At 43.9% G+C, this 72,089-nt stretch overlaps 1 protein-coding gene across 1 annotated transcript; it reads right to left on the bottom strand.

Moving 5' to 3' along the window:
- Nucleotides 1–24,986: 24,986 nt before the first annotated feature.
- Nucleotides 24,987–37,203, bottom strand: LOC144672829 (uncharacterized). Its single transcript, XM_078534808.1, has 6 exons — nt 37,114–37,203; nt 34,602–34,724; nt 33,014–33,136; nt 32,459–32,593; nt 27,415–27,537; nt 24,987–25,101 (listed from the first exon to the last, which is right to left on the bottom strand). Exons 2-6 carry the CDS (start codon nt 34,720–34,722, stop codon nt 25,076–25,078), a joined length of 528 nt encoding a protein of 175 aa, XP_078390934.1. The 5' UTR covers nt 34,723–34,724; nt 37,114–37,203; the 3' UTR covers nt 24,987–25,075.
- Between the last annotated feature and the right edge of the window lie 34,886 nt (nt 37,204–72,089).

A 72,089-nucleotide genomic window follows, 5' to 3' on the forward strand; every position in this document is an offset into this window, starting at 1 on the left:
TAAATTGGAGGGTAGTTAATGTAATCCCACTAGTTAAAAAGGGAGGTACAGGGAAAAAGAGAATTATAGATCAGTCAGCCTGACGTCGGTAGTGGGGAAAATTCTAGTGTCCAGTTTAAAAGATTTAACAGCTGAACAGCTGGAAAACAGTGGCAGAATCGGACAGAGTCAGCATGCTTTTAAGAAAGGGAAATCATGCTTGGCAAATCTACTGGAATTTTTCGAGGAAGTAACGAGTAGAGTTGATGAAGGGGGAACCAGTGGATCTGGGTTACTTCAACTTTCAGAAGGCCTTGGACAAAGCCCCACATAAGAAATTAACGAGGAAACACTAAAGCGCATGGGATTGGGGGTAGTGTATTGAGATGGATAGAAAACTATTTGGAAGACAGGAAACAAGGAATGGAATAAATGGGTATTTTACACGAATGGCAAGCTGTGACTAGTGGGGTACCGCAGGGATCGGTGCTGGGACCCCAGCAATTCAAAACATATATTGATGATTGAGATGAGGGAACTAAATGTAACAACATCAAATTTGCAAATGACACAACGCTGGGTGGGAGGATGAGCTGTGAGAAAGATGCAGAGCTGCTTCAGTGAGATTTGAACAAGCTGAGTGGGCAAATGTGAGGCAGATGGAGGATAAGGTGGATAAATGTGAGGTTATCCACTTGGGTAACAAAAACTTCATGGAAGATTATTATCTGAATGGCTATAAATTGAGAGAGGAAAATGTGCAACGAGACCTGAGTGTCCTCGTACACCAGGCCCAAACGATAAGCATGCAGGTGCAGCAGGCAGTAAAGAAGGCAAATGGTGTGTTGGTCTTCATAGTGGGACGATTCGAGTATAGGAGCAGGGATGCCTTGCTGAAAATATGCAGGGCCTTGGTGAGACCACACCTGGAATATTATGCGCAGTTTTGGCCTCCTTATCTGAGGAAAGGTATTCTTCCTGTAGAGGGAGTGCAGCAAAGGTTTTCCAGACTGATTCCTGGGATGGCGGATTGATATATGAGGAGTGATTTTGTCGGTGAGGATTATTTTCGCTGGAGTTCAGAAAGTTGAGAGGGGATCTCATTGAAAACTGCAAAATTCTAACAGGATTCTAACTGGACAGGGTTGGTACAGGAATGATGTTCCGATGGTGGGGCAGTCGAGAACAAGCCGTCATATTCTAAGGGTACGGGATAGACCATTTAGGACTGAGATGACGAGAAAGTTCTCACACGTAGAGTGGTGAGCCTGTGGAATCCGCCACCACGGAAAGTATTTGAGGTGCAAACTATGTATGTTTTCAATAAGGAGTTAAATATAACATTTAGGGCGCAAGGGATCAAACTATATGGGGAGAAAGCGGAGCAGGCTATTGAATTGGATGGTTATTTATGATTTTGATGAATTGCGTAGGAGACTCGAATGGCAGAATGGCCCACTCCTGCTTTTGTTACCCATGTTTCCATGATTTTATCTTTCTATTTAAAGCCAATAAGGTGGTCGACAAACGAGATTAAAGAAATACATGTCTTTCGAGATACAAATAAGCAAGTTGTCGCAATGTTTTCACCACATATAGCTTTGTGATTTACCCCAACTGCGAGATACTTTCACTGCACGCTGATCTGTTAAATATCGCTGCTTCAAAAGCTAAGTGGTTTGAGAGGGTCTCCGTTACTTGTAATAATGAAAAGCAAATGAAAATCATTCGCAAACGCTTTCAGTTAAGTCAAGGTAAATGTTGCGGTATACGAAGTCCCTCTGCATTGACTATCACAGGTTGTGTTATCTATAATTTCAAAATCGGATTGAATTTGGTTATGATATTTATCGCAGAGCGCATCCAGTTCAAATACATTCCCTAATTAATGAATAAGGTACCATCACTTGAGAACACGGTGTAAAAGATGGATCAGCAGTAAGAAATCAGGTGATGTTAGGGTTAAACAAACACCCCAGGCTCTCCAAAACGTAAATCAGCACTTTTAAGTTATCAGAAACGTCGTTTGAGAAACAGGTAAATTGCTTTGCATCGGCTCTTACCAGGAACACCAATAGCCGCGAGAATAGGATAGTAAATGGCTTCTATCTGGCGAAGGATCCGTTCCCCCATCTTTATGAGAAAATGTGCTTCCTGCTGAGATGGAGAAACAAGATGGAATGGAACGTGTGAGCTGAAACATAGAAATCCCCGTCTCCTTTAAATACATTTCAGAAAACAAATTAACGGAATACAATTACCGTAGGGTCCAAAGGAGATTCCACAGTAATTAAAAAAGTAACATCAGAGTCAAACTGGCAGCAGACCATTGGTGGCAAGGAATAAAGAAAAGCCGCTACCTTCTGCAGCAATGAGTTCTTGCAGATAAACTTCCAAACCTATCTAGAAATAAAAGGGCCATGTACACAAGTGAAAACCACCACCTGTAGTCTCCCCTCCAAACCACTCATCGTCCTGATTTGAAATGTATCGCCCTTCCTTCACTCTGCGTCAAATCTCTGAAACTAGCACCCACCAGCAAACAGCACTGTGACTGTACATGCACCGCACAGCCTGCAGTAGTTCAAAAACAGCTCAAACCACATTCTCAAGGCCAATTAGGGATGGGCAATAAATGATGCCCTAGCTCGGTACACCCACATCCATGAATGGAATTAGACACAGAAATGTATCTTTAGTCTGGGAGTATAAAAATAAACTTACTTAGAATAACGAGAACTTCGTGAATAGGTTTATAAATGGCCAGTAACTGATGAAGAAAAGGAAATCCTATTCAGTGTGAGAAGAGCCATTTCCTGTTGAACCACGTACACTGAGTCTGTTGGAAACATGAGGTGATCCGATCAGAGCAACTCTCATTTATACAGCAGATACATGTTCATTAGCGCATTCATGCTCCCTGAAGAAATAAATTAGTTTCAGTCAGTGAACAAACAGGTTATGTCAGTCTCTTTCCTCCCAGGTTAACATTATGAAATGTGAATGCTTGAATGTGAAAAGTCAAATATTGGAACGATGTCTGCGGCATAACAATGGAAGGGGCTGTATGTTAGCGAATAACAAGCAAATACTAAATGTGTTGATCAGGTCGGGAAATGATTGACCAACAAAGCAATATTGGGAAAGAAACCGCTAATTCTATAGATAAAAAACAAATCTAGGACACTCAATGCGCCTGAACCTCCGGTAGAAATAGTGGGGAAAGTATAGTTGTTCACCAATGGTTTGTGTTTCGGCACCTATTCTAAGTCCCAACAGGGCATATGTGTGATGCTTGTCTGTGAAATAGAAGTTTTCAGAGGGAAGACATAACCTGCCCTGGTTGTCCCGTGGATTTCTCTGGCACTGACCCTTCCGTCGTTGACTTGGCCTGCATTCTATGGCGTAGCACAGAAATTTGATCATTCCATCTGGAAAGTAAAATTGCAACCATATGACCTGAGGTTTGGTGTTGGTGGTTACGTGAATTCCAACAAAAACTGCGAGGAGAAGGTTATTGCTTCCTCAGCAGAAACACTTCAAAATAAAATGTTCAAAAAAATTAGCCAGACACCTTCAGGAACGATCACCTGTCTCTTCCATTGTTCCTACTCTCAACCACTCCCATGGGCTGGATGGACAATAATATTTTTGAATAAGATAACTAGAGGACAACATTGGGGGAATAGTCCACGGGGAACATTTAAAATTTGGCCTTCATATACTTTCTTCAGCCATTCATTTGGAAATGGAGACCCTCATTGTAATGAACCGGAATCGACGGCTGCTCGGTGTGTTATTTTGGATTGCAAATCATGTAAATACCAGCAGCACAAGAACGAAGGACAGGTTTAGGTCATTCGGCCTCTTGACCCTCCTCTGCAATTGAATAAGATCACGGTTTATCTGATCGGGGCCCCAAATCCACTTTACCATTCCCACCCCGCCCCCCACACCCCCTCCAAATACCGTCCCACACGGGCAACCACCATCCCTCCCCCCCGCCACACTACCTACTACATCACACATACACAATCCACAGAGACATATCCTCATTCCCCAAATCTCCCTTTTGGAAAAAACTATACAACCCAGTCTTAAATATATGGGAGCCCTGAAAAAATGGTCAATTTCATTCACTCTTTTGACGAAAGAATACTGATAAACTTAACGCAACATGGCCCGTCAGTGGACGTCTTTCCTGTCACGAACAGCATCAAGCCCGGCTGAGCAATGGTTCTAGTTCTGCTTGCCGTATTCTTCTCGCCATTCTCCAGTATGCGCTCGAAGATCTTGGCACAAGATTACCCATTCATTTCAGAGTAGACGGCAAGCTTTTCAACGAGTCAAAGCAAAACTCTTGCACAGAGTCTACTAAATATTTACTGAGGGAAGTCTTATTTTCTGACCAATGCACCCTCATGGGTCATACTCCGGAGAAATTCAGCTGCTTCCTAACAGCTCTGCCTAGAATCAAAATGCTTTGGACTGACAATATCTCTGAAGATAGAGAAATCGGGTATAAGCCCGCTGCTGGCCACCTGCTCTAAGATATAACTGCCAATATGAATAACACAGGTTACTTTTCTGTACGGAAGGTTTACTAACTTGGATGTAATTTCTCCAAGACCGCTAACTAGATGAAAAAATCAGCCATTGCCTGACAAAATCAAGCTCGGCGTTTGGCACGAACAGACTTGAAGAAAAATGCTTTTGAATCAGAGGAAAGATGGAAGCCGACCAGTCACTCATTCTTACTTCAATTCTTTATCAATTCTGGGCTGTCATAACACACTGTCCTCATAGAATGCGAATGATATTGTTCCAACTTCACTATCTGAGATCATTTTACAACGGTGAGTGACAGGACAAAGTTCCGAGCACCAATGTTATTGCAAAGGGCAGCGCACCCGGCATCGAGAGCATGTTCACATGAGCGATGCTTTAGGCAAGGATTTTTTCACATGGGTGGGGAGGTTAAACTAGTGTTGTTCGCATGTGGGTTAGACAAGTGGTGCTTCACATGCTGGAGTGATTAGACAAGTCTTTGTTAAATTGGTGGATTGACAATGACTGTTCACATGAGGCAGTTGTGGGCAGGGGGCTGTTCAAATGGGTGGTTATGTACAGGGCTGCTCACATGTATGCGGGGGAGGATTAGACAATGGCTGTTCACATGTGGAGTGATTGATTAAAGGGATGTTCAGGTGGGTGAGTTTTAGATAAGGGGATGTGCATACAGGGAAATAGGGGCACGGCTGGTCACTGGGTGGTGGTGGTTTAGTCAAGGGATATTCAGATGGTGGGTCTTACACGGGGCTGTTTAGAGGGGCTTGACAAATGGCTATACGCATGGGCTATGAGACAAATGGAAGCGTTAGGCTGAGCGCGGGACAAGGGCTATTCGCATTGGGGGAAGTGTTAGGCCAGGGACTCTTAATATGTTACTGGTTAACAAAGGGCAACACAGATATTGACAAGGGACCAGAGACATGGCGGTGAATTTTAGACAAGGAGATATCGACATGTTGCAGAGAGCAGAGTAAACAGTTAATGTTTATGTTAATGAAGCAACGTGTTTCATGACGATGTAAACATGGCACAAATATAAATAATGCTTGGAAATCTCAACACCTGTCAACATCTGTGGAGAGGAAGACAGAGTTAAAGTTTGGGGTCCGTAAGACCCTCATTCAGCTGTCAAGGGAAATAGAAATGTGATGAAAAATATACTGTTTAAGAGGGGTGGAACAGGAGAAGCTCGATTAAAGGTCAGCGATAGGTGGAGGGAAAGGAGAGATTGCAGAAAATTTCAAAAAGGAAGGGTCAAATGATCGTGGTGATACTGGCTAAAGGAGGTGCTAATGGCCCCATTAGGGTAGAAAGCAGGATATGATAATAGGTGGACCAGGGTAAGCAGTCTAGGAATAACATCTGAGCAAGTGATAGGTGTCGTTGATGGGGGTGCCATCGAGTGAGGGGAGGGTGGTGGGAAGAAAAATATCGTAAACATGAAAAAAGCTGGGGATAAAACAACAAATAAAAATTGAAACAAATTTACTGACAACAATTATAAAAATAACGGGAATGAAATCAGTAATAAAATAGTGAAATGAATATTGAAGGAAGGGAATCAAAAAAGGGTGAGTTTGGAGGAGGCAGTTAAAGGTCTGAAGTTGTTGAACTCAATGCTAATTCCGGAAGGCTGTAAAGGGTGGATTCAGAATATGCGGTGTTGTTCCCCAGTGTGTGTTGAGCTTCACTGGAACAATGCTGCAGGCCAAGGGCAGACATGTGGGCATGAGAGCAGTATGTTGTGTTAAAATGGCAAGCGACAGGGATGCCTGGGCCATGCTTGCCGAGGGACTGAAGCTGTTCCACGAAGCAGTCACCCAGTCTGCGTTCGGTATGTCCAAAGCAGAATTGGCCACATTGGGAACAGCGAATGCAGTGGACCAAATTTAGGGACGTGCAAGTGAAGGGCTGCTTCACCTGAAATGAGTACTTTGGTCCTTGGACGTTGCGGATGGGGGAAGAATAGGGGCAGTTTTTGCACCTCCTTCTATTGCATGCGAAGCTGCCTTCGAATGTAATGGTATTTTGGGGGTGATAGAGGTGTGCACCAGGGTGTCCTGGAGGGAACAGTACCTATGGTTTGCCGACAAGTCGTGTGAAGGAAAGATGTCTCTTCTGGTGGCATCATGCTGGGCATGGCGGAAATGGCGGGCGATGATCCTTTGAATGTGGAGGCTGGCGGGGTGAAAAATGAGCACAAGGGGGGCCTCTTCCGTGGCTCTGGGGGGGAGAGGAATATGTGTGGGGGGATGCATGGGAGATGGGTCACACACATTTGAGTTTACTGTCAACCACTGTTGGTGGTAAACCCCGGTTAAGGAAGAAGGAAGACATATCTGAATTCTGTGTTTGGAAAGTGGCATCTTCGGTAAAGATGTGATGCAGGTGAAGGAAATGAGAGAATGTGATGGAACCCTTATCTGAAGAAGGGAGTGAATGATATGCCATTGCAACGGGGAAGCGGAGTGCGGTACGACGTTCACCACGCGATGTCAGTGATATAGTGTCACACGAGGGGAGAGGAGTGATATTTTGGCACAAGAGCAAAGTTGAGCGATATACCCGTACAACAGCGGAGAGGAGTGATTATTCAGCACAACTGCAAAGGTGAGCGATATACCCGTACAACAGCGGAGAGGAGTGAATTTCCGGTACGCCAATGTTGAGTAGTGATAATACTGTACACCTGGCGATAGGAGTGATATCCCAGGTAGAAAAGGGGAATGGAGCAGTGTACCTTTTCACTAAGGGAGCGCAGTGTTATAACTCTACACCGGGGAAAGGAGCAATATGCCTGTACACCAGTGGTAAGGAGCGATTTACATGTACGCCAGGGGAGAGGATTGATATAACGGTACACAAGGGGAGCGGAGTGATGAGCTACGTACACCAAGGGAGGTGAGTGATATAGTAGTGCATAAGCGGAGAGGAGAGATAGGACGGCTCTCAAGGGTGTTAGGAGTTCTGTAACAAGTACAGCAGGGATGAGGAGGTGTATATTGTTTCACCAATGGAGAGGAGTGAAATAACGGTACACCAGTGGAGAAGAGCGATTTGCCAGCGCAGCTGGAGAGGGAGTTGTATACCTGAGAATCAGGAAAGAGGAGCAATGTGCCAGTACTCAGGTGGAGAGGAATGACAAACTGGCACACCAGGGGAAAGGAGAGAAATAAATTTACAGCAGCGGAATGGAATGAGATTCGCGGTACACCAGAGGTGAGGAGTGAAATGACGGAACTCCAGGGGGGAGGAGAGGTTTACCAGTATATCAGTGCAGTGAAATGATATACCAGTGCTCCAGTGGAGATGAGTGATATGGCGGTGAAACCGGGGAGGGAGTTATATACCTTCACAGCAGCATTGAGGAGTGCTATAGCGTCACAACAATGGTGAGGGGTGATATGCCAGGTACACCGAGGGGAGGTGTTATATACGTATGCACCAGGGGAGAAGGGTGTTATACGAGTAAAACCAAGGGAGAGTAGTGATATGACAGGTACGCCAGAAGTGAGGGGTGATATACCTGTGCACCAGGAGAGAGGAGAGATATGGCAGTTACGCCAGATGTGAGGAATGATATAACTGCTCACTAGGGCAGAGGGGTGATATGCCAAGGGCACCAGAGGTGAGAGGTGATATAACTGCTCACCAGTGGAGAAGAGTGATATGCCAGGTGCACCAGGGAAGAGGAGTAATGCACCTGTACACCAGGGTAGAGGAGCGATATACCAGCACTCCAGTGGAGTGGAATGCATAATCGGTACATCAGGAGAGAGGAGTGGTTCAAGTGTGAAAAACATATGTTGAATCAGGATTGTTGTTCTGCTGAGAATTTTTGGGAAGCTTATTTCCAAATCAAAACACAGAAGCACAGAGTTATTCCCCTCAATCAGTGTTACTCATCAGATTAGAATATCAAATGTTTGGCTCAAGGTGTGCTGGGAGAAGAATGGGGATTTCCTTCATGTCTCCAGAGCACCAACATTCAGGGGAGAGGCATCGATTCGGTTGAATGGGCTCCATTTTAAACTGACTCTGGCCCATTTAACAAGGCCAATCGTGTATGTCGGTCTATGAAAAGGGCTGTAAGTAAATAGAAGGAGGGGACCTGGTTCTGGGTGAAGAGAAATTTCGGAATTCAAAGAGAAAGGCTGAGACAATTCAATGGTGTGAGATGCAGGAAAAGTGAAGCAGAGTGTGAATGGAAGGGACAAGGTGATCAAGGTTGAGAATTGCATATTACAGTATGCACAATATTTCGGAAAAACCTAATAGCAAAGGAAAAGGAATAGCTCTGACAGTAAATGATGACGTAACGTCCTGAGGGAGAAACTATCTGGCCCTAGAGGAACTTAAATTAGAACTAGGATTGTTGGAAATTTGGAACAGCGGCAGCCAGGAAATGCCGGCGGGGATATTTTGTAGGGCAATGCTTAGTCCTTTGGAATGAACATTAAACAATACATTGTTGGAGATTGTTACAAAGGCAATTACAGAATATTGTGAATTAAATCTTCTTATAGAATGGGACAAACACATTGACAAGAACTGTCCAGGAGTTGCATTTGTCGAAAGTTTGCGCGACAACTTCCTAGACCAAGGTGTTCTGCAAAGAACAAAATGTGCGGGTGGAGGTGTGGCGGGTGGTGGGTGGGGTTTTTTTTGGGTGTTGTGGGGTTGGAAGGGTGTTCAGGTGACAGAGATTTAGAAATCAAAAGGGAAATGCAGAGGTACCGTGATAGCATCATGATGCTGGTAATTCCATCTTAGATCTAGTACCGGGTAATTTAGTGTGGCGAATTCTTAGAATTCCATTCGTAACAGCACTCTGGGTGTACGTATAACTCAGAGTCTGCAGCGGTTGAAGACGACAACTCAGTACCACCTACTCAAGGGTAATTAGGACTGTGCAATGAATGCCGTTCTCACCAGGTGAACGGAGATTTCGAAATTCAAAGGGAAAGGCCGAAGCAGCGTCCGAGGCAACGGCCGGGGATGCACTTAAAGTGAAGCCGACTGGGACTGGAAGGGAGAAGGTGATCGAGTTTGGGAAATTAATATTGCAGGCTGCATAATGTTTCGGAAAGATAGAAAAAAACAGAGGAGGCGGAGAAGCTCTGAAATTAAGTTATGACGTAAGGTCATTAGGCAAAGAAACACCTGGCCTCAGAAGAAAAATTGTACTTTAAAAAAAATCAAGTGACTATGAGCTTGAAAGGCTGTTTTTACATGATTTGCTGCTTCGTTGTCTTCTCATTGCATGTTTCGATACATTGTTGAAAGCAGAGGCCTCACACAGAACTAATAGACGAACTCACCTTTTGCATTCAGTGTGTGTACCTGCTGATGAACATGGAATAATCCTCGCAGCTCATTACATGTCAGAGTGGAACAATGCAGCTATCTAGAAGACATGTTAGATAAAATCAAATAAAACAGTGAGAGAGAGAGAGAGATAAATAGAGAGAGACGGAGAGAGAGAGAGATAATGTAAGAGGGAGAGAGAATGAGAATGAGAGAGAGGATATAGAGATGCTATGGTGCTGAAAGGAGCAAGAAAGAGATAGAAACCGGGACTTCAGTGATACAGCTGGACTTAAAGGAGAGAGAGTGAGCGTGACAGACCAGGGAGAAAAATCGCGGTAGGGCAATCCAGGCTGTGGTTTCAGAGACCTACTTCAGAAACAAATGTCTTCCTGTGATATCACTGGGATTCAGGAATTTGGAATATTCCCTATATATCAAAATTAAAGTATTATCTGGTGCTCCTTATGGTTTAAGTGATTTTTAAAGTATGGTTTGTTGCTAGCATTAAGGTGTATGAAATATTCGTAAGGTTTTTGAGTATTAGTAATTTAAATGACTATTGAGAAGGTTTGTTAGTAGTTCTAAGCTGTATTAGTATAGGTAAATGTTTACCATCAATATTAATGTTTCAGGACTGTCGCATGGTTATTGACATTTTCATAAATGAAAGGCACGGCTTTTGCAACCTTTAGAGTGCACATGCTGTGCTGTGTGGTAACTACAGGGCACTTCCCCTTCCCTGGATAACCATTAGTGAAGGAAGTGCCGTTAGCCGCAGCAGCTTTCGCTCCGAGCTTCAGAACTTCAGCAGCAGCTGGGGTCAATTTGGTGCATCCGTGAGATTGAATGCTTCGTGGCCGATAACTTATAGATAAGGCAACAACATAATTTGAGGGTATTCGGAAAGGGAGATGCTGGCTGACCACCAGACTGAGCAGTAAAAACAGGCAGGCAGTTTAGGGATTTCCATGTGTGCACACGATGTTTCAAATAGCATTCAGATCTGATTACTGATGAGAGAGGTGTTTCATTTGAGAATTGTAGACAGGGCCAGTTCATCGCATTGTGCATGGCTCAGCTGTCGAGAATATCACAAGGATGTAACGAAGGGCAATGGTGATAGGTTATTCAATAGTAATGGGGATAGATAGGCCTTTCTGACGCTGCAGAGTGAATCCAGGACGATGCGTTGCCCCTCTGGTGCCAGGGTCAATGATATGACAGGGTAGCTACCGAACAACCGGAGAGGGTGGGAGTAGTGGTGGTAGGTAAATGGCCGTGCGGTGGACAAACAACAGCCTTGTGACACGTTGACACATTTGCTTAAGCACAAAGAGGGATGCGTTCCTGCCATCAGAATTTAATTTTCCAAGGGGGAATTTAGCAAACAGTACCTCGAATAGTATATTCCCAGGCACCACGTGCAAGTGAGGGTAGACACAGAAGGATAAAGCAGATGTGTGTGGGGCTGGAAATATGGTGCATGATTGAGGATGTTACATTATTGGGACATTGGGATATGCAGTGGAGGGTTTGGTGCTTTAGAAGCTGGACTGGTTACACCTAACAGAGCCAGGACTGAGTTCTCCTTGAGGAGTTTTACTAGTGCTATTGGGGAGGGTTCATGCTTAATTGGCAGGTGTGCAGGAATTAAGAGATGTTATCAGAAAGGAACACCAAGGTGCAGAAAATATTGGCAGAGGCAGATGTCAGTAGAAGATGGAACAGAAAGTTACCTGGTGGGGTCAGAGGAAGGGGAAAGTAATAAAATCTAAACTTGAGTTACTGTGCATGTATGTGTATTCTGGAATGTGGCAAGTGCGACTGGTGAGATACAGATGCAGATTACAATGTAATTTTGTAATGTTGTGGCTATAACAGAAACCTGGCTCAAAGAAGGGCAGGGTTATGGTTCTAATATTCCGCGATAAACAGTGTTCAGAACAGATAGGAGAGAAGTAAGAAATAGGCAGGTTGGAGGTATTGATTAAGGAGAGCATTGCGGTGCTGGAGAAGGAGGATGTCACGGACATAAACTATATGGTGAGAACTGTGGAACGGAATAGGTGTACTTTCATTTTTCGGAACAGTCTATATGCATCAGCTAATGGGAATAATATATTGGAACAAATTAGCGAGTAAAATACAGAGAGGTGGAAATGGAAGAGCATCTAAAATTGTTGACTTTAATTTTACAAATATGGACTGGGATAATGGTAGTATAAAGAGAGGTAAGGGGCACCACGTGCATGATGGATAATGTTCTGTGGTAGAGTGGCTCCAGCCAAACAATAAAGGAGACATTTTTCGACCTGTTTTTTAGGAATCAGATGGGCCAAGAGAATGAACTACAAATGGGACAACATTTTAGGCGACAGTGATCATTAAATCATAAGTTTTAGGCTGCGTATTTAAAAGGACAGAGCACAACCAGGAGTAAGATTAATTGACTGGGGGAAGACGTCTTCAACGGGCTCAGAGCTGGTCTGAGCTGTACAAACTGCAGTCAACGGTTTGAAGGGAAATCGATGGCTAAACAATGGGCTGCCTTGGAACCTTAGAAATGTTACAGCACAGAAGGAGGACATCCGGCTCATCTTGTCCATGCCAGCCCGAGGACACCCATGTGACATTTCTAATCACACCTCCCTGCAGCCAGCCGATAGCCCTGCAGGTTATAGCACTAAAGGTGCAGATCCATGCACCTTTTAAAAGAGTTTAGAGTTTCTGCCTCTGTCGCCAACTTGGGCAGCGAATTCCAGACACGCACCACCCTCTGCATAAAAATGTTCTTCCTCAAGTTCCCCCTACACATTCAACAACTTACCTTGCATCTATGTCACCTGTTTCTAAAGTTCTCCACCAAGGGAGACGATTTTATTCTGTCCACTCTATCTATTACCCTCATAATTTTGTACACCTTAATCTAGTCACCTCCAAGCCTTCTTTGTTGCAAGAAAAATAACCCCAATTTAGCCAACCTCTCTTCAAAGAAGAGATAGCTAAGGCACAGTCTATCTGCCTCGAATTATGAAGGTAGGGCAAAAAGAATCCTAATCATCCAGGTTTGCAAAATAGACTTAAATTATGCTAGAGAAGAAAAGTGTACTTAGGAGCTATGAACTAAGAAATGCCACTCAGAAAAAGGGTGAAAGTGGAAGTCTCAGAGGGCAACTATTTGATGGAAAAGAGGCAATGTGAAAAGAGACAATCGGCCAGCAAAACAGAATGGCCAAATTCCTCTTTAGGATTTTAAATAGTAAAATATTTTCGAGGGGATGAGTGGGGCCGATGAGGGACAAAAAGTAATTTACACAGGCAGTGGGCAGAGGGCATTTTGAATGTATTGAATGAACATTTGCAACTGCCTTTATCAATGAACAGCCTTCTAGCCAGGCAGTGCTGAAACAGGAAGTCATTCAGACACGAGAAGGGATTTCAATTGGTAAGGACCATGTATTCGTTAGGTTGCCTGCAAATATATACAATAGTAAACCAGGACCGGATGTGATGTATTCAAGGATAGTGAGGGAAGTTAGAGCATACATTGCGAGTGCAGCAGGCATATTTGTTTTCTGTTTTCAGACTCCTGGAGGGGTGAGAGGACTAGAAAATGGGAAACCTGCTCAAGAATGGATGTACAGGAAAACACCGCAATTGCTAGCTTAGCTTCGATATTGAGGAAATTTCTGCAAACAATGATTCTGGACAAAAGCAATAACTTCATGGACAAATGTGAGTTAATGAAAGAAACCCAGCCTGTCTTTCCTAAGTGACAATCGTGTTTAAACAACTTGCCTGGATGCTATGAAGAGGCACCACCAGAGGGGGTTGATATGTGTAACGATGTTGATGTGGTGCACGAGCCTTCTAAGGAGCAAGTTATGGAATGCAGCGCAACTGGCTTCTGAGCAATGTTATTGCTCATGGAACAAAAGAGCCGCATGGGTAAAAAAAAAACGCCAAGTGACAGAAAGCAGAGCCTGCTCATAATGCACTATATTTGGGTGGAAGAAAGATTGTAGTAGAGGTCGTCAGCGGTCAGTGTCGCAACGCCTCTTTTTGCCGCTATATATATTCGTGACCTAGGCCTTGGTGCACTGAGCAAGATCTCAGAATTATGAATGAAACGACAATAGGAAGCATTGTGATGTTTGAGGAGGTTCATGAAGATATTGGGAAGAGCATAGGCAAGGTGCTGGACTGGGAGGACTGGTAGCAGATCAAGTTCAATGTGAAGACATGTGAAGTTATTTATGTTGGCAAGGACAGCATGGATAAGCAGTATAAAGTGTACTCACATAGGGGGCGTGCAGGAGCAGAGTGGTCTGTGTGTATAGTTAAATAAGTCCATTGAATGTGGCAGGACAGATTGAGGGAGCTGCTAATAATGCATGAAGTGTAGTGGGCTTTGTTAATAGTAGCATGGGTTACAAGAGCAAGGAGAATTTGATCAATTTGTATCGATCACTTTTCCGGCGTTAGCAGGAGTATTACGTCCAGTGCTGGCTTTGCACTTTATGAAAGATATGAAGGCATTGGAGAGAGTGCAACAATTATTCACGAAAATGTTTCCAGGGATGAGGAACTCCTGTGAAGAAGATAGGTTGGAGAATTTGGGACAGTTTGCGTTGGCGTTGTGAAGGTTGGGAGGAGATTTGATAGAGGTATTCCAACTCATGAGAGGTTGGACAGAATACTTGAGCAGAAGCTGCTCCAACTTGCCCCATGGCTGAGACCGAGTAGACGCGGATTTAAAGTAACTGGAAAAATGTTCTAAAACAGATGTGCAAAAAAATATATCATGCAGGCAGCGGTTAGGGGGTTGAACGAATTACCTGAGAGTCGGCTGAATGAGTTTCAATTAAAGCATTCAAAATGGAATTGGACTGCTCTCTGAAAACGAAGGGTGCTCAGGGTTACAGGAAGAGGCAGGAGACACCTTCCCATGCAAACGCAGAAAGTGCAACACCTGCCCCTTTACTTCCCCTCTCCTCACCGTCCACGTGCGCAAACAGTCCTTTCTAGTCAAGCAGCATTTCACTTGCACTTCCCCCAATTTAGTCTACTTCATTTGATGCTCCCAATGCGGTTTCGTCTACATTGAAGAGTCCTAACGCAGATTGAGTGACCGCTTTGCAGAACATATTCGGACTGTCCACAAGAATGACCCAGACCTCCCTCTCGCTTGCCATTTCAACAATCCACCCCGATCTCATGCCCACATGTCTGCTCTTGGCTTGCTGCATTGTTCCAGTGAAGTTCAACGCAAACTGGAGGAAAAGCACCTCATCTTCCGACTAGGCACTTTACAGCCTTCCGGACTGAATATTGAATTCAACAATTTTAGATCACGAACTCTCTCCGCCAAACCCAACCACTTTCCGATCCCGATTTTTTTCCAAATATTTATATAGATTTTTCCTTTCCCAACTATTTCCATTATTTTGAAATTTATTTCCACCCATCTCTGCCTTTTAGCGTAATTCGATTTCCCCCCCCGCCTACCCCCCCAACCCCTCTATTTCCTATAGTTTGTTGTTTAAATATAGTCTATTTGCTGCAGTGTACGGTTTAAATAAAATTTCTTTCCTATAGTTTGCTGTTTAAATGCACTCTATTTGCTGCAGTGTACTGTTTAAATAGACTCTATTTACCATATTTTGTGCTGCTTAAATAGACTCTATTTGCTGCAGTGTGCTGTTTGAAAGCTCTCTATTTGCTGAAGTGTACTGTTTAAATAGACTCCATTTGTTACAGTGTGCTGTTTGAATAGACTCTATATTCTATAGCGCTCTTGTTAAATAAATGTTATTCGCTATAGTCTGCTGTTTAATTAGACTCTGTAATAGTGTGCTGTTTATGTAGACTATAGACTATTTGCTCCAGTGTGCTGTTTAAATAGTTCTTTTTGCAAGAGTGCTATTTTAATAGAGCCTATTTGTTACAGTGTACTGTTTAAGTAGAATCTATTTGCTATATTCTGATGCTTAAATATACCTTATTTGCTCTAGTGAGCTGTTGAAGTAGACTCTATTTGCTAAAGTTTGTTGTTTAAATGGACACTAATTGATTACATTTGCTACAGTCCATTCTTTGAAATGACTCAATTTGTAATAGAGGCCTGTTTAAAGAGTCTCAATTTGCGATCGCCGTTTGAATAGACTATGTCTGATACAATATTCTGTGTAAATTTACTCTATTGATTGTACTGGTTTGAACAGACTCTACGTGCTGTAGTGCGCTGTTTGAATAAATTATTTGCCATCGTCTGTCGTTTAACTAGCGTATAATTGCAGTAGTGTCTTTCTTAAGTAGACCCTATTTGTCATGTTTCCTGTTTAACTTGATGTTGCTATAATGCACTGTTTATATTGAACTTCTATGCCAGAGTGTCCTGTTGAATGTTTTGTTTCCTCTATTATGGTGGTTAAATACTTGATTTGTTACGGTCAGTGTTTAACTAAACTTTCTTTGCAAATGGGATGTTCTGTTTATTTAGATTTGTTTCTCGCTGTAGTATTCTGCGTACATAGACATTGGTTGCTGCTGTATTCTGAATAATTAATCTCCATTGCAGCGCTCTGATGAACAACTTCACAAATGTCAAATGTTAATCTATAAAAGTATTTATTATACAACGTGAGGTCTGCCAGTATTGTGGAGCGAGAAACAGACGAGAAGCTTCTGGCCTTCCTTATTGGAGGAAATAGGCATGCCATGGTAAAAGGGCGGGAGGGAGGAGAAATAATCCCCAATTTTTCCATGTGTTTGTCACAACCTCAAAGGAACATTTATTTTCATTGACTTATTTTAAGTGGGCGATGATGGCATGGCCAGCACTTGTTTCCCAGCCCTAAGTGTCCTTGAACAGAGTGACATGCTAGGCCATTTAAAAGGGCAGTTAAGAATAAACCACTTTGATGTGTGCCTGGAGTCACATTTAGCCCAGGCCAGGTAAGGATTCCAGGTTCAATCCTGCGAAGACCATGAATGAATCAAATGGGCTTTTCTGACATTTTATTGACGTTCTCCATGATTGAAACTAGCTTTGAATTACAGATTATTAACAGAATTCAAATTCGACCAGGTGCCAATTTAACGCATATCCCCCGAACAACAGCCGGGCTCTCTGGATTTCTAGCCCAGTAACAACACCACTAGTCCACGATCTCCCTCATGTGCATGTGAGCATTCGTATTCTGAGCAGGAGTAGGCTACTCGGCCCTTCACAACCCCTCCGCCGTTCAATAAAATCAGGGATAATCCAATTTTAACCGCAGCCACATATTCCCTTCTACCACCACCATCGCCCTCACCCCCACCTCACCCCGATAAGCTCTCGCCTACTTGTTAGTCAAGAATCTATTTAGATTGGCCGTAAAATAGATGTTCAAAAACTCTGCCTCCGCAGCCATTACAGGAGGAGTGGTTCAATGACTTACGGCCACCTGAGGGGCAGAATTGCTCCTCATCTCTGTCCCAAATGTGTAGCAACATATATTTATAATGTAACCCTTTGCTCCAGATTCACCAAGCCGAGGAAACGTCCTCTCCACATCCATTCCTTCAAGACCCTTCAGCTTTGCACATGTTCCAATCAAATCACTTCTTACTCTTCTCAGCTCCAGCGAATGCAAACCTATTATTTCCAAGTTTTCCTCATAGGGAAACTCAGCCATTACACGTATTAGTTCGTTAAATTTTCTCTGAACTGCTCCAATGTATTGCATCCTCCTTTAATAAGGAGACAATTTCTGTACACAATGCCTTCAATATCTCAACAATGGCCTGTACAACTGAAGAATATGATGTCTAATTTTGTGTTCAATTCCCCTTGAAATAAAAGCGAACATACTGTCAGCTTTCCGAATTGTTTGCTCTAGCTGCATACTAATCTTTTGCTAATCGCTTAATAGGACCCCGAGACCGCTCTGCATTTAAGAACCTCTCTACATGTCACCTCTGGTAATCTACCTTTCCTGTAACTGCACCAGAAAGAGATTGTTAATGAAAGAGGTGGATGGAGAGGTAATGAGTGTATGGGTGAATTTCTTCCAAAATTCTGAATATTCTGCAACGGTTGTAACAGTTTAGAACGTTAGACATGTAACCACACGAATAAAATAATGGAGGGAGAGAGAAACAGGGAACTGCAGACCTGTTAGTGTGCCATCAGCAGTAGGGGAATGTTAGCATCTATTAAAAAGGATGTGTTAATTCAACACTTCGAAAAAATTGATCGGAATTGGCAGAGTCACCGTGGATTTTTGAAAGGGAAATTATGATTGGCAAAACTATGGAGACTTCAGAGACTGCAGCTAACAGAAGCGATAAAGTGGGACCAGTGGAAGTGATCTATTGCGGTTCTCAGAAGGTACGATGACTTTCTGAAATTGCATAGAGCCTTGCTGAGGCTGTACCTGCAAAATGGTGCAGTTTTGGCTTCCCTAACTAAGGAAGAATATAATTGACAACTAAGGGTGTAAGGAAGGTTCTCCAGACGATATCCGGTGATGGCGGGAATGCACTTTGAATAGTGCCTATGGAGAATGGGCCTGTACTCTATGGAGTTTAGAAGAACTAGAGGGATACCATTGAATCATATCGGGTTTCACAGGGTAGATGCTGTATGCCCTACGTTTTTGCAAAAAAAGCCACATTCAACTTTCTTTGCCAATTAATTCCTGAGCCTGTCTGCTGACCGTTAGTGATTCATGTACAAGGGAATCAGAACTGCAGCACTCTGCAGAAGCAGGATCTATCCATTCCATTACAATCTAGCGATCTTACATATAGCTCCGAAATAGACCATCTCACATTCTCTCTCTCTCATTACACTGCTTCTTCCTTATTTATTTACAATTCACAGAACCATTCTAAATCCCTTTGCAGACACTTTCTTTCCTCCTTAAACTTTGCTTTTCTGCTTATATTCGACTCGTAAGCAAAGGCTGGCTACAATCCAGTCTTTCCCTTCCCCCAAGTCATTCATATGGATCACAAATACCTTCGCCATCCTCTGAATGATCATTTTTGTCCTGGTCCTCCGTTTCCCCATTTGATAGCTTATCTACGATCCATGCTAACATATCACCATCAAGGCCATTGACCAGAAAATGAACTGGACTAGCCATATAATTCCTTTAGCTGCAAGAGCAAGTCGGTGCTAGGAATCGTGCGACGAATGACTCACCTCCGGACTTCCCAAACCTGTCCACCATCTACAAGGCATAATCAGGAGTGCGATGCGATACTCGGAATTGCCTGGATGAGAGTAAATCCCACAACTCCCAAGAAGCTTGACACTGTCCAGGACAAAGCAGCCCCGCTTGACTGGCACCCTATCCACAGCCGTTCACTCCCTTCACCACTGACGCTCAGTAGCAGCAGTGTGCACCATCTGCAAGATGAACTACAGGAATTCATAAAGTCTCCTTCGACAGCAACTTCCAAAGCCTGGCCAAAACCGTTTGGAAGGGCAAGGGCAACAGATAGATGGGATCACCTCCACCTGGAAGATCGCTTACAGGCCCCCAACTATCCTGTAATGGAAATATATCGCTTTCCCTTCACTGACGCTGTTAAAATTCCTGGAATTGTCTTCCGAGGCTGTAGCGATTCCAGAAGGGAGCTCACCAGCAGCTTATGCATGGAATCTCGAGTTGAGAAATAAAAGCTGGCCCAACTAGTGAAGCCCACATCCCGTGAATAAATAAAAAAGAAACAAGAGCTCTTGCTTACACTTTCCCTGCACATTACTGGTAATGAACAGAAGTTTTATCCTTTGAATAATCCCACTTTAACACTCAAGGTCTATGACAATTGCCTGATTCAAAAGGCCATTTCCTAACGCTGACACGTTCACCGTCGGCAAAGAATTAACGTGTGTCCTGTTATACAAAAAGACATCCTGACGAAGCTTTTCCTCATTTACTCATCAGGACAGGAGCAAAGATATGGAATTTCAAAGGGAACTACCGTTTCTGATGCATCAGAAAGGGAGCTAGTTGGTTGGCAAATAGACTCAGATTGGTCGACGATTTGCCACGGGGGATTCACGAGGGAAGTCTTGTCCTCCCAGGCCTTTGCTCAATTCCCGATAAAAATGTCACAATTACTGAGCATTTTCCTTTTGACTGCAGGTTACAGGCCACAGCACGTAAATATATGTAGATCGTTACAAGCAAATCTGAACCACATTGGGAGCACAACTGATTATTTTAAATTTGGTGCTAGTCTGATTCTTAGCAGTTCTGGCAGTGTCCAGCAACTGCTCTCCAATTGCAATATCACATCCATCGTCGGACATGCAAGTGCTGGCTGGTTGATTTTGGCCAGTAATTTCCTGACCTGTAAGTGATACCTGGCATATTGTACCGAATTTTATGTAGCACGTTACTCTTGTCCCTGGCAGGCAGAACCACTTCTTGGCATGAGGGCAGCGCAGTTAGCAAACAATGCGACTCGCAGTGCAACTGCATAACAGCATCGTGAAACAGCCAGATTCACTTGTGGATCTTTTTTGTTTTAGAAACCTTTTGCTTCCATTTTAAACTCAGATACCATTCCTGTGACAGTTCATAGAATCAAAGAATCACAGAATCACGCAGTGCAGAGGAGACCCTTCGGCCCATCGAGCCTGCACCGACACGTGAGAAACGCCTGAGCGGACCAGCTAACCCCATTTTCCAGCACTTGGCCCATAACTTTGACGGTTATGACGTGCCAAGTGCTCATCCAGGTACTTTTTAAAGGATGTGAGACAACCCGCCTCCACCACCCTCCCAGGCAGAGCATTCCAGACCTTCATCACCATCTGAGTAAAAAAGATTTTCCTCACATTTCCAGTAATCTTCCTGCCACTCACCTTGAACATGTGTCCCCTCGTGACAGAACTCTCAACAAAGGGAAACAGCTGCTCCCTATCCAGCCTGTCCAAGCCCCTCATAATCTTGTACACCTCGATTAGGTCGCCCCTCAGTCTTCTCTGCTCCAACGAAATCAACCCAAGTCTATCAACCTCTCTTCATAATTCAAATCTTTCATCCTAGGAACATCCTGGTAAGTCTCCTCTGCACCCCTTCCGGTGCAATTAAATCCTTCCTATAATGTGGCGAATAGAACTGAAAACGGTATTCCAGTTGTGGCCTCACCAATGTTCTATGCTACTCCAACATTTGCTACCTACTTATTGTAATCTATGCCTCGATTGATGAAGGCAATTGTCACATAGGCCATTTTCACCACCCTACTGATATGTCCCTCCGCCTTCAGAGATCTATGGACACACACGCGAAGGTCTCGTTCTTGCTCAGAACTTCCTAGTCTCATGCCGTTCATTGAATATTTCCTTTTCAAATTAGTACTTCCAAAGTGTGTCACCTCACGTTGTTCAGGGTTAAATTCCATCTGCCACTTATCTGCCCATTTGACCATCAAGTCTATATATTCTTGGAGGGCAATAAACTCATCCTCACTGTCAACCAACCAGCCAATCTTCGTGTCGTCCGCAAAATTTTTAATCATATCCCCCCCTGAAACCGCTCCGCATCCCCCCCCCCCCCCCCCCCCCCCCCGCCCCCAGAACATCGTCATCTATGACGTTTATATGGAACCTCTCTCTTAATCTGTCTTTATTACAGGCAACGTAGTCACACAGCTGACCCTCCTACACAGGGACTGTGGTCCATCCAGGTGGTCACCGCAGACATCCTGGCACTCAGATTCCTTGTCCTGATCAACCATATATTAGTGCCTCATTTTAGAAACGTGTTTTACGCGAACACCTTTGCATATGGCCTGTACTCAATCATGTGCACAGCTGTGAACTTTGCTCAGCCTGGTTAACTATGTCCTTCACCTTCGATCGCGTCTTGGTCATCTACTGTCAGCGGTACTAAGGAAGGTACTGTACCCGGAAATCCGCAGCTCTGGTAGTGGGGGCGATATACCTCCTTACATATTTGAGAAGCATCCCGTTTTACTTCACGAATAGACATTACTACGATCTCAGAGACCTGCAGAGCGAAGGCCGGGATAATCGCCAAAATTACTCATCTCAGGCTAGGAGTGCCTTCTACAGCGTGAACCCTGTTTTCACTCCGTTGGCTCCCTGTGGTGCTGCTCAACCTGCTGACCGTCAGACACGTTTGGGCAGCCAATCGGGGCCGCCGGGGATACCGGGCAGAGGGCCCGAGTTTGGGGGATCCGGAGATGCAGAATCGGAGGCGAGCCCTGGTTCTTCTCATTGCTGCCTCGGCTAGTTTCATCATGCTGTGGATTCCGGCCACCGCGCTCTTCCTTTTCTCCTGGATCGCCGGAACGTACAGCTTCCCGGACTTCAATGACCCTGTGGCTGTCGTCCATGAAACCGCAGACATGTTCAGTACTCTGAACAGCTGTACGAGCACGTTTATGTACGCTCTAACCCAATCAAATTTCGGGGCACAGCTGGAGAAAGCAGTGCAACATAGCAAAACTCTAATTACTCAACCTCCTGCATTAAGTCGGTTACTAAATTCAACCAAGAACGAGTTTGAAAGATTCTCAACAATTTATTTAAGAGGATGCAACCAATTGATAAAAGCAACCCTTGTTTGAAGGCTTTATAAAAAAGATCATAGGCTGTCTCAGTAATGTACATTTACATACTGGATTCCTGAAAAATATGTTTTCCAATCCCAATCACAGAAAACAATAAAGTTTTATTCTCATTAATATCGGTTCAAAGTGGAAGTAAATTTTTAGACCGACATAGGTACCTGTGGGATACACATCGGGGTCTACCAACTAATAAAGAATTTAATGAACAAAAACAAAAGCAGAATTACCTGGAAAAACTCAGCAGGTCTGGCAGCATCGGTGGAGAAGAAAAGGGTTGACATTTCGAGTCCACGTGACCCTTCAACAGAACTGGATGCGGGGTGTGAGGAGCTGTAGTCGAGGTAGCTGTGGGAATCGGTAGGCTTGTAATGGATATTGGTGGACAGTCTATCATCAGAAATCGAGACAGAGAGGTCAAGGAAGGGAAGAGAAGTGTCAGAGATGGACCATGTGAAAATGATGGAGGGGTGGAAATTGGAAGCAAAATTAATAAATTTTTCCAGGTCCTGACGAGAGCATGAAGCAGCACCGAAGTAATCATCGATGTACCGGAGAAAGAGTTGTTGGAGGGGGCCGGAGTAGGACTGGAACAAGCAATGTTCCATATACGCCATAACGAGACAGGCATAGCTGGGGCCCATGCGGGTACCCATAGAAACACCTTTCATTTGGAGGAAGTGAGAAGTGTTAAAGTAGTGAGAACTTAATGAAGTAAGAACCGAAAGAGCTGGACGAACTCAACTGATAGTGCACCAACTCTGGGGAGGCAGAATCATGTTTCTGTATTTGGTTTAGATATGACTCTGCTTCTGCAATGTTTCTTTTTTCATAACAGCGGATTTAACAGACTCTGAATGTGAATAGCTGAAAGAGAGCCAGTTCATTCAACTCACTGGGCATTGCCACGTGTTTTCGCTGGACCAATACTGACATTGCCGATCTGTGATCTTTGGGTACCAGACGCTAATGCACCAGCCTCAGTAAAAGTGTCCTCGGTGCAACGGATGAGAGAGTTTCTCATAGTTGCAAGCTTCACACTAACAGAACAATGACTATTCTGATATGGGGAGAAAGCTTAGTAACTAGGCTGTAATTGTTCGCCAAAGCTCGGATACTCTTTGAATTGCATTATCATGACAGCTCCTGTTAACTTACTTTGTCCCCTCCGCACTGGGAGAATTATTTAAACATAAAAGCAAAAAAGCGAAAAGCAGAAAATGTTGGAAAAACACAGCAGGTCTCGTAACATCAGTAGAGATAGAAATAAAGTTAGCTTTTCGTGTCTATATGACTTCTTCAGAGGATTATGTAAATAATGTATTATCATCAAACACGCATAATATATGTTACAATGATCTATAAATTGATGTCTGCTTGGCGAATCTATTGCTCTAATTATAAAAGACACTGACCGAGTATATATGTATTTTATATATATATATATATATATATATACACACAATATATTCTGTTGAGTGGTTCTAAAGAAAGACATGATGTTTCAGGTTTTCAAGTTGCAGTCATCAGGATGGCTCACCAGATAAACAAACGGTGAAGTGAACAACACTTTATACCACATGAGAAGAGAGTGACGATGGGTGCGTAACTGGACTGTGATTGGTAGAGTTAACAGTTGGTACAATTAGCTTTTCTGTGCTGCACTCTCCATGCTAACGTCTCTACAATGAAAGATTCCACTTCGCAACCAATCAGCACTCTTCTTTCAGGTCTGAGGATAGATTGGGTAGGCTGGGGTTGGTATCCTTGGAACAGCAGAGATAGGAATAGGGGGAATACAGGACTGTGTGGGGCATTGATAGAGCAGGTAGGAAGGGCCGAATTACAATTGCAGAGGGACAGCAATGCAGCAGTGAGGAGAGGGGAAGGATGATTGGTTCTGGAGGGGTGGAGTAAACTGTGTCTCAGTTCAAGAGGGAGCAGGGAAACGGGATTCCCGCAGGCACATGCCAGGGGAGTGATCACAGACTAAAACACTTAGTGAAGAGTACTAAGGACGGAAAGAACAAAGTGACCTGATATAGCGGGGGCAGTATCATGTTTTTGGACACTTGAGTGATGCGTACCGAAGTACTTACAATCACAGAGAGCTAGTGGATAAGCATGAACTTTACTGTAGGACCGAATGAAATGCACTGCAATAATTGTAAAAATAGAAAGCTGACAAACCAGGAAAGGATTATACTGCGTGTGGTCAAAACTCATGCCAATGTGAATGTGAGGATTTTTTTTTTGTTGTTCTGCCTATCCTCAGTTCTCAAGGGGGCCGCATTGTCTTGGCACCATCTCACTAAAGACACTTTCAAGGGGAATTTACTGGTCTAAGAGCAGTGACCGGATCCCACGCTTTTATTCCACTCCCCAAGTGATTGACTCGAATTATACACAATTCTCCTCATCCCTCTTTCACTGCCTCGTGACTTTTATGCCCAGGACTTTCCCTGTGTGTCGACTCCAAAGCTGTTTTAATCATGGACCAGGAACGACAGGTGCAATTTTAAGTACAGTTTTTAATGAGTGCTTTTCAGCGTAAGGATGATAGTGCACTTGATCTGTGAGGGTGTGATTTTAAGTCAGCAACTGTAAAACATCAGGGATTGAGCTGAGCAGAAATGCCTGTGGAGCAAAACAAGGCACATAATTAAAACAAAAAAAACCTGCTGGATAACAGCATTATCATTCTATAAACATGCACACCCTCTCTCCATGGTCAATAGATTAGACCAGTAGTGCAATGCCCAAATCGGATTGAATATTCCACATGTGGAGTATTCAGTGCTCAGTATTACCGAATCACAACGTTCATCTCTCCACGTTCCAGAACTCTTTGCTCGAAGAGTAAAATGAAATTACCACAGTCTGTTGCAGATATGACGGATCCCATTCTGCCCGATGTGTCGGTTTTGGCTTTCAGGACGAGCTGCTAAATTATTCGCAGCCCTTACACGTCCATCCCACCAACCACACCCCTCCAATCCTCCCTCAACACCCCTCTCTCTCTCTCCACCCCCCTCCCCCACTCCCCACTCCCCGATTAAGAAAAATAAAAATTCTGGTCATTAGAAATTCTCACTCAGAAGAAATTGCAGCTTAAAAAAAACATCTCCTCATCTCAACACTGGCTGTTTGATCAATGAGCTCAAATGTATAAGAGCATAATAATTAAAATAATAATAATTGCAATAATAATACTAACAATAATAATAATAGATTCAGGAGCTGGGCGCATAGCCCCTGAAGTCTGCTCTGCCATTCATGCCTGACATTATATTAATCTCAATTCCACTTACCTGCCTGTTCACCATTACCCTTAAAACCCCTGATTGTTTCAAATTCTGTCTATTCAAGCCATTAATGTCCTTGAGTAAAGGGGCAAGGACGCATTACTGCAGCTGGAAAGACCCACAGTGACCCTGGGGTATTGTGTGCCGTTTTAGTCTCCTTACCTATAAAACACATATTTACCATAGTGGGACTGCAGCGAAGGTTCATTGGAATGATTCCTTGAAAAACAGGATTGTCGTACGAGAGCAGTCTGGGCCGACTAGGCCTGTACTCACTGGAATTTAGAAGACTGAGAAGGATTCGCATTGAAACATAAACAGTTCTGACAAGGCTGGACAGACTGGACGAACAGATGATGAATCCTCTGGCTGTGGGTGATTTAGCTCAAGGGGTCAACGTCTCAGGATATGGCGTAGGCCATTTAGGACTGAGGTGAGAAGAATCCTCTTCACTCCTTTGTTGGTGAACGTGTGGAATTCTCAACCACAAAAGGCTATGGAGACTCACTGACAATATTTATGGGGGAGATAGATAGATCTCTCATCTCTAAAGACGTCAAGGGTTATGGTGAGACAGCGGCAATGCGATGTTGAGGTAGTTTGTCATGCATGATCACATTGAATGTTGGAGCTGGCTTGATGGGCGGAATGACCGTCTCCTGCTCTTATTCTCTATGTTTCTAAGCTGCAGTGACGGTCTCTCAGCTCTCTGGACTGAATAATGGAAACTAATCAGCACCATCTGAGAGGAGAAGGTGCTCCTGTGCGTAATCAGTTATAGACGCCCTCTGATTCCCAATCGACGCTCCAATTGTTCTAGATGCCCCCACGAAGGGAACATTCACTCACTATCCACCCGCTTAACTCCCATCAAGATTACGGAACGATTTCAAAACGTTTCCTCGTATTCTTCCAGAGCCCAATGAGTATCGAGGTAATATGATCATTCGAAGAATAAAAAATATTGAACCTCTTAAGGAGGGGTTCCAAATCATTTATATTATTCCTCACATAATGTGATAAAAATTGCCTGCAATATGCTCATTTGCAGTCCGCGCCGTTGCCCCAATATATCCCTAAGCTTATAATCCAACTGTTTTCAATAAAGGTGAACATTCATTTTCCATCCGGTAGCTGTTTCACCTGCATACGAATGCTTTGTGGCTCATGTACGAGGACATCCGGATCTCTCCGTACCGCAGCATTGTATAATCGCTCTCCATTGAAACCCTATTGTTTTTAGAGCGAGTTATTAACCACCCTTCGGGCAATGGAACTGGCCTGTTTTTATTTACACTCTCCGGTGAAAGCAATGACGCCACCACGTGACGTAAGCACTGATCCCTCGAAGAACCCCTCTAAATCTCATCAACCTGTTCCCTTAATACGTCCCAGCTTTTTCTACCTGTCCATTGATTTTTAGTTACTTATGTACATGCGTTCATATTAGGCTCCTCAATAACCACCCTCCCCCCCACCCCCACCACAACACCCCCCCCTCCCCCCCGCCCACCCCCGCTTCTCTCCCTGTGTAAAAATACAGATATACAAAATTTTTTGAAACTGAGTAAGGGTAGATGATTTTCCTGTATCTCACAATGAGCCCCGAATCATTTGAAGAATGTTAATGTAAACGGATGCTTACGGACACCGTGTTCCCGCATCATTAAAAGATGTTGCAAGACGGCGCTGAGACTGGCGGCATCAAGCTTATCCAGAAGAGAGTCGATGATTTGACGAGGATTCTCTGCCCTGCCAGCTGCTGTCGCTGGAAACATACAGCAATGTTTGTGGCTTAAACACTGGTTTTACATTTCTGCACCAACAGAATAAGCTGACATTCACAAGGTGGCTTTCATCCTAGCGAAATGAAACTAAAGAGGCGACACGGGTGTCTGATCAGTTATGCCTCAGCTAAATAAACACCTGGGTCGAGTACGCCCCTGAAGTCTTCCTGCCATGTATTTGCCTGAAACTTGGAGCAAGTCAGGGTAGGCTAAGGGCAACATTGCCTGGGCTGCAAGAAAGGTATAAAAAGGGGAGGTGGGGGTCTGGGGTGTGGTGGGGTGTGGGTGTGGTGGTGTTTTGGGAGGCAGGGGATCAAGCAAATTGTATCGTATCCCCTGAATTTTGAACATTCATAAATAACCTATTCGACATTTCCACGATGTTAACTTGAGTTGAAATGGAGGATTGACAACAATAAATGAATAAATAAATAGATCTGCTCGTTGGACACTTTAGCATGGTGAGGGTTTTTGGGGATGTTCGTTGGGTGGGTGGGTACAAAAGGTAAATAAAAAAACAGGGCCTGAATTTCTCTGATTGAAATAAAAGGAAATGTCATTTAAATGTTAAGAGTTCGATAAAGGGAAGGTTGTTGATGTTGTCTATAAGGTTTTTCAAAATTAATTTAATACAGTGCCACACAACAGACCTGTGAGCGAAATTCCAGGCCATGGAATAAAAAGGAAAGTAGGCAATTAAATATGGAATTGGCTGATTGAATGGAAACAGAGAGGAGCGATAGATGGCTGTTTTCCAGATTGGTGGAAGGTTTGGAGTTCCTCAGAGATCAGTTCTGGGGCCCTTGCTCTGCCTGGTATATATTAATGGCCCAGAATCTGGTGGGCAGGGCATGATTTCAAATTTACACATGATATGGAGATTGAACTTGTTGTCAACTGTGATGGGGACAATCTTGAACTTGAAATGGACATAAACGTGCTCGAGGATTGTGCATAGAAGAGACAGATAAAGTTCATTGCAGAGAGAGTGAGATGATCCGTTTCATCAGGAATGTTATGGTGAGACGGTATGAAATGAAGGGAGAGCTTCTAAAGGAGATGCATGAAAATAGGAATCTCAGTGTATTCGTACATAGGTTTTTTGAAGGTGGCAGGGTGTGTTGAAAGCACAGTTCGTAAATCATATACTATCTTAGGCTTTATTAATAGGGGCATTGTGTACAAGAGTAAGGCGATCATGTTGAACTTGGATAATACAATAATTAGGCCTCATATGGATTGCAGGTCCAGTTTCGGGCACTGTACTTGCGGAAGGATGTGAAGACAATATATCGAGTACGGAGGAGATTCACAAGAAGTATCCCCGGGATGTAGAAATGTAGCTATGAAGATTGAAGAAAAAATTCCATTGAAGAAAAGAAAGAGAGGAGTGGAGACTTGGTTGAGGCACTGTACTTGCGGAAGGATGTGAAGACAATATATCGAGTACGGAGGAGATTCACAAGAAGTATCCCCGGGATGTAGAAATGTAGCTATGAAGATTGAAGAAAAATTGCCATTGAAGAAAAGAAAGAGAGGAGTGGAGACTTGGTTGAGGTATTCAAGATCTTGAGGAGTATGAACAGGGTAAATGGTGAGGAAATGTTCCCACCTAAGTGAGCATCAAGAACTAGATGGCACATATTCAAAATGATTAGCAAAACGTGCAGAAAGGACGGGAGGGAAATTGTTTTTTTTTCGGCCAGCTTGCATTTGGCATCCGGAACAAACTTCCTGGAATTTGCTAGATACAATTCCGATCGAGGTTTTCAAAAGGGAATTGGATTCTTACCTGAAAACAGAGAATATAGAAGGTTACACGGATAATGCAAGGGATAGGGGATTATGCGGAATGCTCTTTCAGATAGCCAGAGAGAAATCGATTTGCCGAATAGCCTCCTCCTGCACTGTAAAGGTACTGTAATGTTGTGAAGAGAGATCTTCCAAAAATGGGAATTTGCGCTTGAACAATTATTACAATTGAGGTGTAGATTCGCAGCTTTGTCAACCATATGTCCAGAGGGTTAGGGGGACAAGGGGTGAGAGTTATGAACCACGGAAAAGATAAAGCGCAGAAGGATCCTATTCAGCGCACGGTGTCTGCACCGGCCATGGAAAGAGAAAAATAAATCAACCAGTAGCTCATTTTAAACCCCAGTTTCCCGCACCTGTTCCGTAGCAATTCAGGTTACAGCGTTTCAGGTACCATTTAATTGAGTTGAAGGTTTCAGGTTCAACCACCAGTTTAGGCAGTGAATCCCAGGCACCCAGTATCCTCTGGGTGAAATGTATTTTCTTTGTGTCACCCTAATCCCACAGACCCCGCCACACCGCACGCCACGTTTAATGACCTGGCAACATTCCTGTAAATCCGTTCTGCACTGTCTCAGAACTCTGTTGTCCTTCCTATAATGTGGTGACCGGAATTCTACACAAAATTCCAGCTGCGGCCTAACCAGCTTTTTGGACAATTCCAACATTGCATCTCTGCTTTTGTATTCAACACCTCATCCAATAAAGGGAACATTCCATCTGCGTTCTTTACCACCTTATCCACGTGCCCTGCAACATTGGAGGACCTGTGGATAGGCACTCCCACGTCTTCACTTCCTCAGCCACTATCAATAAGTTCCTGTTTATTGAGTATCCCCTTGCTTGGGTTGCCCTCACCAAATGCATTAGCTCACCCTTTTTCTGGATTAATTTCTATTTGGCAACTTTCTGCCTACTCATTCAAACCATTGATAGCTTCCTGGAGGCAGCACTTTTCCAAATTACTACTAAATGCAGGGCCAATTATTGGTTCCTCTGCAAATTTCCCGATCGCACATTTAAGCGCAAATCATTGATATATCCAACAAACAGCAAGAGCCCCAGCACTGAGCGCATTGAAATCCACTGGGAACCGCGTTCCATTTGCAAAAACAGCCATCGGCCATTGCAATTTGTCGCCTGTCAATGAGCCAACTTTGGATCGAGATTGCCACCTTCCCCCGTATCCAATGGGATCACACTTGTTTGACCAGTCTGTCATGCGGGGCCTTGTCAAGTGCCTTGGGAATATCCTTGTTTATAACATCCGGTGAACTGCTCTCATCAATCCGACTTGTTACTTCGTGAAAAATGTCTATTAATTTGGTATGGCACTATCATCAATTGAGAAAACCATTCTGACTATCCGTAATCAATCTCTTCCTTTCAAAGTGACAATATATCCTGCATCTCACAATTGATACCAATTATTTGCCCACCAGTGAAGACATACTAATTGGTTTATAATTTTATGGCCGCTCCCACACAAACTATTTCAAAATTTGGTACAGCCCTTGCAGTCTCCCAATCCTCTTCTACCTTGCTTGTATCTAGTGAGGATTGGAAAGTAGTCTTAAGGGCATTCGTTATTTCCTCCCTGGTTTCCTTAAACAGCCTGGCATATAATCCATTTGGCCCTGGTAATTTATCGAACTTCAGTGAAGCCAGTCCTTCAGTGCGCCCTCTCTAACTATGCTTATTGCATGTAAGCTTTCACATGTCTTCACCTTAAGTAGAATGTCTGCATCATCCCTCTCCTTAGTGAAGACAGAGAAAAAGTACACATTTGGGACCCTGCCCACATCTTCAGCATCAACCCACAAGTTTCCATGGAGGCCTCGGTTAGGCCGGACCGTTTCCTCAGTTATTCTCTTGTTCCTAATCTACTGATAAAGAATAATGGAGTTTTCTTTGATTTTACTTGCCAAATTTTATTGTTACCACCTCGTTGCTTTCCTACTATCCTTTTTTAACCTCGCACCTGTATGTCCTATACTTCTATAGGCTGTCTACAGTTTTACTCTGCTTGTACCTGTCACAGGGCCTTTTTTATCTGCTTTATCTTAAACCACAATCGTCTAGATAAATTTAGGTCATTGAATGAGGACAGAGATTTGAACGGATGAATGGGCTACTCGTGTTCGTATTTCTTTACGTGAGATACACAGAGATGGTAGTGCCAACAGCGGAGGCTTATTAGAGAATGGGATGAAGCGGAACACAGAGAACACCGGATGGCAAACCCTCCATTTCTGCTCCTTGGTTTCTGGCCTCTTGAGCACCATCATTATTAACTGCTCCAACATTAGTTACCAACTGCTTATATTCTAAACATCTGTATCCCTTTCCCAAGCCTTCGTGTCTCTTCAATTGTCTCTGTTACTTAAAATCACCCCGTTGGACCGAAGCCTCATTAGCCTGTGCTCACACCTCCTTATGTGAAGTGGTGTTAAATAACTGTTTGATATCATTGCTGTCAATCGCTGCGATGAGTTTGTGTTCTAAATGGTGCGCCATAACTAATGGTTATCATTATCATACACATTTTTCATGGCTGACCAATGGTTAACAGCATGAGGCAAAACCTCAAACAGAAGTTAAACACTATGCATATTGGGAATCTGATTCGCCTCCTTTGCCAGCAGACGCAGGCCCCAAGGCATGATGAATATTATCATAGATTCACAGAGGTTTAAGGGACAGTAAAAGGCCCTTCGGCCCATCGGGCCTGCGCCATTCAATCACCCAACTATTCTAATCCAATTTTGCCCCACTAGGCCCATGGCCTTGATGTGGCATCGAATGTGCACATGTCAATCTCAACATGTTTGTGATTGTACAGTGTTCTGTCGGCATCCATGAACTTTGATTGTATAATAATAACCTATGTCCTTCCATGAGATTTGTGTGTATAATAATAAACTGTGGACTTCCATGAACTTTGATTGTATAATAATAACCTATGTGCTTCCATGAGCTTTGTGTGTATAACAATAAATTGTGGACTTCCATGAACTTTGATTGTATAATAATAAACTGTTGGCACGCGTGGGCTTTGACAGATCTTAGACGATAGGAACTGTGACTCACCTCGAGCAATGGAGATGTAGCTTGATATAATCTGCTCAAAAGCGATCAGATCTCCTTCCTCTGCCTGGTCGAGGAGACGGACGAGATTTTGTCGACGAGTCTTTGCATTGTCCCGGTCACCACTGGAGATAATTCCTGTAAGTGAAATGAAGAGCAGTCACAGAATCCACCGCCAAACGTTCGCACTGTGGAGTTAGAATCTGAAAACTGCTTGAGATCGGAGACCGAGGACTGGGCATTTCATTGACTGGGGAGTGTGCCACGGAGGTGATGTGCAAGGTACATCACGACATGTCTGCCAATAGCGAAGTGATGATCATCAAAAATGTACAATGACCTGGATATGGAGGATTGCCAGGAGCCAGGAGTGCTTGAATGCCTGGAGGATTGAAATGACAGAGCGATTTGCTAATAGCATATATGAAAATGTTAAAGTTCTGTATCCCTATCCAGTGAAGGACTGTGGATCCCAGGTTAATGGTGGAATGTGGACTTCATACGAGCAGGAAACTTTATCACTCAACTGAACAGTTACAATCTATCTGCAGAACTCACGTTGAACGTCCTTTCTGAAGACTAAGAACTGATTAAAGAAGAAGGCGAGCAGATTGTCATCACAGCGGTCGAGGAGATCACTGATCCTCTGCCGTGAATTCTTCAGACCTCCAGAGACCTTAACTAGAAATAAGAGAGAAGCATTTGTCAGAGTGCATGAGGTCATTCACTCCGGCAGACAATACCGAATAGAAACGGGGCAGGAGGGAAGTAAATTTGGAAGAAATGAATGATGTAAGGTAGTGAATGCTGGGAAGAGGGATGAAATTGAAGGGGGGAAGGAAGAAGGAAAGTTCTTGGAAGTACATAGAATATAGAGCGCCGTAATTGCTCACCTAGCCAAGTTAACGAGGGGTGGTGTTTAGACTTCACCCAAGTCTCATCCCATTCTCGCTTCTCATCTCAGCCTCGCATCCCATATTTCCAATCACCTTTATACAAGTGCTCTCCCAGTGTCACTTTAAACTGCCTGCCGGAAACATTTCCTGTGCTCATGCGTTACACAGTACACCCACTTACTCAATGAAGAAATGAGTCCTTCTCTAAGCATCAGTCAATAATGATTATGGATAGGGAGATAATTCCTTTCCACGGCAATTGAGTGCATTCAATCCAATTCAACCCTGTCCTAACCATTCATAAACTTAAAGGATTCATCCTCTTAAAAGTCAACGCAACATACTCTCTAACTTTATTACAATAGTCACCACATGCTCAATACTACAGAATTTTGCAAAGGTTACTATACAGAAAGAGGCCACTTGGGTCACCGTGTCTGCACCAGCTGGAAAACGAGCCGTCTCGCCTCATCCAGCATTTGTTCTGCAGCCAACAACACTTCATGTGCGTATCCACACCCTTTTTAAGTGACATGAGCGGTTCTGCCTCGACTACACTTTCTGGCAATGAGTTGCGGAACCCTGCATCCCACTGTCTGAAACAAAAAAATCTCAACTCCCTTTCTATTTTTTAACACAGATCAACTAAAATCTATGCCACCTAATCACTGCTCTCTCTGGTAAAGGAAATTTCTCCTTCATATCTTATTGAGCCAGGCCCCTAATAATTCTGTACATCTCAACCAATTCACCCCTTGGCTCCGCTGTTTGATGGAGAACAATCACAGCCGATCCATTCTTTCTGCACAGCTGCAGTTTTCCAGTCCGATCCCCAAAAGCCTCCACCGTATCCTCTCCAATACAATCAGATCTTTGTTGTAATACGGTAACCAGCGCTGCACTCAGGAATCATGTATGCCTGATTAATGATTTGCACAGATGCAGTATATGCGCCATGCTTGTCTGTTCTATACCTCAGTTAAGAAATAAAAGGATTCCATAAGCCCTCTTAAACACTTTGTAAACCTGCCATGCTATTCAGGAACACGTGAGGAATCACTGCAAGGATTTAGGAAGAAAGGAAGGATTGAAGAATGGGTGGAGGCATAAAATGTATAAAGGAAGAGACGACAATTAAAGCCTCCAAAATTGGAATCAAAATTAAGCAAATGTTTCAGCTCTATTATTCTTAGCCAAGCAACAAATAAATTCAAGGAAACCATAACTTAGAGCGATAGTGTCGGCCTTACAGGTGATGAAGTCTCTGAAGGTTAACATGTGCCTCAAGACGAATTGAAGATTCGGATTGTCGAACGTATTCAAAATGTCCTCAATCTTCCCGCGAGGGTTTTCATCACTCATGGACGCCATTGCTGAAAAGACAGATCAACATTTCTCGGTCCCTGATTGGTCAAACCAGACATCAGATGCGACCTAAACAGTGATAACACAAGTGGTGCCATGAAACAATGGATCTCCCCGCAGCTGGGAGTCAGAATGATCAATGTCTGCGGGAGAATCATTTGTTATCCCAAAAAACCTGCAATTACGTAGCTCCCGTCAGGATTACAGTTCGCCCTAAATGTTTTCACAGCCTGATAATTATATTTTAGAAAATGCCGCACTCTCTGTTGAAAAGTAGATATTGTGGCGCCCAATCAGTACACAGAAAATATCTTCATATTTCAGTAATGTTCACTTAAGCGGAAAGCATTCGGTCCAGGACAGTAGGGGTATTCAAACCCAATGCCATTGTTAAAACACCGACCATCAAGATCTTGGGAGGCAACATTGATCAGAAACTGAACTGGACCAGACATATAAATGATTAGGTTACAAGAGCAGGCCAAGGCTGGTAATCCCGCTGGAAACCTACCGCCTGATTCTCCAATCCCAGCCCAACACCGACAAGGCAAAAGTCAGGTGTGTGATGGAATATTCTCCACTTCTCCAGAAGAGCACTGCTACAACAACAATCAAGAAGCCACCATCCAGGACAAAGCAGCCTGTTTGAATGTCACCCTACCCACAAACATTAATTCCCCCACCACTGACGCACAGCAGTAGCAGTTTGTACGATCCATAACATGCACTGCAGGAACTCACCAAGGCTCCTTAAATAGTACCTTCAACATCCACGACCACGACCATCTAGAAGGAGAAGGGCAGCAGATATATGGCAACACCACCACCTGGAAGTTCCCCTCCAAGATACAGGCCATCCTGACTTGTAATTATATCATCATTCCTTCACTGTCACTGAGTCAAAATCCTGGAACTCCCACCCTCACAGTTCTGTGGGTGCACCTACACTACAGGGACTGCTGTGATTCAAGAAGGCAGCTCAACACCACATTCTCAAGGGATAATTAGGGTTTTCAGCAAACGCTCGTCTAATCAGCGCCCACATCCTTTGAATGAGTGATTAATAAGAACAACAACACCCTGTGTTTCGCCGAATGCATCTGAGGAATGTTTTACACCTTCATGCTGATGGGTGAGCAATGAGGTGAGTTAGTGAGTGATAGACGGAGTGGGAGGCCAGGGGAGTGAAGGAATGAGGGAGAAATGAATTGAATTCAGGTCTGATGGAAACAGTGAAACTGAATCTCAATAAAATAAGCTCCAGTTCCCTGATTCAAAGCTGTTGCAAATCACTAAGTCAATTGACCTTATAGAATTCAAAGTCCAGTGCATAATCGTTTTTTCAGTGATAACGACAATATATGTTTTTTCTTCGTGCTCTGTAATATTGGTTAAGGTTTTTCATTATATTACAACTGTGTAAATAAAATGTCGACAAAAGTCTCGACTCTAAGGAGGAATATCGAGCGATGAAGTCACACTCGAGGAACTTGAGCCCAATACTCCTTGCCTGCACTTTTTGTTTAGCAGCACTAACAGAGAGCTACACTGTCAGAGGGTGAGCAACCAGGGAGCGCTGTACTATCGGAGTGTCAGTGCTGAGTGAGTTCTGCACGGTTGGATGTTCAGTATTCAAGGAGCGCTGCACTGTCAGAGGGTCAGTAATGATGGATGCTGCGCTGTCGGAGGGTCAGTACTGAGGGAGTGCTGCTCTCTCGAAAGGTCAGTACTAAGGGAGCGCTGCACTGTCGGGTTTCAGTACTGAGCGAGAGCTGCACTGTTAGAGGGTCAGTTTTGAGGCAGCGTTGCACTGCTGGGGATCAGTACTTATAGAGTGCTGCACTTTTTGAGGCTCTGTGCTGAGAGAGTGTTGCAATTTCGGAAGGGATCTATTAAGGCAGTTTTGCATTGTCAACCTTCTGTATTGAGGTCGTGCTGCATTGTCGGAGGGCCAGATCATAATGAGCTCCGCACTTTTGGACGGGCTGTTCTGACAGATAAAACATAGCTTCTTTATCAGTAATGAGCGGACATTCGTTCGCCAAAAGTGCAGAAGAACTCTGCGTTACTCCAGGTTTCGTGATAGGTGAGGGCTGCACTGTTCTATATCCCATCATTCGAATGGAAACAGTTTTTTTTAAAAAGAGCATTCGTGTTCGCTCACATTTTCGAAACACTCGACTCTAAACACCTGGATAGACCAGAGCAGCAACACTTCAGCAACTCATCGGGGCTGTGGGGCTGGTGGTGGGAATTGAGATTTGCACTCACGCTCACAGAGCGACAATGAATTAAACATACATCTACAGAAAATTCCCAACATACAATCAATCGCACAGCAGTTTGAACCAGATCATATTGCTCACATTAATTCTTTGAGAGAAACGTGTAACTTACCTTGGATCACTGCTTTCTGCTTGCACACCACAAGCTTCTCAGACCTATATCGTGAAAGTGGATCCGCCAAGAAGTGCAAACACCAGCTGATCGAAGTTCAGATCTTATCGAGTGGAATGAAGCCAAAATCAAGAAGAGAAATCCCGCCCCCCATTTAATCTACAAAGGCTTGGAATGCAAAGCTGGGGGAAGCACACTGCAGTTTACAGAGCCTGTGTCGGATCCTGCCAGCAGCGAACTGCAACTGGATCACTTTTTTCAGATATTCGCTCCTCATCTCACAGATAATATATTGATCTTGGCAGCTGAGGGGGGCACTGCCCGGATGTAAGCGAATGCTGCTGTGCGATGCATGAGTTATATAGTGGTGCGGTTGAATTAACAATGCTGATAATGGATGATTAAGCAATATGGTTGTGTGTTTAAGATAAATAAATCCCTCTGAAGGCCGTGTCGAGAATAAAGTGATTTTACAGGTGTGTCATTCAGGAGGCACGGCAGGCAGCTCGGGGAGATAGTGGCACAATTTAATCAAAACTCTCTGTGGCAACCAGTGGAAGCTAAACTCAGTTAATACATCTGGACTTTTAAACTCATCCCATTAATAGTGACGGATTTTGTAAGGACCCATCTGGATCATTAATGTCCGTAAGGGTATGAAATCTTCAGCACGTAGGAGCTCTGCGAGAAATGTGGCTACACGCCCACTGCAATGTGGTTGGCTATTAAATAGCCGAGAACAGCATTCAGTTCAATCGCAATTGGGGATGGGAATAATAAGTTGCACTTGCCAATCCACCGACATTCCAGGAAACAGCAACAAACAAAATATGAAACCACGGTTAGTGGAAATTTGGAACTCACTCCCACAAAGGGGTAAACTTTGGTTTTCCAGACTGAGGCTGAGACTTTTAGCAGAAAGAGTATGAAGGTATTTGGAGGTATGTTGGTGGAATTGAGTTAGTGAACAGGTCACATATATGATATTACACTCTGGTGCAGACTCCAGGTGCTCCTTGCCTCTCACCTGTTCCAAAATAGATGTTCAAGTGAATTTATGGCCTCTTCCTGTCGCAGTGCCAGAGGCCCAAAGGGCTGAATGGCCTCCCCCTTTTATTATGTACCAGGGTCGACGGGACTTGGAAACCAGTGCGATTGCCTCCCTGTCCAAGAACAAAATAGTCCATCTGCCCTTAGGACGCGTTGTATCGAGTCTCCAATATGCAGAGCTTATGGGCTAAATAAGCGCAGCGCACAACTTTCATTGTTTGACTGATTTAATAGCTCCATTGATAGGCGTGCACGCCTCCCCGTTCTAAAGCCGCCATTTCGGACTTCAACCCTCCATAAATCGCCCTCCCTTCGCCCCTCAGTGATGGACATACGATGAAGATCGGAAATGACCCGCACTCCTCTAAACAGTACCCTTTGTTGTAGAGTTGCTGATTGATTTCTACTGGTGGTTGTTAAGTGGATTAAAGTCATTGGTGTGTTTTGTACTGCTACTTCAAGTAAATGTAGCTTACAGGAAGTTTTCTTTCGCGTTGTGAAGGCTATGGATCTGAAAATAATGTTTCTGCTCTGAACTCCCGCACCCTATCACGGGAGCAAATGTTTTTACCTACCTTGGTCTGTAGTTTGGCCGGTAGAATGGACAGAGGAGGCTCAGACTGCGACAGGGTCCTGTAAGAGGGAGCAATGTGTTCTCAGCTTTAGGTCAACAGGCATAAATGCTCCAAATTGTCCTCAGCGAAGGACAGTATGAAATATATTTGCTTCCCTGTGCCATTTCTCACTGCAATCTACCCTTTTGCCGGGAGGGTGAACAGTGCTTTTTATTGCTAATGAAGGTGATAAAGGCCATTTTATCGAGACATCTAACTGGTCACTACCCACTGTTTTAGAGGGGAAGATAATGATGCTCTTTATGCAACGAATGCATACTATGTTTCCTCTTCACTCAGCAGGAGGCAGAGAAGCCAAGCAGAAGCAGGAGGCGGAAGGGGAAGATGGAGAGGAAGGGATCACACAAACCCACGCAGATCCTCTCTGACTGGACAGCCGATCATAGCCTCATCTGACTGTCGCACCAGTGAATCCAAAAACAACCCCTCAGTGAACGTTAGACGCAGACCTTTCTTTCCCCAACACTGTGCCCTCTTCGGCACAATTCAGAAATGGAAGCTACCACACAAATAAATCTTGCAACTTTATAAACCAAACCGTTAATCAGTTTCATTCATAAATCAACAAATTATCTTTTGTTTTCCCTTTGTAACTGCCATCTGTAAGGAATCATGGCGCAAAAAGGACAAATAATTTCCTCATTGCAAAGAACTCTTTTCAGGTTAGCGAAACAGCATCGATTTTCTCTCTCCAGAAAAACATTTTCTACAAATTCCATTTCTAAACATAAAACATTTTTAATCAGCCTCCAGACACGTCAGGGACAGTTGATTCAGGTTTCTACGCTGACATTCCTAAGTGCATAGGATGGGGGCTTTTGCATTCCCTTATCTGTGCAAGTCTTCACGAGAGGCCAGGGTATGTCCATCAGCATGGTGTAAGCTAGAAATTCCGACCTCGAAAAGGGGAGCAGGTAACGACACTGACAGTTTTGGAACCTGTCCCATAACCCTTGATCAGAAGAGTTTAAATATGTAATGGACACTGTGTAAGCTACCAGCCCCCGGTAAACTAAGGTACATTAAAAAGCACTCGAGAAGCAGGGGCACACTTGGGGAGGCTCTAGTGTTATACAGGCAGCTGAACTCTGAATATGAAAGATGGATAGGAGGGGGAGGAGCAGGATCCCGGGAAGAGTTGCCTAACCCTTGGATTGGAGTGTAGGATGCTCCTGTCAGAACATACTGAGCTTAGCAAGCTGTGTGCCAACTGCCTGTTCGCCCCATGAGATCAATAAACAGCCTCCAATTCTCACGAACCAAATCCCTTTTTTCTGCCGAATTAATTCATACATCATTCATAAACTGTTGCTGCTTATTAAATTATCTTAAACTTAGTTACTGATAGTCGACTGGCCATCTAAGGTCTCTGTGGCCCCCGAATCCATAGTGTTATACATCCATGTGCCCACACCTGGCCTAGAGCCCCGACCCAGTCTGACCCCAGTGGCTGCAGCATGGTGGTTGGAAGAATGGTGACTTTCAGTTGGTCGGTGTGCAGGTCGTCCTGGTGCACACCCTCGAGCTGCCCTGATCCTAACAGGCCGGGCTTCAGATTGTCCGACCTCGGCTTGGCAACAGCAGTGTACACAGGCCGACAGGAAGGCACCGGGAAATAGAAGGTTGTCTCTTCTGGGAGAATGAACGATATGTACCTAAGAGCGGAAAGCAATTGTTTGATGCACGGAGTCATTCCTGCTCCGGCGGGGACGTGCTTCAGTTGCCCTTTTAATGTGTTGGAGGGCGGCTTGCCTGTCTGCTGTGAAACCCTGCAAGCCCTTTTGAATAGTGACATCAACATTTCTGATGGCAGCAGCCTGAGCTGGCATTGCAATAACTTGTGCAGGCATGGCACCAAGCTAAGTCTGCATTACTGAACTCGTCACTTCGACTGAATCACTCAGACGTGAGATGCCTTCAGATTGTACTGCAATGGAATCTGCTCCATCTGGCATCGGTTGTGACGCTGTTAAATCAATAACTGTGGTAATGACGCTGGTATCACATTTACACTGAGGATAGCTCCCCAGCTCTGCGTGAAGCAATGAGTAAGTTATGCTGCTGGATTCCTCCATACTGCTTTAGATAGAACATAGTGCACTATTGGACCTGGCGATGGACCAAACATCCATGTGAACATATCCCTCAGGATCTTTCGAAATGCTGTCACATCGACCTCCTTCTCTGAATGAAATGCAGCAGAACTCATGGCCCACCACGCAATCCAAAGACCTGACTCCTACGTCACACTGACCTACTTCCAGTATACAGCGTTCTATCTCCCTCTCTGCCACCCTCTAAAATACACACAGTGCCAGTATCTGAGCAATTGGCTGTCAGTGTCAGAGTGATTTATGGTGCTTCATCATGGGTATTGTCTTCACCAATCCCCCCACCCACACCACCACCCCCCACCCCCCCAGCCCCACCCCCCAATCCACCTCCTTTTACTTTTTGCTGCTGCACAACTGCTTAATAAGTTTGCAGTTCTTGGTAGCTGAAAGAACATCGGAACAGTCAAGTTGGCTCGTGGGGAGAGGGAATAGCAAAATTTCATCCTAAGGCAATTTGTACTTTCTCAATCAGAACTAATTTAATGATTTTGCAAGGGAGAGCGAGGATGATGATTTGGCATCATTAGATCATGTGATGGCCCATTCACGTCCTTGGGAAAAATAAGCCTTAATTTTCTTATTTGTTCAATGTCCCCTTTGAGGGCAATGTGGACTGAAGAGTATACCAAAAGCTCAATAATGTATTTTTCCTGTGTAATTCTTGTCTGTGTAATAGCTTGCGTTTCACAAGGAAAGGGCAAATTGATTGCCAATTAGAGTTTTCTGGATAGCAGTCTATTTTAATAGTTGGCAGCTCAGAACATACTGAGAATTCATGTGGATAAAAACAGCTATGGTTCACTCCATATAGAACAGGTTTCTTCATGTCATTTCGCAATTTGATCCTTGTGGAAAACCAGCTCTCCGAGAATAGAGCAGAGACCGTGTTGTTATGCGTGTTGTACAGGGGGAAAGACCATAATAGTGATAGGAGGAAGGGGAAGTGATTATGAATTGGGCAAGGCCCTTTGATACAGTTTAAGTGTTGACAGGGATCACTAGAACTTAAAATTGTGACAGAGAAGGGGTTCGGTGCCAACAGGCTGTCGTGAACGGAGTGAGGGAGGGCTCGTAGACTTGCAGCCTGTCGGTGGTAACCATGTCTGGGGATGTCTGACATAATACACCAGCTGATGAAAACGACGGAAGGGCAATTGAATGGAAAATGCGAGATCCGAGCGAGGGTCGAGTTAGAAAACTGCATGATTTCACGTGGTGCCCCGTTTCTGGGAGAAGCAAAGTGAATGCTGTTTACTCCGTGAGCATACCTTTATTTTGTCGCTTGTTCAAATGAAATTTACCCCTCAGTTTGCAAAATCATCCACATGTTAAACCGCGAATAATGGTGAATTTAGTTGTGAAGTTAATTTTTAAAAAAACATTGGTTTGCATTCCATTGTTCTCTTGGGGATTTACTTCTTTTGAACAAGTTGTTTTGTCTGCCAAGGGCCGGATAAAATTCGGGGGTGTTACCGGATCTCTCAGTGGAAAGACGGGAAAGGGGTGCTGAAATTTTCCAGAATATGAACCAACAAGATTTCACCTTGAATTTTGCTGTTTTCAGCGAAATCTCAACATGGTTATTTCCTTTGTTCAGGGATTCCTGGAGAGAAGAAATATTGTCTTATAATTAACCTTAAGGAGGAAAAGAGCACTCGCATCTATTGCTGCTAACCAAAATTAACGTGGTGAGACAATTCAAACTAGAGAGGAAGACGTTTGAAAGAAAGGAAATCGAGGAAGGCGGAGAATTAGAAAGACAAACGTTGATTCACGTTTTTGATAGAGAAATATGCGCACTTAAAATAGAATTGGAAGAAGGAAATCCCCCAAGCTAGTGCATGGGACAGGGAATCCAGAGGCCACACCTCGTTCCTATTTGTTGGAGAGCAGATTGGCTCGGCACATAAACGTAATGAGCGTGAAGGAGAAATGTGCTTTATGTTATTTTTGAAAGTTGTTTCCGTAATGAAATGGCTACAGGAGCAACAATATGACATCTTCCATAGAGTTTTCGTGGGATACGATTTGGAGGTGTGCTCACAACTTTGAGAGGATTCGTCAGGTGAGTTTGACATTGTTATCGATAGCCACTTGGTTTTACAGGACATGAGTATTGCACTAATAAGGCAAATGCGGTTGAAGCTCTTTGTCTTGCACTCATCAGGAAAGATTTGCAAGAATAGCAAATCTCAAAGGGTGAAATGTATACTGCATGAAAAGAGGGTGGTGATTAGCTGGACGCTGATTACTGGGTAACTGCTATGCCGAATGAACCAGCGGACACTTAACTGCCAAGCTTTTCCTAAAATTCGAACCAAGCAAGACGGCCCTGATTACTCAGGGTATTAACATGGGGAATGAACCAGGGAATGACTGTCCCCCGAGGTTCTGTCTAAATAAAAAGTCACAATGCATAGGCATGTTCTTTCTGTTTGCAGGGGACAGGGCCCCCTGTGTGAATATATCTATCACGCGTAAGTGAGCCACTCTGTGAGCGCGACTGATACATTTAAATTGCTTGATAATGTAATTCTTAGCAAAACCAGGATTATTTAGTAAGTGCTGTCAAAACGCAGAATGACATCCAATGTTGGACACTTTGCTTTTTGCTTTAAAAACACGTGGAGGACGATTATGGTGATTGATTTGCCTGTTGTGAGCAGCCGTAGCGACGAGGTGTTTGATATGATCCACCAGGTATTGGACCTATGGCCTCAATATCTGGACTCACATCGGTATTGAAGTTCATATATCACATTACTCGGTTCTGTGGCATGCAGACTGCACAAATGGAAAACTACTGCTGCAACTGTCTGTACCCAAACTGAAATGATTGTTTCTGTCAGCAAACACAAACACACAGAGATGAATGAAACAAAATAGCTTGCTAACCGAGGCTCCACACTGATCATTGTCTCTTTGGCAAAAAATTCACACACGCACTCGAACACACACACAGCCGACTTCCAGGTAGAAATACAAACTAAATAGGTTGAATTCCAAAGTTCCCATTTATTCTGGGAAACCATGCGAATAATGTATATTTCCATCAAAGGCGAAACAATGTTTCACAGACTTACTGGCACCATTCCGAAACTAATGAAACGCTCTCTGTTGCTTGTGATCGTGTCTTTATAGCTGTGACATGTTAACTCAAAATGAACCTATCCTTTAGATTGTCCATTTGCTTAGGTTTACTTAGCATTTACCTTTCATTGAAACGTTACAAGACTCAAACCAAAAGATATTTTCCTAAAACAAAGCAGGACCTACCCGAAATGTGGGGTGACGACTGAATCAGACTGGAGACCTGGACTCCACATTGCCCGGTCACAAAATTTCAGTCATGTCAGATCATGGGGGATTATCGAGGCTCGGAATTGGCCATGGTCTGGATTTGGATTGGCTGCCTGCTCTGCGACCAGGCCTGAGGCTCTATTCAGTCTGAGTTATCAGTTCTAAGTATGAGGAGAGAGTTTTGGGCAGTTACATTGGCCTTGGGGGAAGTCCAGAGAAAGTTCACCAGGTTTGATACCGGGTATGGAGTGATTTTCTGATGAGGAGTGTTTTGCTGTTTGGGCTTGGACTCATTGGGTTATAGAAGAATGAGGGGCGACCTTGTTGAAACAGATATGATTCGTTAGAGGGCTTGACAGGCTAGTTGCTGAGAGGTTCTTTCCATTTGTGGCCGAATTTATGACCAGAGGGTATAATCTGAGAGTAAGGAGACGCCCATTTCAAACAGGAATGAGGAAGAATTTATTTTCTCAGAGGCTAGTGAATCTGTGGAATTTACGACCGGAGAGGGCGGTATAGGTGGCCTTTAAGTCTATCCAAGGCTGAGATAGGCAGGTTTCTAATAAGTAAAGCGATCAAGGGTTATGGGGAGAAGGCAGGCCAGTGGAGTTGACGATTATCGGATCAGCCATGACCACATTGAATCCTGGGTAAGTCTCGATGTGCCCAAAATCCGACATCTCCTTCTATGCATCATAGTCTAACGGGCGAGTCAATGATAATAAATTGTTAACCGACCGAAGATGGTTTCCACAGTCTAATGCTACCAACCAATTCAGCTGTATAGATGATCTGCTTGGGAAGGCTGCAGAACCTATTCTTACTAAAAAAAAACATCGATTTTTAAGAAGATTTAAAATACAGAACCAGGTGGCAGGGCGCAACGGTTTGGGAAGGGGATGTCAGATCATATCACAGCGGCAATAGAAGGCAGCCAAGTTAAAGGGAGTCCGTGTTAGACAACTGAAGAAAACAGGAGGAGCACTGATTTCGGAGATGAGAGGACCCGAAGATTTTTTTTTTTTCAAAGATGGTGACAGGGCGATGCCATTTAAGGATTTACCAAGAAGATGGTAATAATTAAACCGATGAGTTTGCTATATTGCAAACCCAAATCAGTAGGAGAACAGAGTGGTAATAATTGATTGGGATTTAGTGCTGTTTAAAAAAGATTTAGCAGAGTGGTGATAAGTGGATGGGATGCAGTGCTGGGTAAAATACATTAGGCAGAGTGGTGATAAGTGGATGGGATGCAGTGCTGGGTAAAATACATTCAGCAGAGGTGATAAGCTGATGGGATGCAGTGCAGGGTAAAATACATTCAGCAGAGTGGTAAAAAGTGGATGGGATGCATTGCTGGGTAAAATACATTCAGCAGAGTGGTGATAAGTGAATGGGATGCAATGCTGTGTAAAATACATTCAGCAGAGAGATGATAAGTGAATGGGATGCAGTGCCGGGTAAAATACATTCAGCAGAGTGGTGATAAGTGTATGGGATGCAGTGCCGGGTAAAATACATTCAGCAGAGTGGTGATAAGTGCATGGGATGCAGTGCCGGGTAAAATACATTCAGCAGAGTGGTGATAAGTGGATGGGATGCAGTGCCGGGTAAAATACATTCAGCAGAGTGGTGATAAGTGGATGGGGTGCAGTGCTGTGTAAAATACATTCAGCAGAGTGGTGATAAGTGAATGGGATGCAATGCTGTGTAAAATACATTCAGCAGAGAGATGATAAGTGAATGGGATGCAGTGCCGGGTAAAATACATTCAGCAGAGTGGTGATAAGTGGATGGGATGCAGTACCGGGTAAAATACATTCAGCAGAGTGGTGATATGTGGATGGGGTGCAGTGCTGGGTAAAATACATTCAGCAGTGTGGTGATAAGTGGATGGGATGCAGTGCCGGGTAAAATACATTCAGCAGAGTGGTGATAAGTGAATGGGATGCAGTGTTGGGTAAAATACATTCAGCAGAGTGGTGATAAGTGGATGGGGTGCAGTGTTGGGTAAAATACATTCAGCAGAGTGGTGATAAGTGGATGGGGTGCAGTGATGGGTAAAATACATTCAGCAGAGTGGTGATAAGTGAATGGGATGCAGTGTTGGGTAAAATACATTCAGCAGAGTGGTGATAAGTGACTGGGATGCAGTGCCGGGTAAAATACATTCAGCAGAGTGGTGATAAGTGAATGGGATGCAGTGCAGGGTAAAATACATTCGACAGTGTGTTGATAAGTGTATGGGATGCACTGTCGGGTAAAATACATTCAGCAGAGTGGTCACAAGTGAATGGGATTCACTGCCGGGTAAAAGACATTCAGCAGAGTGGTGATAAGTGAATGGGATGCAGTGCTGTGTAAAATACATTCGGTAGAGTGGTGATAAGTGGATGGGATGCAGTGTCGGGTAAAATACATTCAGCAGAGATGTGATAAGTGAATGGGATGCAGTGCTGTGTAAAATACATTCAGCAGAGTGGTGATAAGTGGATGGGATGCAGTGCTGGGTAAAATACATTCAGCAGTGTTGTGATAAGTGAATGTAATTTAGTGCTCTTAAAATATATTCAGCAGATTGTTGATAAGTGAATGGGATTTCGCTCTTGTTAAAATACATTCAGCTGCCAACTCCTTGACCTCCCTGCTTAATTTACATATTTCATACACTACGTGCCTAACATTTAGTTCCTCTCTTCCTTCCATTGTGTTTGAAGACACTTTTTATGCCTATTATCACATTTATTTCTAGGCATCTCCTAATGTCTAGAAATAAGTTGTATTTGGGAACAATTTTCCATTTTTTGAAATTTTCTCAGTCTAAGGCATAAAGCTAATTCCGGCTTAATTGTGCACTGTGTCTTTAAATACGCTTACCTTCCTGAGTTAGCCATGGGGGCTGCACCATTCTCGTAGTTGATGACCATTCATGCAATAATGTAGCTTTTATTTATGACCTAAGTGAATGGCCTCCTGCTCTCTCAGAATTTGCCTCTATTCTCCAAGGTTTACGACTCCGTTTCATCGGTAAATGCACCTTCTCAATTTCACAAACATATCTATATAATTTGGTCACTGTCTCACTAAGTGCCTACATTTAACTTTGATATAAGGCTCCATAATGCTGCATCAGATTTGTTTGTGATTTTTACTGAACTGGCAGCTAAGGCTGCGTGCAGATCCTGAGCTGACACGTTCGGCCACATCCGAATGATTAGAGGATACCACCTTTCATCCTACTCTCTGTCTCCCACATTCTAATTATTTCACTATCCTAGTAAATAGGGCGATCCCAATTCCATTCAAACCTGAAATCTACCCCCTTTACCAGGGAAAATTCATATGAATTAGCAGACGTTCACAGCCCAACAATGCATAAAGTTCCATTGATTTACATTGATTGAAATGATTTAAACCAGATGGTAGCCACCACTCCCGGATATTCCTCATCAGGAAACTGGAGTCGATCTGAAAGGAGAGAGATTCACCATTCCATGCATCCTGACACAGTGAAGTCCTATCATATCTGCTTTTAGAGGGGTAATCCACGGTTGCCCTCATCTGAAATTCTCACAAAAGACACCATTGAAAAATTCAGGGTTATCAAAAAGCGGCAAAGAGGACGGAGCCAGTGGGAATATAAAGCACCCACCACCCCTCCCCGGTCATTGGAAGCTGCTTAGTATCCATGGTCAATGAGTGTGTGATGGTCATAGTTGCAGGTCAGAGAAACCGTGCCTGGCGACTTAATATGTTCGTTTACCTCTCTTGATATTTAGAAATGGCAGCCTGCATTTAAATGTAACAGTGTTTCATTGTCTTATTCAGTGCCGTTGTTCTCCTAACGATGTCATTGTGAAAACGGGTTATAAACTGACTGAGTGCAGGAATCAAATCCAACTCGCCTGACAGCAAACCCTCAGCTCGAATATTGCTTTGCAATTTCACCATCTAGGTCTCTGATCCAGCAGAATAATATGTTTAATGCTGCAATAACAACACGGGGTCAGGATTTCGTTTCCTTTTCACTGCAGTGAGTTCAGTGACCTCCTGAGGCAGATTAAGCTTCTGGCATTGCGCGATTCCTGGCAGATAAACTGAACGGGATGATGGCACTTTTACTAAATACTGTTATGTGAAATGCTGTAACCCGATCGCATTCTGCATTTCCATATCTCTCGCTGGATTAGATTATGATAGCAACTCCAAATCCCTGATATCCACCACTGAGATGGGCAAGAAGAACTGGAACGTCAGCACCTCCCAGTTCCCCTACAAGGTGCACAGTGTGCTGCTTTCCATATATGTCACCGATCGTTTATGGTGGCTGAATTAATAGCGCAGGACACACTACCTGGCTGTATAATCAAAAAAATAGTCAGCCCTCATAATGTAGAGGTCCACAAAAAAGCTCCTCGTGCAGATTCACATATGAAAACATTGTATTGGGTATAAATAAAGATTACATATGAATAGATACTTTTAAAAACACTGCTCTTTCAAGTAAATATTTATAGTGTGCGGGGGACTTCCATGCTTGGTAGCACATCTTCAAGAACGGGGGGATGGCAGGGGGTTGGGGGGGGGGGCGGTACTTGCATGAAAAGGGCTTCAATAAACAGCATTCCTTTGTTCAAATTGCATTGTAGAGTGCAATTTCTGTTCTCGAATCTGCCTCTTTTTCCTTTTTCTCTGGAATTAAAATTTAATTCTCTTCGGTCGAGGAGTTGTGACTAGGGGCTTTAAGTTGACGTACCAATCCAGGGAGTGTGTGCGGCGCGAAGGGTTGTTTCCCACTGTGTTGCACACACGCACACACGCTGACTCAAACAGCACACACTCGTTCAAGGCATACTCACATTCACACACACTATCACGCGCACTCACACACATCCATAAAAAAACACACACACACAAACAAAGTTACTCCTGCAAAGAAGAAGACACACACATATAGATAGGGAGACAACCACAGGCACGTACGCACAAATAAGCCAAACCTTCCCTCTTTAAAAGCTCCAGTCCCGAGAATACTGCGCAGGAAATATGGATGAGTTGGATTCGGGAACATAGAAAAACGTGAAGGCGATGTTATTAACGTGAAAACAAACGAGACAAAACGAGAGAGAGAGAAATGAGAAAGAGAGAGAGAGAGAGAGAGAGAGTTGAGATATGGGTGTGTGGGAGAGCGAGAGAGTGAGAGAAATAAACAGAGGCCGAGGGAGAGAGAAACTGCTGATTTTTTTATTTACCATAATGTAACTAACCTGATTATGTCTCTGCTCGGCAAACATCTGAAGAGTTATTGTGCCGTATTGTAAACATAGGCTCAAACCCCTCTCCTGCCCTCTCCATTTCACTCTCCTTTCACTGAGGGTATGTGTTGGTGAATTTAAAAATAATGATGGTATCAATGCTGTCTGTCTAAATCAGTCCCCTCCTGGCGTTCTGAGGCAGATTAATGTTCCCATCCGCGCTCCTCCGCGCATTGATCAGAGCAACAAGGTTAAAACAATAATTAGACTTAGACAAAAATAAGCAGAGGGTAATATGCATCTATTTAAATACACTGACTCCTGTCAGCTTCACTGGGGGAGTGGAAAGTGTGAAATAATCCCTCTTACCACTAAAGGCTAAATAAAGATTCAGCCCACAAAGGTATTCACATTAAACAAGATAGATGGAATAACGCGCTTTTTTACTTTTGAAGCAAAAACAAGCGAATGCTGTTGGGAAAGCTGTTTTTTCTGCCTGTTTAGTGATCCCTCCCATCTCTTTTTTTGTCTGAAAGGCGAGCATTGTTTTTAGAAAAACATGGTGTTCTTATTCGGAATTTCTGTATTTTGCGCCCTCACCTGGATCTGATAACCTGTGACACCTCCAGTCCTTGCTTCACTAAAAGTCAATAATATTTGAGCAAACAGACAGGAGGCGAGGGAAACAATCTCATCTTTGGCTCGTTGGTCAGTTGCGAAAAAAAGTCACAATTACGTCTGTGACGTCTGTTCATGGCATTCCCTTCCATATCTCTGTAATTTTTTCCTCCCCCCGCAAGTCACCATGATAACTGTGGTCGCCTAATTCCGGCTGCATGAACCTCCTCGACTGTGATTTTCAACCATTGCTGAACTTGCCTTCAGTTGCCTACAGTCCATGATCTGGAATTCCCCCACCCGCCCCCAGCACCGCTCCAAATCACTGCCTCTTTGTCCTCCTTTAAGATAATTCTTCAGACCGACCCGTTTGACTAAATCTTTGATCAGTTGTCAAGTTGTGTTGTGTGGATCTGATATGAAGCAACTTGAGCCACGTGATTGTGTTAAATGTGCAATATGAATATGAGTTGTTGTTGTCGCTTTGCCATATAATGCTCTCTGCAGCATCTTTGGTTGTTTTACCATGTTTATATTCGATACTAATACGTGTGGGCTTCCATTGCCTGCATTTCGGACTCTGTGTCATGTTACATGTGCGGTTGTCAGGATTACTGCATGAATCCCGTAATCCCCTGCCTCCATCACTCATCCGACAATGTGACAGGAGGTCCTGTGCCGATCTTGACAGAGGTAAAACCATGATGGGGCCTGAGATCTCCCTGCTCCATGTTTGGTGCTCAGTGAGAATTTTTTGGTCGAATTTCCATAAACAGTGAAATAGATGTTGCAAAGTCCTGACCACTTACAGATTAAATAACCATCAATGAGGTTTGTAAAGTAGTTTTTCAGTTGTCAGTTTGTCAGTTGAAGTTACCAAAATGCTGAAATGCAGGAACAATATCCAGTATTATAGGCATTCGACTGACTATTTAAGACGTTGAACGTATATTTATGGGAGATAGAGAGAATGAGAGAAGCGAAAGAGCGAGAGAGATGGAGAGAGAGACAGAGAATTTATTATGTTCGTGACCCGCCATGGCCTTGCCCTCCCCCGAGAAGCGGTTCATAGCGCTCCCTCCAGAGAGAAATTTAGTCATTCCCGATCTTCTGGTGTGAATCTCATACTCCGCCAGTGTGGCCGGCATATATTCCCCCACTCGCTGCTTTCATTGGATACCACTCTACGTTCATCCTTTGGAACTTCTGCAACTGCCCCTCCCCCGGTGTTCATGGTATATAACTAATCCTCCCTGCCTTTCCTGTAATATATCCCCAAGGCCCCCAGTTGTAGCTGATATACATCCTCTTCGCGGATTTACCTGGCATATTACACCCATTCCCGGGTCAAACCGAACAAAGCAGCCCCCGTCCATTGCACCTGGTATATTCCCATACTCCGCCACCCCCAGCCCCCGCAGCGTACCTGGTATACATCTCCTTCTTCCCTGGAAAATCGTGTTTCTCATTGCCTGCCCTACAGCACGTAATATATATTTACCCCTCTGCCAGTTTACCTTTTATATCAACCCACCCATTGCATCACGTATAGCCTACTCCCCCACTTTGTGCACGAAAAAAAAACATGCCCCGTGCCTGTTTTATCTCTCGATCTGTTCTGCAATCAGACTTAACCCACTGTACAGGTATATATACACATCCCATTATGCCCATTATACCTCTCCCTGTGTAATGGCTTTCCTCCCTAACCACACCTGCACCAGTATGCTGGCTCACCAGCCCCCTCTCCTGGTGCTGCTGGTATATAACACGCTCGACGGATTGTGCTTCGTGACCTTTTTCCTCTACTCCTATCTACCTAATATATCGCCCCATCTTACCTGTTTACTTGGCATATCAGTCGCTCCATCCGGAGAGCCTCCTTATTTTAAGCATTTGTTGTATCCACACTTTTCCACTCTATATTAGAAATCAAAAGCCTATCTGGTCTGTTATGTACATCAGCCAGGAAATCAGGCTGTATCATCCCATGTTTGCTTGTCAACCAAAATAAGATCTGCCCCATTATACGATTAGCACCACTATGCTCATTGCTTGTCCCTGGCATATCAAAACCAAACACCTGTCGTCAATGTAAATTTTTCACATCCTGTAATGTACCTGGTGCAATACTCAACCACCCCCACCCCGGTGCGCCCGTTAGTCATGGAGACAGCTTGTGGGCAGTCAGGTGTTGTGGCAATGGATGAGCACGTTTTTGGCGGCTAGTGATATTCACGAATCAGTCAGGACCCACCACTGCTGTGGAAGCGAAAGGACACGTGAACGTTTGGTAACTGCAGTGGTAGGTTTTGCCACCTGCACTGTCTTCATAGTTACTAGCCCAGATCCTCATCTGGTCTCCAGAAAGACAGGCCCGATCCACTCGATCACCACAGCGAGTCAACCAACACCCACTCTATCATCATTGTGACAGTTGACTCCGATGATCTTTTCCCAAAGTGCAAGAGCAAATTCCAAGCTAGAAATGTCGAATAAACTCAGCAAATCCGGGAAACACTCAGAGAGTAAGTTATTAGCCGTGTTCTGTATTTGTGGAAGAATAAAATACATCTACAGGACAACTAAGGGTTAAACGGTTAAAACCATAGTGGAATACCACAGCAGAGTTCCCTCTTTTGTTCTAGCAGGCACACCTGCAGCTGCCAGCTAATTGAGCAGGAAAGGAGAAAAGGAGTATCATAAACAAGCTTCCTAGAATCCTTGAGACAAGGCTAGGATGTCTGCCCCCAACACAAAGAGACAGGATCAAGCAATGGTCATCTGTTCTCTAGATTGTCCACCCTCTAGCACTAAAGATAAGGTCAAGCATGGTTATCTATTCTCTGTCGCACTTTTCTATCACCAGATGGACTCCCCCCAAAATCCTATGTAGTCATAAACTAGAATAGACTAATTGTGTGTTGCATGCCAAAGATAATGATCCTCAATGTAATTAATTATTGAAGGTTAGGCTGTTTTATCACCTTCAAGCTCTTTGATATGCAAGACTTTTACTATTACTTTGTGTGTACTCTGATACTTCCTCAGAGTGTCAGCTAGCTGCCTTGTATGCTATTGGGCTCTCCGAGATATCATGATTTATAAAGGCTTCCGAGACAAACCTCCTGGGTCTGAGTGTTTACTCTGATTTCTGCGACAAATTGGCGACGAGGATGGGGTCCTACTGAAGTCCAGTGGCCTCTTAAGTTGAAGTGGTGCTTGAAATTCTGGCTCGTCGGATCGCTAAAAAAAAAGAACCCTCGCGGAAAAAAGAGAGGAATACCTCTCCCAAGTTAGGGAGAGTGCGAACTGCATCCTAGCTGAAAGGGGATTGCAGTGATTTAGCGTCCCAGCTGAGAAGGGGACGGCGAGTAAAAGGGTAGCTACCGACCAAAGAGACTTAAGTGACCCAAAGAATCGGAGGACTTGTTAAGGAATTCGTAAATACCGGTGAGCGCATAGGGTAGGAAACGCGCCGCGCTGCTAATTGTGTTTTCTTTTCAGAAAAATGTGAGGTCTCAGCAGCAGAGCGGCATCTGCCGCCTCCCTGGTTCCACGGGGATCCAAAAACAAACCAAAGCCAGAGTCAAAGTCAGGAACTTTGAAGATGGGCAAGAAAACGGAAAAACGTATGCAAATGGTAAACAGGGCTCGACAAAAGTTAGGAGGCCTGGTCCCTCCGGGGTCGCCAGCCGACATTGTTGAAAAAGAGACGGGTGATGAGAGGTATGCGGTGCCTTTTAGCAGTGACTTATGTGGCTGGACACAAGGGGAATGGCTGTATGGTGGGAGTTATAAAATACCCGTCATCCAGGCCTGGTGGGATGGAGTGGCTAATGGGGCCAGAGCTCCGACTTGGGATTTTGATTATATGATGGGTTGTTTTGAAAAATGGATGGGGGTAAAAAAGTAGTAGTAGTATACCCAGGGGTTCGAGTGCCCTGGGGGAGAGAAGTAAGTAATTTCTGTGTTTTATTTTGTGTCCATTACGGTCCTGAAATTGGCCAATATGTTTCTGATTGGGTTAAATGGACTCAAAGTAAAGGAGAGAGCTTTCCACCAGCTGGAACTTTTAATCGGGACACATTGAGCGCTTATAATATGTTTTAAGGGAGGTGGATAGTCCGATACTGAATTTTCTGTAACTTAAAAAAAAATGAATTGATCTAAGTTACAAGAGCTGTTTGTGCTGAAGAGAGAGAGAGAGAGAGAGAGGGAACCGCTAGGGGGTTAATGAGCAATTTACAAGCAGCAGCAGAGAAAATGTGAGCTTTCGTCAGTTTGAAGGTCCCTATAGGTGGAGCCTTCAAGATCCATTTATTCCCCCACTGCTACTCGAAGATTCGTTTAGAGTTAAGTTCAATATTATAGGAGTATCGATACATACCTTTATATAAGTGTTTTTTTGTGTGCAATGAAGCATTTGTATGTGAGCTTTAATGTGTTTTCTTCCCTGAATTGTCTTTTGTGTGTGTAGCTGAGCACTTTAGAGTCGAAAGCCCCATATTAGAATAAAGGAAAAGTTTATTCAAATATTCCAAAGTTTTGAGTATATGGTTTGAGTTGAGATTTCTGGCAAAAATCGTAATTTGAAGGTAGTGTAAAGATAAAACAGGGCTTGCGTTTGTTTGAGATGAACAAACCCTTGTACCATCCCCTCGCAGACTAGTAGGGAATAACCCTCATCATCAGCTTACAACTTGATTGGGATTAATACATTCGAGTTAGTATTCTAAAATTCTGAGAAAAAGAAATTGCTTGAAATTCAGAAGGTTTCTAGGAAAATGAAAAGACATAAACATAAGATCTAGATGGTTCCAATGGATAAAAAGGGGTTTCTTAAGAAGAGGCGAATTAAGTATTGATGAAATTTGCTTTCCAAAAGGACTGGAATTTGAATTTGGGACAATCTTGAGATGTAAAGTGCAGTGTAATTTAACAGGTTACTTTTGAATCACTAGGATGCTATCTAAGATAAAGAATGTGTCGATAAATATACTTAAATTATAACTTGGATACAAATCATTACACATGAAAAAGAGGTTGTTTTAATTTTGATAGTGTAAATTACAGTTCTTACAAAGTGTAAAAATTTGCGGTTTGGTTCTTGATAAAGTTCTCAAAGGGAATTTTCATTTTCAAAGTTCTGACAACAATTGGCACTAATTCAAATGCTGCAAGCTTTTGTGTTTGTAAGTCTGTTCCCAAAAATATGAAGCTAAGCTCAAGACCTTGGCAAAGTTTAGCAGAAATCTACTTTTTGGCCGAGTTAATGAATCTGGGATAATTCTAAAAGAAAAGGGTCAGACACAATTTAGTGGGTTTCTTTTAAGGCAATAAAATCTTTCAGAAGAAGAAAAGGAAGCAAAACATGTCAATACCTGATTTCTGCTTTTAAAACTGTTATGAAAATATTTTAAAGTCTCTCCAGGCAACATGAACAAGATAAGATAATCTGGCCATCAGCTGAGGCATTAGAACTGCACAGGGGGAGATATGCAAAGTTCTAGAGACAGAGATCCCCGTTGAAATGGAATAGTTAACATGGCCTAAAGAGTAAGGAAACATTTTAAACAATCAAAACAATAGAGAAACTGAACTCCAGAGAAATTAAGGATGACCATGGTCAGGAGAGAAAACTTAGAGGTAAAGGGAAAGCTGGAAAAAGGCTAAATAGATGTATTACTGACTATATTCATGTGCCTGCAAGCTACAAAAAGTAAAACCATAGGATAAACACCTTGACGACAGGCAGAGTTAAGCGGTTCCCAGAGAGAACCATCACTGGAAGTGAAAATACTGAGCCATTGAAAGATAGGATAAGAAGGTGCATTGTAGACTTGTTTAAGGAATTGAGGTCTGACATGAGACAGCAGCAGGAGAGAGTAAACTGGAAGGAGTTTACCCAAATGGATTCAGATCAGGTAACTCATTTCACAGGGAGAGTTATTAAAGAAGTGTGTAATCTTAGGGAGATTAAACAGAAATTTCATATTCCTTACCACGCTCAGAGGCCAGGGATGGTGGAAAGGATGAACTGAACTTAAAAAAAAACATCAATCAAGAGACAGGGAACAGTCCAATATTCTAATGCAATGTGGGCTACCCCAAGCAGGACCGCCAGGTTCAGCCCATTTGAAATGATAACAGGAAGGGCCGTGCATATACCTGAAGGTATTATAGTAGGAGATGTAGGGCCACAGAACGGAAAAATGCAGGACAATGTAAGGGAATTAAGTAGGCAATTACATGAGAGGAGAGAGGAAGTCAGAGACCGACAGGTGATTAAGGATATGGAAACAGGCAAATCCAAAGAGCAACAATGGACCATACCAGGTAATTATGGAGGTGATACATGCGCACTTGTAGATATGAGAATCGGAAGTAAATGGAGGCATTATACACAGTTAAAGCTACATGACAATTGACCAAGCGGTAACACAGAGAAGAGGAGCCAATTTTAATGTTTCCACAGATCTACGATCCTGGTCGTGGGCCGATCAGTACTGGGAACAAGGTCGGGGAAGATCACTGCCCATCCTGCACAGCAGGAGGAACTTTGGTACAGCATGGACAGTGCCGATTGACTCGCAACGGGGAATGATAAATGTAACAGTAGGAGAACAAGTGCTTTCAAATTGTAGTAAGGGTTTGCTTCAGATCGAGCATGGGAGGTCCGCCAATACCCAGCAACCTCCCACCTCTACTTTCACAGTCTGAGTAGAGATAATTGAAGCCCCTCAACCACACCGACTAATCCATCTTGGCCAACTATGCATTCAGGACCGACGAATGGTTTGGTACTGGTTAATCAGAAGTATTGTATGATAATGTACACCATGAGCTGGTACCCATAGTCTTGAATGTATCCGGTGTCGTCCTCCCCAGTGGTGCTCAATCCATACCCAAGCACTCTATAGGGCTCTGACGCGCCAATTGGTGACTGAAGAAGTTCAGTTCAGTGGCGAGATGCGATGAGGATTGTGAGGGACCTGCGTTAAGCGCAGCCTGATAAATGATGCCACTATGATATTCAATATAGGAACATCATTGGTTAATCCAAAGTCTGGCTACCGTGCTCGAAAGTCATGCGGGGACTATCAATAAATTAATTGAAATAGGGAACACTATTTTAGACAAAGCGAGCAGAAATGATGTATGCAAAACCTATGGATCTTGGGCACTGGAATAAGCCCGAGAAAATTTAAGACAGACTAAAGAAGGGGTAGTCCCTTCATGGGTAACTAATGAGCATCTATTGAATTGCTTACGACAAAAGAATCATGACTTGACCGGTTGCCAGCTCAGGGGTTTAACACGTGTATGTAGAATGAATGTTGAATGTATAGTGAATATTAATATGCTAATAGGCATTGTATTAGTAATACATGTCATACCTATGTCAATGACATAACCCAGGCATGACGCCCACAGTGTGTGCTGGTACGGGACCCCAGCCATGGGGCCCATTTGTACACCTACAAATGGATTTTATACAAATGCCTAAATGTATGGAATATAATTATGTTTTAGTTCAAGTATGTTTGTTCTCGCGATGGGTGGAGGCGTATCTCACCCGACGAAATGATGCTGTTGTTGTTGTAAAATTGTTGTTCATTTTACTGCTAAAGTTATAAAGGAACTGTAGAAGGCCTTACAATGCAACCATCACCTTTCCTGCCCCTACCACCCCCAGTCTACTGGAGCGGTGGAAAGACAAAATGGTATTCTGAAAAACAAACTAAATTATGTGAAGAAACTGATTTGAAATGGCCTGAAGCTCTACCCTTGGCGCTCATGGCTATGCATTCTCACCCCACCTTCCTCTCTCCTTATGAAGTTGTAAGGGGATGTCCTATGCGCCTCCCAGTGACCCGACCCTTGTCTGCTAGGGAAATGGATATCCACGCTATGGATGAGGGAATGATTACATACTGTATAGTGCTCACTAATTCTCTGAAGAGCTTACATATACAGGTAGTAGAAGCTCAGAAAAAGCCCACCATTGAAGACTGCCATCAATACCAGCCCGGGGACCTAGTCCTAGTGAAGACCTTCAAGAGAAAGAACTGTTTGGAACCTCGATAGGAAGGGCCTTTCCAAGTCCTGCTCACCCCCCATATGGCCGTGAAGGTTGAAGGACGCACTAGTGGATCCACGCATTGCACGTCAAGTGAACGCTGACCTTGGATGGAAGGGCTTGTGCAAGAAATTTAACTGAGCCGTCAGAATGCTGACTCTGATTTGGATCCTGTCCTGCGTGGTCCTTGCGGGGGCATGGAATACCAAATCTGTGGTTCAACGAATGCAGGCCCTAGCCTCGCAACTTCATCAGACTAAATGTTGGATTTTTACTCATTTTCATCTATGCAAAACAGCGACTGAATTGCATGAGAGGGTGGAAAGGATCTTACCTTTTGCTGCTAACAACTCGAACGGCCTTGAAGGTTAAAGAGAAGGAAGACTGGGTCCACGCCACTCGCTGTAAAATACATTGTCCGGCAACAATATATCAGATGTTACCAAGCTTGTATTATGTATTGAAACAGAAAGTTTGAGTAATTATTGTCAAAAAGATTCTTGGTGGTCTCTAATACTAGGTTGGTTCTCCAGTTGGGGAAGTTGGTTGCTATACATTTTAATTGGGTTGGTCATACCATGTGTTATAGGGTGTTGTGCATGTTTTGCTCTGCGAATTTGCTGTTCCGAGGTTATTAACAGTGTCTCTACTGGATTAAGAGGAGCTCCAAGTTGTCCCTCAATTGACATGCACTGGCCCCAGAGAAATACACTGGTGGGGAGAAAAAGTTTACCCTGCCAGGGCTCGGCCTTTTCCTTATGGTTATGAGCCCCCCTATGATGATGAAGATACTATTCCTCATTGGTATTAATCTGAAAGATTAACAAGAGGGGTTGTGGAAGAATAAAATATATCTACAGGACAACTAAGGGTCAAACAGTTAAAACCGCAGTGGATTACAACAGCACAGTTCCCTCTTTTGTTCTAGCAGGCACACCTGCAGCTGCCAGCTAATTGACCAGGAAAGGAGAAAAGGAGTATCATAAACAAGCTTCCTAGAATCCTTGAGACAAGGCTAGAATGTCTGCCCCCAACACAAAGAGAAAGGATCAAGCAATGGAAATCTGTTCTCTAGAGTGTACACCCCCTAGCACTAAAGATAAGGTCAAGCATGGTTATCTTTGCTCTATCTCACTTTTCTATTACCAGATGGGCTTCCCCCAATATCCTGTATAGTCATAAATTAGAATAGATTAATTGTGTGTTGCATACCAAAGACAATGATTCTTAATGTAATTAATTTTTGAAGGTTAGACAGTCTTATCACCTTCAAGCTCTTTGATATGTACGACTTTAACTATAACTATGTGTCTGTTCTGATGCTTCTTCAGAGTGTCAGCTAGCTCCATTGTATGCTACTGGGCTCTCCGTGATATCACGATTTAATAAAGGCTTCCGAGACAAACCTCCTGGGTCTGAGTGTTCACTCCGTTTTCCGCGACAATACCTGAGAGTGGTTTCTGTTGAGGAGTTCCTGAGAGTAGTTCCTGAGAGGGGTTCCTGGGAGTAGATCCTGATAGGGGATCCTGAGAAGGGTTCCTGAGTCTAGTTGATGAGTGGTGTTCTTGAGAGGGGATCCTGGGAGGTGTTCCTGACAGGGATTCCTGAGAGATACTCCTGATAGGGGCTCCTGAGAAGTTTTCCTGAGAGAAGATACTGAGAGGGGTTCCTGAGAGTCTTTAATGAGCGGAGGTAATGAGAGGAGTTGCTGAGATGAGTTGCAGAGGGAGTTACAGAGTTGAGTTACTGGGCATCATTCCTGAGTGGGGTTCCTGTGAGGAGTTCCTGACAGGGGTTCCTGAGAGGAGTTACTAAGAGGGGTTCCCCTGAGGAGTTCCTGATTGTCGTCCCTGACAGGAGATCGTGAGAGGGTTTCATGTGAGGGGTTCCTGAAAGGAGTTGCTGAGTGGTATTTCTGAGAGGGGTTCCTGATAGAAGATCCAGAGAACTGTTTCTGAGAGGAGTTCCTCAGAGTGTTCGCGTAGTGGGAATAAACATAGTTGTTCCTGAGAGCTGTTCCTCAGAGGGTTTAGTGAGAGAAGTTACTGGGAGGAGCTCAAGAGTGATGTTCCTGAATGGAATTCCTGAGAGTGGTTTCTGTGAGGAGTTACTGAGATGGGATGCTGAGCGGAGTTCCTGAGAGAAGTTATGAGAGGAGGTAGGGAGGGTAGGAACAGAAGGGTTCCTGAGAGTGGTTACTGAGAGGCGTCGCTGAGGGAGTTGTTCCTAAGAGAAGCCCAAGAATGAAGGTGCTGAGCGGAATTCGTAAGAGTGGTTTCTTAGAGGAGCTTCTGAGAGGAGTTCCTGAGTGGAGTTCCTGAGTGGAGTTCTTAAAGGCGATCTTGAGAGGGGTTCCTGAGAGAAGTTCAATAGAGACGTTGCTGTGACGAATTCCTTAGTGGTGTTCGTGAAAGGAGTTCCTGAGATTTGTTCCCGAGTGGAGTCAGTGATAGCAGTTCGCCTGAGGGTTTCCTGAGAGGAAATCCTGAGAGAGGTTCATGAGAGGGGTCCCTGAGAGTAGCTACTGAGAGGACTTCCTGAGAGGAGTCCCCAAGAGGGGTTGCTGAGTGGTGATCATGAGAGTTGTTACAGAGTGAGTTTCAGCAGCGAGTTACTGAGAGACGCTCCTGAGTGGGGCTCCTAAGAGTAGATCATGCGGGTGTGTCCTGAGTGGAGTTCCTGAGTGGAGTTCCTAAAGGAGATTATGAGAGACGTTCTGAAAGGGGTTTCTGAGAAAAGTTCAAGAGAGAAGTTCCTGAGAAGAATTCCTGAGTGGGGTTCCTGAGAGGAGTTCCTGAGAGTTGTTCCCGAGGGGCGTTACTGAGAGCAGTTCCTGTGAGGGGTTCCTGAGAGGAGATTCTGAGAGAGGTTAGTGACTGGTGTCCCTGAGAGGAGCCACTGAGAGGACTTCCTGAGAGGAGTCCCAAAGAGGGTTTGCTGAAAGGTGATCCTGAGAGTAGTTACAGAGTGAGTTACAGCGGTGAGTTACTGAGAGGCGTTCCTGAGTGGGGTTCCTGGGAGGAGTTCCTGACAGATGCTCTTGAGAGTGGTTTCTTAGTGGAGTTACAGAGAGGGGTTCCTGAGAGGAATACCTGAGAGTTGATCCTGATAGGAGTTTGTAAGAGTTGTTTCTGACAGGGGTGCCTGATAGCAGTTCTTGAGCGGAGTTTTTGAGGGCGTTTCCTGAGGGGCGTTCAGTGGAGGGGTTCTTGAGATGGGTTACTGAGAGAAGTCCTTGAGAGAAGTACCTGAGAGGAGCTTCTGAATGCGGTTCCTGGGAGGAGTTTTTGAGAGGAGTTCCAGAAAGGAGTACCTGAGATGGGTTGCTGATAGCAGTTTATGAATGTGGTTCCTTAGAGGAGATCCCTAGAGCTGTTCCTGAGATGGGTACCTCAGAGGAGTTACTGAGCCCAGTTACTGAGAGGAGTTCCTGAGAACAGCTACTGAGAGGAGTTCCTGAGTTGAGTTCTTGGAAGGAGTTTTTGAGAGCATAAGACAATAATACATAGGAGCAGAAGTTTGGCCATTTGGCGCATAGAATCTGCTCCGCCATTCAATCATGGCTGAGAAAATTCTCAACCCCATTCTCGCGCCTTCTCCCTGTAACCTTTGATCCTCATACCTGTCAAGAACGTATCTATCTATGTCTTAAACACACTCAATGACCTGGCCTGCTCAAACTTCTGTGGCAACGAATTTCATAGTTTCACCACTCACTGGCTAAAGACGTTTCTCCTCATCTCCGTAATGTGTTCCTGAGGGGAGTTCCTGAGAGAGGTTCCTGAGAGGAGTTTCTGAGCGTGGTTCCTGAGAGGAGTTCCTGAGAGGGGTTCCGGAGAAGAGTCCCTGAAAGGAGTTCCTGAAAGGAGGTCCAGGGTCCAGTCGCTCAGATGAGTTCCTGAGAGGGGTTCCTGAGTGGAGTTCCTCAAAGGAGTTCCTGAGAGAAGTTCCTGAGAGGAGTTCCTGAGAGATGTTACTACGAGGGGCTCCTGAGGGGGTTTCCTGAGTGGAGCTACTGAGAGGAATTCCTGAGAAGGGTTCCCGAGATGAGTTACTGAGATGAGTTGCTGAGAGGAGCTCCTGAGAACAGTTACAGATTTAGTTGCAGAGGTGAGTTACTGAGAGGCGTTCCTGAGAGGGGTTCCTGAGAGGATATCGTGAGAGGGATTCATCTGAGGGGTTCCTCAGAGGATTTCCTGAGAGGTGTTCCAGAAAGGAGTTACTGAGGGTTGTTTCTGACAGGGGTTCCTGTTTGGAGTTCCAGAGAGCAGTTACTGAGAGGAGTTCCTGAGAGTGGTCCCTTATAGATGGTACTGAGAGGAGTTCCTGAGACGTGTTCCTCAGAGGGTTTACTGAGAGAAGAAACTGGGAGGAGTTTGTTTGAGCAGACCATGAGAGGCGTTATGAGCAGAGTTACAGAAGATATTAACTGAGAAGGTTTACTGAAAGGTGGTCCTGAGAGGCGCCCCTGAGATGATTTCCTGATTCTGGTTCCAGAGAGGGATTCCTGTGTGGAGTTACTCAGCATTGATCTGGCGATTGGACCCTGAGATGATTCCCTTACAGGACTTCCTGAGAGTAGTTCTTGAGAGGAGTTCGTGACAGAGGTTCCTGAAAGCGATTTGCTATTGGTAGTACGGGAGAGGGGTTCCATAGAGGAGTTAATGCGAGGAGTACTTGAGAGGGATTCCTGAGGTGAGTTCCTGAGAGGAGATCCTGAGAGGGGTTCCTGACAGGGTTTCCGAAGAGAAGTTACTGAGTGGTGTTCCAGAGAAGGGTTCCTGAGAGGGGTTCCTGAGAGAGGTTCCTGAGAGGAGTTCCGAAGAGGAGTTCGTGAGAGGGGCTCCTGAAAAGAGTTGCTGAGATGTTATCCTGAGAGGGTTTCTTGAGAGGGGTTCCTGAGTGGAGTTCCTCCGAGGAAATCCTGAGGGTGGTTCCTGAGAGGCGTCCATGAGGTGTATTCCTAAGGGGGCTTCCTGAGTGGGGTCACTGAATGGAATTCCTGAGTGGATTCCTGAGAGGAGACACTGAGAGCGCTTCATGAGACACGTTTAACAGAGGAGATCCTGAGTGCGGATCCTAAGAGAAATTACTGAATGAGTTCCTGGCATGGCATCCTTCGAGAGGATCCTGGGGAGGATTCCTGTGAGGGGTTCCTGAGAATGGTTCCTGAGAGGGGCTCCTGAGAGCATATCCTGAGAGGCGTTCCTGAGCGGAGTTACTGAGACTGGTTCCATAGATGGGTTCCTGAGAGGAGTTCCTGAGAAGATTTCCTGAGCGGTGTTCCGGAGAGTTGTTACCGAGAGGAGTTCCTGAGCGTAGTTCCTGAGAGAAGTTCCTGAGAGGAGTTCCTGAGAGAAGTTCCTGAGAGGAGTCCCTGAGAAGATAGATGGCTGCATAGATGACTATGTTGTGGGTAGGAATAGTACATTTGCGGATGATACAAAGATTGGTCTGGTGGTCAACAGTGGGGTCGAGTGCCTTGGTTTACCGGAAGATATACAAGGGATGGTCTAAGGGCCAGAGAATTGGCAGATGGAATTTAATCCTCAATAATGTGAGGTGATACACATTGGAAGGAGTAATTTGACAAGGAAGTAATCTATGAACGGCATGATACGAGGAAGTTACTGAGAGGAGTTCCGGAGAGGAGTTTCTGAGACGATTTCCTGAGAGAAGTGAGTGTGTCTGCTTGCGCTCTTGCATCCATCAGCATACAATAATGTCCAGCCTCTGTCTGGATGATTCTGTTAAAAATCAACTGTAAACATAATATTGGTACCCTATGACCTCTGATGCAACAGAGCCATAGAATCATAAATTTGAGGAAGACGCCATGTGGCCCAGCTTGTCCGTTTCGACTCTTTACCAGACCTATCTAATCAACCCTTCGCTCCTCCCCTCCATTAGCTGTTCAAATGTCCACTGCAAGTGCTCATCCAATTCTATTTTCACAGTTAATTGATTAATTACATTCGCCAGCTTTTCAGGAAGAACATCCCAGATTTATTTTTACGAAGAACTCTTCAAACGCTCTTTGCCTCTTTGTCAATCACTTTAAAACTCACTGTTCTGGTTACTGACTGATTTTACAGAATCGCCAGTTTCTCGTTATTTACTCTGTCAAAAACATTCGTGATTTTAAATGTCTCGATTAAACCTCCCCTTTGCCTGGTCTGCTCGAAGGAAAACAATCCCGGCTTCTCCAGTCTCCCCACGTAATTCAAGCCCCTCATCCCTGTTCCAATTCCAGTAAAATTCCTCTGCACCCTCTCCAAGGCCCTCACATCCTTCATGAAAAACGCTGGCCAGGATTAGACACAAGTACTCCAGCTGAGGCTTCACCAATATTTACATATGTGTTGTCTGATTTTCTTAGTTTCATAAACTCTGATTCTGTTTAACAATTAAAATATATTGCTTTTTTAATACTCTACAAGGCTTGTCATGCCACCTTCAACGACATGCTTATGTCCACCCGATAGTTTAACGAAACAACTCCGACATTTGCCCGATTTTCTGCTTCACACGATTATCTTTACAGTATTCCGTCCTCAGAAACCCTCTTACATCCCAGATGGACCAGCTAACTGTTCCAATTTAGTGTGGTGCATGTACAATTGGACTGAAAGGGTTAAATGAGCCTGTTTGTTCAGTGGCTGTAATTAATGTTAGTCTCCATGGATCCTAAATAACTCACTGGGGGGGCTTCCCACTGTTGTTAATAAGGGAGTCGCTACATTGTGTTACCTCATATTGTCAGCGGGGGCATCAGCTCCATGAGGAACAAGGACCCGCGGTTATAAAACTGGGAGAGAGGATACCAGAGTCTGAGAACAAAATATTGGAATGTTCCAACAGTGGATCAGATTCTGAGAACAATAGATTGGAATGTTACAACAATGGATCAGAATCTGAGGACAATAGATTGGAATGTTACAACAATGGATCAGAACCTGAGGACAGTAGATCAGAATGTTACAACAATGAGTAGGAGTTTATTGGAGGCGCTTTATCTACTTTCTACATTATTTGATTGGCTGCCAGTGGAAAGCCGGATTTATCAGGCACTCCATGTGATTCAGGCCGGTTACTATCCCATCCTCGCTATTATTGGAATCCCTGGTAAGTCTCACTGTATATGCCTCTTAATTCTATAAAGCGTGTAGAAATTATTTATTTCTTCTTCATCAAAATTACAAGTGTTTTGGAGATTGCAACATTTTTATACCAGTTAAAGAATCCAGGGGGACAGGATTATGATAACATCCGAGTTCAGCAATTTCAGTAACATATTTATTGCCATCTAATCTCTATTGCCTCCCCCCATATCAGAGACAATCATATTATTGCATGTACAATAGTGTCAATACGGCACTGGATGCAGCAACATAGTGGAAAATTTCAGTGACTTCAAACAAACTGATACTTGTTATTTACAAGCATTCTGATTGTTTATTGGGAATGGTTTCATTTCCCGTGGGCCATGCGTCTGTGTCATACCGATGCCGTCCTGCTTTATGCAGCCATTGGCCGTTGTGTGTGGTTCAGTGACATTCACATTTGATCGGTTTGTGGCCATGTTTTTCCAGAAACTGAGAAGTAAATATTGAACCGTGAAAATGGTTCTGAGAAAAATGACTGTGCGGAGTTTTTTAAAGAAATTTTCTGGTATTTCATGTTACCAGATTCTTATTTGCTGATGAACAATCCATGATTTTGTTTTGGAATAATACAATTTCAGACATAGAGTAACCGAGTCAAAATCGTCTGCAGCACAGAAAAATCGGCCCATCGAGTCTGCGCCGGTCAAATAAGTACCTAAATATTCTAAACCCATTTTGCAGCAATAGGCCCTTAGCCTTGTATGTCAGGGCATCACAAATGCACATCCAAATACTTCTCAAATGTTATGACGTTTTCTGCCCCGAACACCCTTTCAGGCAGTGAGTTCCAGATGCTCACCACCCTCCGGGTGAAATAATGCTTCCCCAAATTCCCTCTAAACGTCCTGCCCCTTACATAAATCTATGCCCCCAGGTTATTGGTCCCTCCACCAACGGGGAAATTTCCATCCCGCCTACCCTCTCTATGAGACTGAAATTTTAATACACGTCAATAATGTCACCATTCAATCTCCTCTGCTCCAGCGAAACTAACCCCAGTTTGTTCAATATCTCCTCATAACTAAAAATATCCCGGACAGGCAACATCCTGGAAAATCTCCTCTACACTCTGATGCAAACACATCCTTCCTATAATGCGGATTCCAGACTGCACGCAATACACTAGATGTGGCCAAACCAGCATTTCATATAGTTCAGCAGAACATCCCTGCTCTTATATTCTATGCCTCGTCTAATAAAGGCAGGTATCCCATATGTTTTCTTCATCACCTTATCTACCTGCCCCACTACATTCATGGACCGCTGGACATGCACACCATGATCTCTCTGATCCGCGGTACTTCCCAGGATCATAACATTCATCATATTCCCGTGTCTTGTTTGTCCTGCCCAATTGCATCACCTCACCCTTATCTGGATTAAATTACATTTGAAAATGATCAGCCCATCTGATCAGCCTGTCTCTATACACCTGTAATCTATGGCTCATATTCTTACTATTTATCAATATTCATCAAGATTCATTAATATTCATCTATATTCGTGCCATCCGCGAACATACTGATCAACCCCCCTACATCAAATCTAAATAGTTTATAGTTATACCACAAACAGCACGGGACCCAACAACGACCCATGTGGAACCGCACTGTACACAGGCATCCAGTCACAAACCGCCCCCGCCCCCCTGGACCATCACCATCTGCTTCCTGCCACTCAGCCAATTCTGGGCCTAATTCGCCAAATTGCTTTGGCAACTCTGGGCTCTTCCCTTCGTTATCAGTCTCCTGACCATATCGAAAGCCTTGCTGAAGTCCAAGTAGACTACATCAAATGCTTTGCCATAATCTACACACCTGGTCACGTCTTCGTAAAATTCAATCAAATTAGTCAGGCATTACATCTCCTTAAACAAACCAAGCTGACTGTCCTTGATTTTCCCTCCCTCTCCAAGTGTAGATAAACTATCGCCCTCAGAATTACTTCCAATAATTTACCCACTGATGATAGGCTGACTGGCCTCTAGTTCCCTAGTAAATCCCTTCCTCCCTTCTTGAATAGCGGTGCCACATTGGCTCCTAGGGACCTCTCCTGTGGTCAGAGAGGTGTTGAAAATTTTTTGCAGCGCCCCTGTTATCTCCCCGCTTGCCTCATTCAACAGCCTGGGATCAATTTCATCTGGTCCTGGAGATTCATCTCATTTTAAGCCTGTCAGACCGCTTACAACTTCTTCCCTTTCTGTGATAAATTATTTAATTATCTCACAGCCCTGCTGCATGATTTCTATCACCCCTCTCACTTGTGAACACCAATACAAGTCATTCATTTAGAAACTGACCTACGTCTTCCGGCTCCACACACAAATTTCCACCATGGTCCTTAATGGGCTCTAATCTTTCCCTAGTTATCCTCTTACTCTTAATTAACTTGTAAAATAACTTTGTATTTTTCTTTATTTTTCCTGCCAATGATTTTTCATACACTCTTTTTGCTCTCCTAATTTCCTTATTAAATTGCCCCTTATACACTCTATTCTCTTATAGGCCCTCCACAGTTTTCAGCTCTCGTTAACCGCCATAAGCCTCTCTTTTTCTCTTTATCCAATTCTGTATATCCCACGAGATCCAGGTTTCCCTGGATTTATTGGTCCGGGCCTTTATTTTTTATTCGAATATGTTGGTCCTGCACTCTCCCTATTTCTATCTTGAATGAGTCACACTTCTCTGAAGCAGATTTACCTAAAATATGCTGGTCCCAGGCAACACTAGTAAAATCATACCTGATCTTATTAAAATTGACCTTTCTTCAATTTAGAACTCTGATTTCTGGCACTTTCTTGTCCTTTTCCATAACGACGTTAATCTAATGGAGTATGATCAGTATGCGCAAAACGCTCCCCCACTGACACCTCTGCCACATGCCCGGCTTCATTCCCTAAACTTAAGTCCAAGACCGCCCCTACTTCGATTTAATGGCTTAAAAAGCTCTCCTGGGTGCAGTGTAAGAATTGATCTCCCTCTAAAACTAACACACTATGACTAACCCAGTTAATCTTGGGGAAATTGAAATCTCCCACTATTACTACCCTTTTATTTTTACACTGCTCTGAAATTTGCCAAGATCCATTTCTCTATGGATGTTTGGCGGCCTGTACTACTTCCCACATGGGACTGAGCTGCCCTGCCGTGCCTCTAGTTTGAAAAAAACACCCGTTCTTTACTTTAATTTAAATAAAGTAAAGAAGACACTTTATGTTATTTATGTATTTTAAATTAAAAAAATACATAACTTTTACCTTTCCTTAGCTTACCCAGGGGAATACACTTTCCCGTGACTCACCAATCAGCTCTCACCTTTGTGCTGACGTCACTTTTTCAAGCATCCCCGCACTCGCGCTGGTTCTGATCTCTCCATCGCTCTCGCTCCTGTTTTTTGATGTCACTATTTTTATTCTCAAAAATATCTGCAGGATAGTCTTTGCAGACTGTTTCACCGCGACGCTGACTGCAGGATAATCTTTCCAAAACCAGCTGCCGTCTGGACAGCTGTCGAGTTCCTTCATCACATTCTTATTTCATTCATTCATGGAACTTGGCCGTCGCTGGCTAGTCTGGCATTTATTGCCCATCCCGAATTGCCCTTGTTCAGAGGGTAGTTAAGAGTCAACCACATTGCGGTGGATCTGGAGGCACATGTTGCCCAGCAGATTTCCTTCTCTAAAGAGCATTAGTGAACCCTGTGGTATTTTGCAAATGTCGGCAATGGTTTCCTGGTCATCATTGTGCGTTTCATTCCAAATTTTTTATTAAATTCAAATTCTACGATCTGCCAGGGCGGGATTCGAACGCCTGTTCCCAGAGCATGATGCCGGGTTTCACGTCCAGTGACAATCCCTCTACACCATCGCCCCACTTAATTTGTACCCCCTGTCTCCCATTTGTCCTGATGGTGCTGCTCAATGTTCTCACCGTCAGACACATTTTAGTGAACAGCAGAGCCCGCAGGAGACTCCAGCCTCACAGCAGTGGGGAGACTCCCAGAGACCCAGAGATGGAGCGTCGGAAGAAATCCATGATTTTACTGCTCGTTATCTCAGCCAATTTCATCCTGTTGTGGGCAATGTTACTATTGTTTTCTATGTGGAGCAAGATATCGTTCTTGGGGAATGTGTAAATTGATCTAGAATATATTGTGATGGAATCGGGCTTCATACTGCAGCTCCTGAGTTGCTGAAAAACGCTGGGATTAACACCGTGACCGAGGTTAAATTCAGGGAGCAGTTGTGCTGAAATATCCCTTTACTCTAATTCTTTAATCCACCCGAGAATTTGAACATTCACTGACTGAGAATATCCATTACTTTTCCGTTTTATTTTTTCTTTCCATCAGCAAAGGACATGTTTGCTGGGCTGATATCAGGCAGAGGGCGGAGTGGGAGAGGGTGCGGCCATTATGGTGACACAACAAACGGACAGAGTCTGTTCCATAAGCTGTTATTTGCCAGCGCTGCACAGAGACCCACACAGACTGGAGAACAGAGGGAAGGGGAGCGTCATCAGTGGTCCCGCAAATCCCTGGTTGTGAGAGCAATCAGGCCATCAACAAAAGCAGCAGCAGCTAGGGGGGATGATGTCTATCACTGGCAGGGTGACGGATAATAAAGGTACATGAGGTTGGACGTATTCCAGGCACACCAGGGCATGAAGGTATATAGCAGCTACAGTGGGGGAGGTACCTGTTCCAGGTGCACCGGGGAAGTGGGAACATATAAAAAGTAAAAGTTGCGAGTGTGAGTGAGATTCCAGGATCACGATTGCGGAAGGCTGTTATACCAAGTACACCAGCAGCGGAGCTGCGCCATGTGATATACCAGGTAGAGAGAGGGAGGGTGGGTGATATACCGGGCTTTGAACTCAGCACTGGCCCTCTGACAGCGCAGCACACCGTAAGTACTGATTCTCCGACAATGCGGCATTCCCTCTATGCTGAATCTCTGACAGCTCCGTGCTAACTCAGTGCTGATAGTTCGATAGTGCAACAATTCCTCAGTTCTGACCCTCAGACAGTGCAGCGCTCCCTCTGTACTGCCCCTCTGACAGTACAGTTTTCCCTATGTGCTCCCCCTCTGACAGTGCAGTGTTCCCTATGTGCTGACCCTCTGACAATGCGGTCCTCCCTTAAAAATGAACATCTGATTGTCGTTATCCCACCTCCCGCATTTACCAACCCAACCCCGTCTCACCCACCCTGCATTTAACGCAAAACTTTGAGGTGCGTAGAATTAAATGCTCTCACTTTCAAACGTTTGGACGCGTGAAGGTAAATTCAGGATCACAGAATGACGGAGCTGTGATGGTGCAGAAGGAGGCCATTCTGCCCATCGGGACCACGCTGGCTGTCCGAATGAGCATCACAGTTCAATGCCATTTCCCTGCCGTTTCGCCATAACCCTACTCATTGTTTCTATTCAAATTGTCATCTAACGCGCTTTTGAATGCCTCGATTGAACATTCCTCCACCACAATTCCAGACATGCTCTCCAGACCAGAACAAGCTGCTATATGAAAGAGGCTTCCTTTCCCCTCAGGCCAAATCTAACAGACCGGATTAGAAGGGTAAGAGTCATATAGCAGCAGGTACTAAACAATGGGTGACTACTCCTTGGCTTTTTTTGTGTAGAAATAGCGGCTATTATCATTTCACTCAGGGCCGACGGTCGAGAAGTTTTGTTAAAGCATTAGATCTAAATTAGTTCAAGCATAATCCATGAAGGTCAGTAAGATCTATGTATTGCTTCAAATCAGTGAAATATGTTCCATTTAAGGATACGTAAACTAAAGGTCTAGTTGAGAAGACCCCTGAAGATGCCCCTCGGGCATGTGAGCAGTTTTGTGAGAATCTCTGGTTTCTATTGATCTGCCTGTTTTATGAGATTGTTTAGCTGCAAATGGGACAGGTGCCGTCGAAAGTTCACTGTGAGAAATTAACCAGTTGATGACACTTACTTAGGCTTGTGCAGTGAGCAGCGAAATCTCTAAACCCAAGATTCATCACGTGGAATGCAAGTAAATTTAATCTCAGTCTGGGTTACATGAGGAAAAATAATCTGGAACGTTGTCTGGTTTAAAACTGAAAAAAATCTACAGCGGTCCTCACCTTTGCCTTGTGACAAAATATAGCCAATCGTGGATTAACATGGAAATATTGAGGAGAAAAGAGAACAAGGGAATGAGTCTCCTAAATACATGTTAATTGAAAGTCCTAAGGCTGAGGATGGCTGGAACTGAGAAAGTATAAAACAAGCGACATAGCACTGGCATTCTGGGTGATCTCTAAAGAAGTAAATAGCTTCAAAAGTTTTTATGTTCTAAGATAATTCTCTGGAGGAAGGAGCAAATTTGAGCGTGTAGCATCTCTGATTATAATCTGTAGCATTCAGGCAATTGTGCTTGTGTTGTTGAACCATCTGTTACTGTTTCCCAACAAATACCGTAATTGGCACGTGGTCACTCTTAGTCCGTATAGTTAATAAAAAACATACTTTCATCAACAACACTACCTGCTACTTCATCAACGACGCTAATCGAGTTTGTCAGAGGCATTATTTCATTAATGTGTCTCTTCTGGCAGTTTTTTATAAACCCATGTTTTCTAATCAACAAACTCATTTTGCCCCAAATTATTGAATCTCTGATATAGCACAACGTTTCACTAACAATTCTTTGATTTATTGGCAGATACAAGGTTTATCCATCTGCCCTTCGAAAAACAGGGAACAACATTGACAACAGTTT

Source organism: Cetorhinus maximus, unplaced genomic scaffold (genome assembly GCF_964194155.1).
Source record: "Cetorhinus maximus unplaced genomic scaffold, sCetMax3.hap1.1 HAP1_SCAFFOLD_58, whole genome shotgun sequence".
NCBI lineage: Eukaryota > Metazoa > Chordata > Chondrichthyes > Lamniformes > Cetorhinidae > Cetorhinus > Cetorhinus maximus.

Coding starts and splice junctions, on each gene's coding strand:
- LOC144672829 (XM_078534808.1), bottom strand. CDS start 34,722: ATGGCGTCCATGAGTGATGAAAACCCTCGCGGGAAGATTGAGGACATT. Junction 32,594..33,013: donor CTTCAGAAAGGACGTTCAAC/GTGAGTTCTGCA, acceptor TTTCACTTACAG/GAATTATCTCCAGTGGTGAC. Junction 27,538..32,458: donor CTACATCTCCATTGCTCGAG/GTGAGTCACAGT, acceptor GTATGTTTCCAG/CGACAGCAGCTGGCAGGGCA.